The following is a 72,089-nucleotide window of genomic DNA, read 5'->3' on the forward strand; positions in this document are numbered from 1 at the left end:
TCAGACTTTGAGGAGAAAAGATGCATGACTAGCAGTTGGAAATAGGAAAAGTAGGTAATTTGGGAACAGAGGAAAGAACAGGGATTGGCAGATGCTAAAAAGGCTGGAAATATTAAAAAATATTTTTAAAAAACAAGTGAAATGAGGCTCTATACAAAAATATGTAATTTTTTAAGATCATCTCTGTTATATTTCTTTAATATCATAAACATTCCAACCTTGACACATGTTTTCACTTGTCCTGAGAACATCCTTCAAATTAACATTTCATTACCTTAGAAATCATTACTCAAACAATGATTTCTACCCTTCCCTTAGAATTTATTAATTAGGACTTCTGGTGCCAAGGTGGTGTAGTGAGGAAGGAACCCTTTAAAACCCTCCCAAATCCCACTCCAAACAACTAGAAAACAGCTTCAGAATTGATATAGGTTCAGGGAAGCAGCTTATTAGCATGGCAGGAAAGGTCTGTCTCACTGGAGTGGGAGCAGAGCAAAGTCCAAGAGCAGCAGCATCAGAAGCCAGTCTTACAGCAGGGGGTCTGCAGCAAGGCAATCCAGTAGCAAGATCCCAACCTCCTGCAAATCAGCAGCTCCACAGGCAAGTGAGCAGTGTGTGAAGTGCAGCAAAGGCCCACCCCAGAGACTGTACTCCCAGCACAACCCACCATCGAGGCTTTAACTGTCATTGATGACCAGTAGTGAAGCCCCATCCCAGGGCTGGCCAACAGCAAAAAATCCACCCCAGGGGCATGTCAGGAGAGAGATCCTGTTTCCAAAGCAATCCAGCAGCAAGGCCCTACCCTTGCAGCAGACCAGCAGCTAACTCCCACACCCAGGAGAGGTTAACAAGGAGGATCCCCACCCCAGTAAAAGTCAAAAGGGAAGCCCACCCTCCAGTGAAAACAAGCAGCTAAGCCCTGAAGCCCAGTGAAAGCCAGCACTGAGCCCCAGTACAAAAAGCTTGGGACAGTGCAGGACCAGAGCCCAACTTTCACATAAGAACAAGTAATAAAAAGAGCAGGAAAATGAGTAAAAAGAAAGAAAGAAAAGAAATTGACGATATAAAGTTACTATGGTGACAGGGAGGATCAAGGTAGAAACTTAGTAGAGGACAATAATGTCAGAATGTCTACATGTGAAGCTTCAAAGAAAAAATGTAATTTGGTCTCAGGCCCAAAATAAATTCCTGGAAGAGCTTAAAAAGATTTTAAAAAGTAAAGTAGAGAAGTAAAAGAAAAATTGGGAAAAGAAATAAGAATAATGCAAGAGAATCATGAAAAAGAGTCAATGGTATGGGGAAAGACATACAAAAGTTTAACAAGGAAAATAACTCCTTAAAAATATAATTGGCCAAATGAAAAAGGAAGGAAAAGATTCACTGAAGAAAACAATTTCTTTAGAACTTAAAATCAAGCAAGCAGAAGCTAATGACTCTTTCAGACATCAAGATACAATAAAACAAAATCAAAAAATTTAAAAAAAATAACAGAAGAAAATATAAAATTTCTCATTGGAAAAGCAACTGACCTAGAAAATAGATCCTGGAAAGATAATATAGAATTATTGGACTACCGGAAAGGCATGATTAAAAAAAAAAAAAAGGCTGGACATGCAGCATCTTTCAAGAAAGTATCAAAGAAAACTGCTCTAGTGGAAGCCAACAGGGTGGAGTAAGAAGTACTCTCACCCTCCCTTATTGACTTTGAAAGCACAGAAAATATTGCCCCAGGAAAAACCCTGGAACATCTGAACCAGCAGAGAGACAGGGTGCAGCAGTCTTGTAGCCCAGGAAGCTTGGGAGATTAATGGGAAAGGCCCCTCTCACTGTGGTGGAGGGGGAGCAGTAAAGAACAGGAGGCATCCCAGCAAGCTAGCAGAAAGCCCCACATCAGCATGCCAGGGGGAGATCCTGAACCCCAGTCTGGTGGACAGGCAAGCACCAACACCAGGACCTCCAAGTGCCTCAGTGCAGGTAGGGGAACTAGTGAAAACCAACTCAGAAAACTATCACATAACACAGGTTTCTATGGCAGCCAAGTCTCCTGGTGCCTCAGCAAAACTCTGGGAATCACAACTCCAAGAGGTAAAGCTCCACACTGAGAGACATCCTGCAGCAACAAAACGTCCCTGTGCAAGGCTTGGGTGAGCAGGAGCCAAAGAAAGGATCACAAGGTCTGGGTGAACAGGCATCCTTTAGAGGCCAGACTCTGCACCCCTACCCCTAGAGCTCCAGTGTTGATGATTCCAGCCCAACACTAGGTAAGCTATCAGAACCCTGCAGCCTCCAACTGCCAGCACCTGAGGCACCAGCACACAAAGCCAGTGACCAGACCCTAGGCTCCCAGCACAAGAAGCTTGGGTCAGTGTCCCCTGCTCCCCAGCAGAAGAGTTCAATTTTTTTTAAAGATCAGGAAATAAGCAAACACCATGAGCAAAAAGAAATGTACAATGACCATAGATACTTATTATGGAGACAGAGAAGATCAAGGCAGAAATTCAGAAGAGGATAACATTGTCAACATACCCACATGTGAAACCTGAAAAGCGAATATTAACTGGTCTGAAGCCCAAAAAGCTTCTTAGAAGTTGTCAAGAAGGATTTTAAAAGTCAAATAAGAGAGATAGAAGAAAAATTGGGAAAGAAATGAGAGGTATGCAAGAGAAAGTCAATAGCTTGGAAAAGGAAGGACAAAAATTAACTGTAGAAAACAAGTCCTTAAAACATACAATTGGCCAAATGGAAACAAGTCCCTAAAAAAATACAATTGACCAACTCAAAAAAGGATACACTGAAGAAAACAGCTCCTTAAAAAACAGAATTGGGCAAATGGAAAAGAAAGCACAAAAACTCACTGAGGAGAAGAACTCCTTACAAAGTAAAATAGGCCAAATGGAGAAAGAGGTACAAAATCTAATAGAAGAAAACAATTCCTTACAAATTATAATTGGCCAAGTGTAAGCTAATGACTCTATGGGAGAGCGAGAATCACTGAAACAGAAACAAAAGAATAGAAAAATAGATGAAAACATAAAATACCTGATTGGTTAAAACAACAACAAACAAAACAAAAGAAAACAAAAACAAAAACAAAAACCTGACCTAAAAAATAGATCCAGGAGAGACAACATAAAAATTATTGATCTACCTGAAAACCAATGAAAATAATTTTTATAAAAAAGCCTGTACAGCATCTTTCAGGAAATCATCAAGGAAAACTGCCCTGAGGTCCTAGAACCAAAGGGTAAAATACTCATTGAAAGAATCTAGCTATCACTTCCTGAAAGAGATCCCAAATTGAACATGCAAAAAAAATAGTAGCCAAATTCCAAAATTACCAGGTCAAAGAGAAAACACTGCAAGCAGCCAAAAAGAAACAATTTAAATATCATGGAACCACAATCAGGATTATGCTGGACCTTGCAGCTTCTACATTAAAAGACCTTAGGGTGGGGAATACGATATTTCCTAAGGCAAAGGAGCTTGGAGTACAACCAAGGATCAACTACCCAGTGAAAATGAACATATTCTTTCAAGGGAGGAGATGGGCATTCAATGAAATAGGGAACTTCCAAACCTTTCTGATGAAAAGACCAGAGCTCAACAAAAAATTTGATCTTCAAATATAAGACTCAAGAGAGACATAAAAAAGTAATCAGGATGGAAAAAAACCCAACATGTTATTAATAAAGGCAAACTGTTTATATCCCTACAAGGGAAGATGACACTTCTAACTCTTGAGAACTGTATTGTTATTGCACCATTTAAAAGAGGTATACATAGACAGAGGGGGTGGGTATATGTTGACTTTGATGTAATGATAAAAAATCTAATTAAAGTGGGTAAAATGGATCTAAGTAAGTGAATTTAGTGGATGTAATTAAGGGATTGTACTGGAGGAGGCAGACAAGGGTGAATTACATTACAGGAAAAGGCACAAAAACTTATTACAGTAGAATGAATGAAAGGAGGAAAGATGAGCATTATTTGGACCTTACTATCATTGGATTTGGTTCAAGGAGTGAATAACATAATCAGTTAGGTATAGAAATCTAATTTTCCCTATAGGAAGTAGAAGGGAAAAGGAGAAAGAAAAGGGAAGGGGCTAATAGAAGGGAAGCAAGACTGAGGGAGGCAGTGGTCAAAAGGAAAACACTAATGAGGAGGGAAAGGGAGAAAGGAGAAAGAAAAGAATAAACAGAGGGGAAATAGGATGGAGAGAAAGACAGATAGTAATCATAACTGGGAATGTGAACTCTCCCATAAAATGGAAATGGATAGCATAATGGATTAAAAACTATAATTCTACAATATGTCATTTATAAGAAACACATTTGAAATAGAAGCACATACACAGAGTAAAGGTAAAAGGCTGGAGTAGAATATATTATGCTTCAGCTGAAGTAAAAAAAGCAGGAATAGCAATCCTGATCTCAGACAAAGCAAAAGAAAAAATAGATCTTATCAGAAGAGATAAGTAAGGAAACTACATTCTGCTAAAAGGCACCAGAGACAATGAAATAATATCATTACTAAACATATATGCACCAAGTGGTATAGCATTCAAATTCTTAGAGGGGAAGTTCAGGGAGTTAAAGGGGCCTATTTGTTCCAGATCCTAAATTGTATTATAAAGCAGCAATCATCAAAACTAGTTGGTACTGGCTAAGAAATAGAGAGGTGGGTCAGTGGAATAGGTTAGGTAAACAAGACACAGTATTCAATATAGTAATCTACTATTTGATAAACCCAAAGACCCCAGTTTCTGGGATAAGTACTTACTATTTGACAAAAACTGCTGGGAAAACTGGAAAGGAGTGTGGCAGAAAGTAGACTTCACACCACATACCAAAATAAAGTTAAAATGGGTTCATGATTTAGATATAAAGGCTGATACTATAAGCAAACTGGAAGAGCAAGGAATAGTTTACCTATCAGATTCATGGTAACAGAAGAATTCATGACCAAACAGGAGATAGAGAACATTATTAAATGCAAAACAGATAATTTTGATTACATTAAATTGAAAAGTTTTTGCACAAACAAAGCCAATGCAACCAAGATTAGAAGGAAGGTAGAAAATTGGGAAAGAATTTTTATAGTCAATGTCTCTGATGGGGCCTCATTTCTAAAATATGTAGATAACTGGATCAAATTTATAAGAATAAAAATCATTCCCCACCTGATAAATGGTCAAAGGATTTAAACAGGCAGTTCTCAGATGAAGAAATCAGGGCTATGGTCATATGAAGAAATGCTCTGAATCAATATTGATTAGAGAAATGGAAATCAAAATGGCTCTGGGATGCCACATCACACCTATCAGATTGGCCAACATGACAAAAGAGGAAAATGATAAATGTTGGAGAAGGTGTGGGAAAACTGGAACACTTATGCATTGTTGATGGAGTTGTAAACTGATCCAACCATTTCAGAGAGCAATTTGAAACTATGAGAAAGGGGTATAAAAATGTGCATACTCTTTGACCTGCAATAGTGCTTCTGGAGCTGTATCCCAAAGAGATCATAAAAATGAGAAAAGGATCCACATATACAAAAACATTTATAGCATTTCTTTCTATGGTGGCAAAGAATTGGAAATTGAGTGGTATTTAAGGGGAAATTTATATTTCTAATTGCTTACATCAATAAAATGAAGAAAAAGCAGATTAATGAATTGAACATGCAAAGAAAAAAGCTAGAAAAAGAAATTAGAAATAACCAATTAAACACCAAATTGGAAATCCTGAAAACCAAAGGAAAAATTAATAAAATTAAAAGTAAGAAAGCCATTGAACTAATAAATAAAACTAGAAGCTGGTTATATGGGGGGGGAATGGTAAACCATTTAATTTGATTTAAAAAAAAAAAGGAAAGAAGACTACCAAATTACTTGTATCAAATATGGAAGCAGCCAATCAACCACCAAATAAGAATAAATTAAAATAATTGTTAGCTATTTTGCCCAATTATATGTCAATAAATTTGAAAATCTAAATGAAATGTATCAATATCTACCATCATATAAATTATACAGATTCACAGAAGAAATAAAATAAATAACTTAATTTTAGAAAACTAATTTGAACAAGCCATCAATGAATTTCCTAAGAAAATATCCCCAGGACTGCATGGATTCACAATAAATTCTACCAAACATTTAAACAACAATTGATCCCAATACTATATCAACTATTTGGAAAAAATAAGTAGAGTCTTACCAAATTCTTTTTATGACAAAAATACAGTGCTGATACCTAAACCAGGAAGAGCCAAAACAGAGAAAGAAAATTATAGAACAATTTCCCTAATGAATATATTGATACAAAAATTTTAAATAAAATATTAGCAAAAAAGATTATAGCAATTTGTCACAAAGTATCATACACTATGACCAGGTGGGATTTATACCAGGAATGAAGGGCTGGTTCAACATTAGGAAAACTATCAGCATAATTGACCATATCAATAAAACTAAGAGAAATTATATGATTATTTCAATAGATCAAAAAAAAAAAAAGCCTGTGACAAAATACAGGTACCCATTCCTGTAAAAAAAAAAAAGAAAGAAACAATCAAACTAGAGGGCATAGGATTAAATGGAGCTTGCCTTAAAATTATAAATAATTACTTTTTTGTAATATTAGTAATATTATCTAAACTAGTAATATTATCTATAATCACAGCAAGAATTATCCATAATGGGGATAAGCTAGAAGCCTTCCCAATACAATCAGGCATGAAGCAAAGATGCCCATTATCAACTCTATTATTTAATGTACTGCTGATATTAGCTACAACAATAAGAGAAATAAAAGAAATTGAAGGAATTATAATAAGCAATGAGGAAACAAAACTATGACTCTTTGCAGGTGATATGATGGTATACTTAGAAAACCCTAAAGATTCAACTAAAAACTACTTGAAATTACAACTCTAGCAAAGTTGCAGGATATAAAATAAACTCATATAGATGCCCAGCATTTCTATATATTACCAACAAAGTCAAGCAGCAAGAGATAAAAAAGAAATTCCATTTAAAACAACTATAGAAAATAACAAATACTTGGGATTCTACCTGCCAAGACAAATCCAGGAACTATATGAACACAAGCATAAAACACTTTTCACACAAATAAAGTCAGTTCTAAACAACTGGAAAAATATTAGTTGTTAATGGGTAGACTAAACCAATATAATAAAAATGACAATTCTATCTAAATTAATCTATTTATTCAGTGCCATACCAATCAAACTATCAAAGATTATGTTATAGAGCTAGAAAAAAAGAATAACAAAATTAATCTGGAAGAATAAAAGCTCAAGGATATCAAGGGAATCAATGAAAAAAAATGTGAAAGAAGGTGGTCTAGCTGTACCACATCTCAAATTGTATTATAAGACAGTAATTATAAAAAAATAATCTTGTACTGGCTAAGAAATAAAGTGATGGATCTGTGGAATAGATTAGGTACAAATTGCATTATACTAAGTGACCATAGTAATCTGGTATATGATAAACCCGAAGATCCAAATTTTTGGAACAAAAGCTCATTATTTAACAAAATCTGCTGAGATTTTGCTATGCTATAGCAGAAACTAGGTATAGACCAACATCTCACACTGTATACCAAAATAAGGTCAAAATGGGAAGATGATTTAAACATAAAGGGTGATGCCATAAGCAAATTAGGAGAGCAAAGACTAGTTTATCTGTCAGCTTTATGGATAAGGGAAGAATTTAAGACCAAAGAAGATATAGAGACATAACAAAATATAAAATACATAATTTTGATTGCATAAAATTAAAATTTATATTATTTATGCATGTATACATAGATTATACATAGCATACATCAATTACACATATACTATATATTGATTATACACATAGTATATATAGCAATTATTTTTATATATTGATTATATCAAATTAAAAAAGTTTTGCACAAACAAAAATGCAACCAAAATTATAAGGAAAGCAGAAAACAGGGAAAATTTGCTACAAGTATCTCTAATAAAGGCTTCATTTCTCAAATATATAAAGAATAGAGTCAAATTCATAAGAAAATAACTCATTCCCCAATTGATAAAGTCAAAGGATACAACAGGCAGTTTTCAGACAAAGAAATCAAAGCTATTTATAGTCATATGAAAAAATGCTCTAAATCACTTGATCAGAGACATGCAATTTAAAATAACTCTAAGGTACCATCTCAATATGACAAAACAGGAAAATGTTGGATGTTGGAGGGGATGTGGGAAAACCAGGACACTAATGCACTGCTGGTGGAGCTGTAAAATGTTCCAACCATCCTGGAGAGCAATTTGTTACTATGCCCAAAGAGCAATAAAAGTATGTATACCCTTGATCCAGCAATACCACTGCTAGGTCTATATCCCAAAGACATCAAAAAAAGAAAAAGAGAAAATGAGCTATTTGCACAAAAATATGTGTAGCACTTCTTTTTGTGGTGGCTAAGAATTGTAACTGAAGGGATACCCATCAATTGGGGAATGGCTAAACAGGCTGTGCTATATGATTGTAACGAAATATTATTTTGCTATTATAAATAACAAACAGGATGATTTCAGAAAAACCTAGAAAGACTTACATAAACTGATGCATAGTGAAGAATTGTAAATGACTTAGCTATTCTCAGCAATGCAATGATCCAAGTCAATGCCAAAGGACTAATGATGAAGCATACTATCTGCCTCCAGAGAAAGAACTGATATTTTTAGAATACGTACTGAAGCATGCTATTTTTCTACTTTATTTCATTATTTTTCATTTATTTGAGTTTTCTTATAGAAAATGACGAATATAGAAATGTCTTACATAATTGCATGTGCATAAACCTATCACGGTCTGCTTACTGCCTCAGGGAGCAGCGAGGGGAAAAAAGGAGGGATGGAATTGAAACTGAAAAGTTTTAATAAAAATGTTAATACCAAAAAAAAGAACCCAGAAGAAAAAACAGAATTGAATGAAGATACAGAGAGGTTGAATCATTTGTCCTGGATGAAATAAGGGGGTTTTTTTTGATAAAATAAGTTTTAAATCTCCAATGTGGTATTGAAACCTAGACCTTCTAGTACTCTATCCACTATACCCTGCTGCCTCTATAAATAATAAAAATGGAAACTAATAAAAATATTATGAAATGGAAAAATAATAACCAGAATAGATTCTTTTCTAAAGGAAGAGAACAAATAAATTCTCACAAGCAAATTTTACTACAGGCAAATAAAATGCATTAAAATATTCATTTTCCTTAGAAAATATGCACAAAGAGCAGAACCAGGAGAAAGTTGTACACATTAATAGCCACATTGTACAATGACTAACTTTGATAGACTCAGTTCTTTTCAGCAGTGCAAGGATCTAAGACATCTCCAAAAGTGTCACGATGGAAAATGCTATCCATATCTAGAGAAAGAACTACGGAGTTTGAATACAGATCAAAGCATATTATTTGCTCCTTTCTTCCTTCTGTTTTGGTTTGTTTCTTTTTTCTTGTGGTTCCTCTTGTTGGTTCTAATTCTTCTTTACATGACTAATGTGAAAATATGTTTAATAGGAATGTATATGTAGAGCCTATATCAGATTGCATTCCATCTTGGGGAGGGAGGTGGGAAGAGAAGGGGAGAAAATTTAAAACTTAAAAGCTTCTGGAAGTGATTGTCAAAACTAAAAATAATTAATTAAAAAAGAAAATATACAAAAAAATTAAAATTATACATAAATATCAAAAAAAGTATTAAATAGAGATCAGTATTAGAGGGCAGGTAGGACACTAACCACAGGGTTTGCCACTGCTCCTAAACACAAGAAAAGTTAAGGCTAGGAGAGGCAGCAAAGACTGAATAAATTCTTTAGTGGCATACTCACACCCACATTAATTACCAATGCCAGAGAACTTCATAGTTGTTCTGGGGTGGAAATGGATATCTGTATTTTATAAAATTCAATTCAACAAGTAATTTATTAAGCTACTACTGCTGGAGTCCTTAATCTTTTTGTGTGTGTGTCATGGACCCCTTTGGCAGTCTGGTGAAGTTTTTGGACCACTCTCATCAGAAAGTATATTTTTTAAATTAATAAATGAAGGCAATTTTAAATTTCTGTTCAAGGTTAATGAAAATAAAGATATAATTCCCCCCCACATACACCATATGTTCTAATCTGGGTCTATCTCAGAGCAGTTTCCAGGTGGTTCAGGTTTAATAGTGGAACAACATGAGACACTTGGAGGTCATTTAATAGTTAATAAAAAGAGACTTATGGGGGTGGCAGCTAAGTGGCACAGTGGATAGAGCACCCACCCTGAAGTCAGGAGGACCTGAGTTCAAATCCGGCTTCATTCCAAAGACTTGACACTTACTAGCTGTGTGACCCTGAGCAAGTCACTTAACCCCAATTGCCTAAAAACGAAACCTAAAACAAACAAACAAAAAGAGACTTATGTAGCTACAAGAGAAGGATATTCTACAGTGTTAGGCATTGAGAACACCTCAAGTTCATCAAACTGAGTGAAGCTCCTTTGCCTGAGCTGCCCATCATAATCGACCAGCCAAGCATCAGAGAACACTTGGAGCTGCTTGTGACTGTTTAGTATTCAGGCAATGAGGAAGTGATACCCACAGTCTGAGACCATATTCCCCTGAACCAACAAACTCTTGAAGATGGTCTCAGTATCTTTTAAGGAACACTTAGCCTGCTTTGAATAAGGGAGAGGTTAGGAGATTGCTCCTACTACACCATCCAAATGCATGGATTGTACCACCTCCCCCTGCCATGAGCTCCAAGGATCCCAGGTTAACTCCTGCTGTAATCTCTGTGTGTAAGTTCCCGTTCTAGGTTCGGGATATGCAGTGACAAGAACCAAACAGTATCTGTCTTCAAGGATTTCACAGTAAGGGAAACAACAGGTAAATTGATGTCAATACAAAATATATACAAAACGAATCCAAAGTATTAGAAGCAGGGTATGAACCAACACATGGAATGGCAAAGGAAAGGTCTCATGTGGGAGCTTGTACTTTAGCTAAACCTTCCAAGGAACTAGGAATTTGAAGAGGCAGAAGTGAGAAATAAAAACATCCCAATGCTAGAGGACTAGAACAGATATAGGGGTTGGAATTATACATACAGGAAATAGCCAAGGAGCCAGTTTTCCTGGATGGTTTTAGATTAGGAAAACTTTTTTTTTCCCTGCAAAACCTTGTTGTTTTTTAGAACCCATTTCAGAATCTTTGTCAAAACCTGTAAGAACACACTTACCATTACATGACTTATACAACCCAACTGCCTTGAGAAAAATCCACTAAATAATAGATATCCACTAGGAAATATATAGATGTTAACTATTCACATTATTGTTATTACATGAGTACACTTTCACACGTACCTTCACCCGGAACAACATTCAGCCAGATAACTCCACAGAAAATCATACCTATGCAGATATTCATATAGACAGAGTTAGATAAGTCACTTCTGTATTACATTCTCAGAGTAGCAACAATACATTAGAGACTCCAAGATTTAGAACAATAAGGGATCTCAGATGTTATCGAGTTTAATTTTGCATTTTATAGATGAGGAGCCTAAAGCTCACATAGATGAAGTCCACATATGCAGTCAGTGGCAGAGCTTGCAAACTAACTCAGGTACTCTGATTTCAAATCAAACCTTTCCACTACCCAACATCAGCTGCCAGGGCATGTAATTTGGTTAGTTAGAGAGTGAAACATATAGTAGCGTACCAGGAGGAACAAGGGTAAGTGGTCTGCTAAATAAACGCAGAGAGTTTGAATAAGCTTCATTTCAGTTCAGAAAATGAACGTAGGCCTATTCCAGAGGCAGAGGTTTCATACCATTTTTGGGATGTGAGGAGTCTAAATTTATCTGTGCTATTTGGAGTTTCGGCAGCCATCAGACACAGCCACATTTGCCCTTCTCCAGGTGCGGCCTGTCTGTGAGTGAGACATTTAATTTGAAAAGACTACATCTGGTGATTTTTTTTTAGCAAAAGAAATTCCTTTTTTTTTTCCCCAGAAGATAATTCTTCCATGCATAATAGTAAATGCTTCAAGTTTTTTAATGGCAGCATCTAGAAGGCAGTAATCACGTTCATCTTCCAAGTGCTTCCTTTTCCTCTTGTCACCAGTTAGGCAGAAGTGCCACTTGACATCCTGTACTTGACAGCTCTGCATATCGTGTCACTGGGATGTAAATGTGCCATTTGAGACAAATCAGATCTTCTCTTATGCCTATTAAAAGTACACTGAAACTCCTTATCTGATATGTTACTCTACTCCTCACAGGAAACACTTCAGTACATTCAATGTTTTTCACTTTAAGCGGGGGAGGGGGGGGTGTAATTAACCCATGAAGAGCAGGACTCCTTATACTACATACTAGAAAAAATGTACACATAACAATTTTCTATATTTCTTTACTCTATCAACATCTATGATGTGTCACGTACAGGTAAGTATTCTTCATCATTCTCTTCTGGTCCCTTTTCTCTGCTTTCACAGTATTCTTTCACTTGGTCATCTCATAAACTTCCATGGATCTTCTTATCAGTCTCTATGCAGATGACTCCCATTGACATATGTAGCCTTCATGTCTATACTGAGCTTTCATTCTGCATCCCCACTTCCCTGTTGTATATTTCTGACTGGATGTCTCATAGGCTTCTCAAATACAATATAACCAATACAGGACTCATATTCTCCTATAAACCTCTCCCTCTTTTGGATTTCTCTATTTCTGCCCAGTACACCACCATCCTTCCAGTCACCTGGGTTTGCAACTTTGAAGATACGCCTTTATTTTTTATTTCATATGAGACATGCTTTTAAGATATAAATCACTCTCTTTAATTTTTGAAGTCATACACAATTTGACCCCAATATAACTTTCAAAGCTCCTTAGACATTATTCTTCTTCCTATATTCTGCTATCTAGCCAAACCGGACTTCTCTGTTTCTCATACACAGTATCTAACTGTCTCTCTCTGTGCCTTTTCACTGGCTCAACCACATTCTTGGAATGCATTCTTTCATTACCTCCACAACAGAGAATCCCTCCTTTAAAACACAGCCCAAGCACCACCTTCTTCACAAAGCCTTCCACAATCCCTGTGACTTCTAGGGCCCTTTTCCCAAAAGAATCTGCCATTTAACTACTTGAAGATAGCAGCATTTATTGACTTTACATTTATTCTGTACATATTGTGTATTTATCTATCTCCTCTATTAAAATGTAAAATCTTTACTGCTAGAGTTTGTTCTACTATTTTTACTTTTATCCCTTAGCACAATGACTAGCATATAAGAAGTGCTAAATAAATACTTTTAGATTGATTGATCCTCATTTTTTTTCTTCTTTGTCTTGTTCCACCCTTATCTAATCAATCTTCAGATCTTAAAGTCTACCTGAATGACAACTCTCATATCTGACCTCTTTCTCTCCACCCACAAGGCCATTCACCCTAGTTGTACTATTAAAATAACCTCTAATTCATCTCCTTACATCCAATCTCTCCTTTCTCTAATCTAACTATCACATAGCTGCAAAGAGGATTTTCCTAAAAATACAGGTCTTTCTATGGCATGCCCCTATCAGGGAGATTCAGTGGCTTCCTATTGCTTCCTGGATAAAATTCAAACCTTTTTGACATTTGAAGTATTAAAATGGCTTAATCCTAAATTTCAATATTGATTTCATATTACCCACTTTATGAACATTCCGCCTTGACCACTTGGCAACATTTGACAGCATTGACCACATCCTTGTCCTAGGCACTATCTCTTGTCAAGGTTTTCATTACACTATTTTTATTGGTTCTCTTCCCACCTATCTAGTCACTCTTTATCAGTATCCTTCACTAGACCATCACCTTTGTCCTTAGTTGTGTGGGTGCACCTCAAGCATCTGTCCTGGGTCCATCTTCTCCCTCTAAACCATCACCCTAGTTGATTTCACATCATTAATTCCCAATTGGACACTGACTATTGGATGTGCCATAGATATCTCAAACTTAGCAAATCTAAAACAGCATTCATCTTTTCATCATACCCAAATCCCTCTTCACAACTTGCATTATTCAATCGTGAGCACTACCATCCATCTAGCTATATTATTTCACAACTTCGGTATCAACCTCAACTTCACTCTGTTTCAATTCTCTTACCTTTCTAATTCATCTTCCACAGCTGTCAAAGTGATATCCCAAAAGCACAATTCTGACCATGACACTCCATTTACTCAAAGAGCTCTAGCGTCTCCTTACTGCCTCTCATATAAAGGCAAATCCAACTCCACCACTTGGTACAGAAATACCTTCATCTTCTGGCCATGGTCTATCTTTCCAGTCTTATTACGCAGTATTTCTCTTCATGTACTCTGTGTTCTAGACAGCCTGTCCCATCTCCGTCCCTTTGTACAGGCTGTCTTCATGCCTACAATGCACTTCTATGCCTCCACCACTTAGAATCCTTAGCTCAATTTAAATCTTAGCACATGCTTAAAATGCATGATGATTGATTGAATAATTTAGAAGATATCATTAATTTTGGCTAAGGAAATTTGTAAAGGCTTCATGGAGGGAGTATTTAAGTTGAAGTTTGTGAAGTGGTTTGGAGTTGTAGCTTGAGGAAAGGCATTTAAGGCAGAGGAAACAGTGTGGGACAAGAAACAAAAGGTACTGGATTTTGCTAAAGGATCATGAGACTACAAGACAGATCAATACTCATGGTAGAGTAGAAAGTAAACTGACTCTGAAGTCAGAGGTCTGGGTTCAAATTCTACCATTGATACTTATTATTTGTGTAACTTTAACTTCTAGGCCCAGCTAAAGAGCTGGGCCAGTAGTCAGGAAGACCTGAGTTCACATTCTACATCAGACATTTAATAGCTGTGTGTGATGCTGGGCAAGTCACTTAATCCTATTTTCCTCAGTTTTCTCATCTGGAAAAATGATCTGGAGAAGCAAGTGGCAAACCCCTCCAGTATCTTTGCCAAGAAAACCCCAAATGAGGTTACAAAGAGTCAGACACTGTTGAAATGACTGAACAACAATAAACCTTATCCTATAGCAGCCTTAATTTGCTCTTTTATAAAATGGAAGGCTTGGACTAAATGAGTTCTGAGGCCCCTTCCCTTCCAGGTCTAAATCACTACATCTATAAGATCAAAAGAAGGTCTAGTCCAAGTCTGATTTAGGAAGGGATTATTTCCTTTGGTACAATATAAATTGGGGTGGTGGATGAGTCAGCATGTAGTATAGATGGATAGATACTATGCTAGAAAGAGCACTGGATTTAGATTCAGAGGACTTCTGTTTGAATACTGGCTCTGCTCACTCCTTACTACTTAAGTGACTTTAGATGAGTCACTCAACCTGGCTGGGCCTCACTTTCAACACATATGAAATGAAAAAAATGGGATAGATGATTTCTAAAGAGTCCTTTTAGCTTAATTCCTAAGCTCCCTCTTAGGTAGGGACAGTGCTTCTGAATCAGACTTTTTTTTTTTTAAATTCCACTAAGACTCTAACATAGCCTTTATGATGAATGATTGTAGAATGTGAGTGGTTCTTATTTAACTAAATATGGCTTTGACAATCCTTAAACTAAAGCCTGTAATTTTTCTGCCTTACCTAGAACTGAATGTTTTTCTAAGATGCCTGTGTATTATAATTAAGTATCGCACCATGGCACATTTTTATAGGCAGTAATCCAATTTTCAAGTGTGTAAAATGGCAAAGCAGAAAGCAATACATTTTATGCCCATAAACAAACTGGATGTCTACTTTATAAAACAGGGGCTAAGTATCAACAGAGTGATACTATGGAGACTTGGAATACGATGATCCAGTGGTGCCCTCTGCCTTGTTACCATTAGGTTGTCCAGTAAGTTTCATCCAATGTAGTTGAAGAGTAGATGTAGAGAAAATTGAGTGAAATGACAGCTAAATGAAATTGAAACTTTAAAAAAAGTAATCTAATGGGTGCTAATATGACAGTGGACTGACCAATGACACTAGCCGTTGGAATCGTGGTTCTACAACTAAAAAGCCATATAATCTTGGGCAAGACTACTTGGACATTAGATTCCTCATTGATAAAATGAAACATTGGACTAGACTATCTCTAAAGTGGCTTCCAGCTATAGCATTCTAGAAATAGCCTCCACTACTAGATGGACAATGAAAAATAAAACTCAAGATGGTTTCAGAGCTATCTGAGGGCAGCATGTGCAACATCATGAATTTCCATCTAACATTTCATGTGCTTTCTTCTTTCCTACCCATCCTGTGCTTCCACCATTATTTATCTAATCCTTAGTATAAGGCATGATTTTTATTATTACCAAAATATAGCTAATTTTAGAATGATAAAACAGTACTCTGAAAGTTAAGTGTTCTTGGGTTACATTCTATATATTTTAGAGGTTAAAAATAATATTAATAACAAAATTATTATTATTATAGTAGCAATAGTTAGCATTAACATAGATCCTACTATGTGATAGACCCTTTATGCTAAATATTTTAAAAATGTTATCTCATTTTATCCTCACAGTAACCCTTCAAGGTAGTTGCTATTTTGATTCCCATTTTACAGTTGATGAAAGAAGAGCTTAAATGACTTACCCAAGGTCATACATCTAAAACATTTCTGATGCAGCTTTGACTAAATTAACTTAGTGTTAATTCTGGTTCCATTTAAAAAATTCTATGACTTGAACTCAGATGACATAAATATGGAAAGGATATCTGATATTATAGATGATAGCATCATGACTTAAAATGACATCAACAGACATGAACAATGCGATGAAATTTAAAATGAAATTTTATCTGATAAGTATAATGTATATCATTTTGATTTTAAAAATTCATGCATATAATTATATTTGAGAAAGAGGGGGGATTTTCCATTAGTTTATGGAAGGAAGGGGAGAGAAAAGGAAAGGAGACAAGTAGAGAAGAAAGAGAGAAAAATGTCCTGCAGAACTTCCTACAAAAACCAAGTTGGGATAAGTTCAGGATAATGGGATTACAGAATTACATACAAAGAATGCCCTTCATATAATGAGGTGGTATGGAGTAATCAAGAGCAAGACAGCCTTGGAGCCAGAAAGATCTGGGTCCAAGCCCCACCTCTGGCACACATAGGCTATGTGACGCTAGATTAGTCACTTAACCTCTCATTGCCCCAAATAACTCTCTAAAGTTACAATTCACAGAAAAGGTAACACTGCATTGGTAGGGGGAATTTCCTGATTAGGACTCACCTTCCTAATGAGATCACAGATCCAGTCTCCAAAAAAATGTTAATCAAAATTATGTTGGAATTTTATTTAAAGAAGCAGCGCTGAGAGGATTCTGGGAAGATGGTGGAGTAGGTCAGAAAATTCCAAGCTTTCTAGATTTCCTCCACAAATAAGACAAAATAGCACCTCAGGGTGAATGTAGAGTGGCAAAAATAAGCAAGAGTTGAAGTAAAACAGTGGTCCTCCTGGGACAACCAAAGAAGATACAAAGAAAGGTCCTAGGATGGAGGCTCTGCCAGAGTGAAGTGCAAACAACTTCAGATTAGCTCTGCAGAAACAGCAAGTGGCTAGCCTTGGGGGCAACTGGGTAGGGAGGTAGCCTCAGCCTGAGCCACAGGAATTTTCACTTCTCCAGCTGTATGGCAAGTTGGGCATCTTGAGCAGGGGAAGATTGAGGGAGCCTCTGCTGACAAGGGAAGTTAGGCCCAGCTATGCACACCAAGACATGGTCCTTGGTGAGAAGGAACCAGCACAGCCTGGTGAGTGCAGAAGCAGTGGGGCAGAGATGCTGCTGGCTGTGGGCACTTACAACAGAGTGGAGTTCTTGGTCTTGGTTGCAAGCAAGAGGGGAGAACTGAAGGTCGTAGCCACTGGAGGGTTCTCAGGGAGCAAGAGCATTTTCAGAATAGTGAGCAGGGGCAGAATGGGGGTGTAGCTGTGGCTTGGAGGGGGAAGGGAATGCAGAGGTTGGGCCCAGGAGAAAACTCAAAAAAATTACAGCAAGAAGGAAACGAGAATGGAGGCACCATCCTCCACATGCCAGGACTGGGGTGATTCTGATAACAAGCTGCTAAAAGTTAAAACAAACAAAAAAAAGACAAAAACAAAGGAGAAAGAACCCAGGCACAGTCAGTTACTATGTGAATAGAAAAGACCAGGGTTCATCTTCAGAGGAGGATATTGAAACAAAAATAGTCTCTCCTACCCCAAAGAGTAACATCAAATGGTCACCTGCCCAAAAAGAATTCATAGAAGAACTCAAAAAAGACTTCAAAAATCAAATAAGAGAGACTGAGGGAAAAAATTTAAAGTAAGAATAATCCAAGAAAAACCAAGGAGATTATATAAAGAAATTCAACCAACTGGAAAAAAGAGATCTAGAATCTTAAGGAAGAAAATGACTCCTTGAAAATTAGAATTGAGCAAGGGGAAGCTAGAGAAGTTACAAGATCAAGAAATAATAAAATAAAATATAAAAAATGAAAAATAGAAGAGAATGTGAAACATCTTATAAGAAAAACTGACAGACTTTCAAGATTTTATTATGAAACCCTTTCCCTCAAGATGGTGCTTAAGGTGAAGAAGGAAGCAGTCCCTCCCCCCACCCCAGACAGAAAGTCAAGTTCAAGGCTTTGAAGGACAAGAAGGCAGTGTTGGATGGTGTTCATAGCCACAAAAGATCTGAATGTCCCCCACCTTCTAGTGACCAAAGACACTAAGACTTTGATGGCAGCTCAAATACCCTCAGAAAAGTGTCCCTCAGAGAAACAACTTGATCACTATGCCATCATCAAGTTTCCCTTGACCACTGAGTCTGTTATGAAGAAGACTGAGGATAACAACATCTAAGTCTTCATTGTGGACATCAAGGCCAACAAGCATCAGATCAAGCAAGTGGTAAAGAAGCTATATGACATCGATGTGGCCAAGGTCAACGCACTGATCTGGCCTGATGGAGAGAAGAAGGCCTATGTCCAACTTGCTCCAGACTATGATGCTTAGATGTTGCCAACAAAATTGGAGTCATCTAAACTGTCCAGCTATCCCATTCCACCTACAATACAAAGTTTTCCAGCATTGAAAAAGAAAAAGAAAAGAAAAACAACTGATCTGGAGAATAGGTTAAGATAATAATTGTACTACTTGAAAGATAAAATTTTAAAAAAAAAGAATTATGATACAATATAAGAAATAAAGAAGATTGTGCTAAAGTGTCAAAACAAGAGGGAAAAGTAGAAATAGAAAAAATCCACTGATCACCACCTTAATGAGATCCTCCGAGGAAAACCTTCAGAAATATCATAACCAAATTCCAAAACCCCCCATGTTAAGGAGAAAATATTATGATCAGCAATAACAACAACAAAAAAAATTCAAATATGGTGGAGCCACAATTAGAATTATGTAAGACCTAGCACAGGCTAGACTAAAAGACTGCAGGTCTTGTAACACTACATATTGAAGAGCAAAAGAACTGGAGTAATGGCCAAAAATATCATACCCAGCAAAGGTAAGAATAATCCCGAACAACAAAAAAAATGGATATTCAATGAACTGACAGACTTTCAGGATTTTATTACAAAAAGACCAGAACTTAATAGAAAATTTGACATACACAATCCAAGAGAGATAAAAAGTAAACATCAAAGACTAATTACATGGGAGTCAATAAGGACAAATTGTTAACTTTTTATATGTGGAAATGTAAACCATATGCCCAATATTGTCATTATTAATTGGGTAGTTCAAAAGAAAGAGTGGGGTAGAGCTGAATATGATGTGATTCTAAAAGCAAAATGACATAGGAAAAGGCAAAAAAGAGTAATACAAACAAAATACAAATACCTCATACAAATTAGGTAGCAGAGAGAACTGATATAGATAAATTAGATGGGGGGAGGAGAGTGGGTAGTTCTGGAACTCTACTCTCATCAGGAATGGGTTAAAGAGAGAACAATACATACACACATACATATATATATATATATATATACATATATATATATATATATATACATTTATATGTATATATATATACATACATACATACACACACATACATATATATATACATATATATATCTAGAAGGGTATAAAAGTCTTCTAAATTCAAAAAGAAATAAGAGAGTAAGGGCATATGGAGCAGGGAGAGGATAAAGAAGGAATAAGGAATAGGGTAAGTGGGGTATAGAAGGGTGTGTAGATCAACAGGAATGGGATAAAGAGGGAACAATATATATATATATGTATATATATATGTATGTATTATGTATGTATATATATGTATTTAAAAGGTATAAAAATCTTCTAAATTGAAAAAGAAATAAGAGGGTAAGGGGAAGTAAGAGGTGGAGGGAAAAGACAGGGGAGGAATTCTTGGAGGGAGGGAGGTTAAGGAATAGGGGGCAATGTAATGAGTAGAAGTAAAATAGAGGAATGAGGAGGGATAGGAATAGGGTGAGAAGGACAGTGAGGAAAAAAGGAAGGAGGAAAATATACAGCTAATTCTAGTTTAGAATGCAAATGGGATGAATTTACCTATAAAATGGAAACTCACAAATTAAAATTTTGAATTCAGCAATATGTTGCTTTCAGGAAATGCGACAAATATGAATGATTACACACACATAAAATGAAAGTCAGGAGTAGAATTTGTTATGTAAAAAAGCAGGGAGAGTAATTATGATCTCAAAGTTAAAGCCAAAATCAGATGGAAGCAAAACCAAAAAAAAGAATAGGGAAATTACACTAACAGCCATATTAATCAATAGTTTCAGACCATATACAATAACTAAACAGTAAAAAAAATGAAAGTATACTTGCTAAAACAGACACAGGAATTTTATGAATATAAACACAAAATACTTTTTATACAAAGCTAGATCTAAAATATCGAAGTAATATTTGTAGTACATGGGTAGGTAAGGCTAGTATATTTTTTTAAATGACAATTTTACCTAACTAGTCTATTTATGTAATGCCATCCCAATTAAATTACTAAAAGAAAATTATCTTACTGAGTCAGAAAAAAAAATAATAACAGGCTTCATTTAGGAGAGCAGAGGGTCGGGAACTATAAGGAAACCAGGGTAAAAAGATGTGAAGGAGTTAGATCCAATAGCATGAGACCTTAAACTACATTATAAGGTAAGATCAGTGTTGAAATGTAAAATGTATAATTTTGATTATTTTAAATTTAAAATTTCATATATAAATAAAACCTATATAGCTAAGAATACAGGGAATGTAGAAAATTAGGGGAAAACTTATAAAAAAATCTCCCAGACAGAATGTGATTGGGTTGGAATATTGTTGTAGTATAGGAAATAATGAGCTGGTGGATTTAGAAAAATATGGAAAGACTTGGACTTATGAAGGAAGATGCTATCCGCCTTCAGAGAAACAGATGACAAGTAAAAATAAGCATAATATGATCTTACATATATACATTTTGAGTGTATTTGTGGATACATGTGTATGTTTATGGATATATAGGTATATGTACATATACCTATATATCCATAAATATGTATGATATATAGGTATATATTTATGTATGCATATATGTATATGTGTGCAGACATATACATATATACACACATATACATATTCATACACACACACACACTTATATATACCCATGCTTAATTGTAGCCTTCTGGGGGGTTGGGGAAGGGGAAAAAATAAAGTGAAAAGTGCACAGCAGAGGACAAAAGAAAACATACAAGGAAGCAAAGAAAAGACAGATAGCTTTGAAAATAATGTGCAGTATTCATTATATAGGTTTTCTTGAAATGGAATTTGATTGCTTTATATCGAATCCTCTCTTATGTTCTGCCATGTACAAGGCAATTTTGTATTTAAGATAAATTTTTAAAACTAAGAAAAAGAAAATAGTGCTATAGTCACACATATGCATATAGCCTTTTTATTAATTAAAACCCTGATATTTTCTCCACTGTCATGTAGCTATTTAGTGACTGAGTAGGAAGTATAACTAGATCTACTGATATAGAGTAATATGGTACATCAGCAGAGAATGCATCAACAGGTTAACATTTAGTCATGTAGTCTTTACAGGGTAGTTATTCTGTAGATGCTCTAGACATGTTGTTAACTGGCTACAACTGTTTAAAACCTCTATGTATTACATAAGGAAACAATTCCAATTTGGGATCATAAAGAAATTTAAAACAATAATTACCATGTGCATTTGAGTCTATGAGCGCTCATCTTAAAACCAGAGTATCATCTTAGTGCCAAAAGATCTAGAGATTAGGAGAAAACACTTTGTGATCACAAATGCATAAAAACATGCACATTGAATGAGCACCCGTTTAGTAGTAGTTAAAATCCTTTCCTATCATCTTAGGCAGAGTTACAGATGGCACTTAAATGAGTAGCAATACATATCTGCCATCACCATTATGCATCTATCTTACAATTACCCACCATTAAATAGCAAAGAACCAACTTAGGGGCATTGAACTTCTATCCTCTGCCTTCTACAAAAAAGTAGTCAATAAAGTTTAAAGAATGTTTAATGTCTGTCCTGCCTTATTTACATTCTCAAAAGTCACACGTTGAATTATGTTCAAATGGTTAAAAGTATTAACAATATTATGTTTTATGACATGGTTGGTCAGGGTAATAGATACATCATAGTATATCTACATTGCAGCTTGTCATTTGAGAAATTCTCACTATTTTGAAGGACAAGATGCAAAAAAAAAAATAAGGGGTGAATGATTGTATAGTTAGGTTTATTTATAGCTGATTAAAATATCCTACCCTGTAAGTATTGTCTCATGAATTGATGGCAGTCTAGTGGACACAGAGTCACCTGAACAGATTTTGTTCTTATACTTTATATAACACAAAAATGATTTATTATGATGGGTTAAGATGACTAGATTTAAATAACAAGATATGCTTCAATAGGGTTAGATAGAACGTCTTGCAGTTTGGTTGAAAGAACTGATTGCATTGATTGCATTTAATTCAATTCATGTGAAAACCTTGTAATTCTAGCTAACCATGAGGTGAATAAAAGTGATCACTGTGATGTGCCTGCTAAAAATACAATGTCCTGTGGGCCATCTTTAGAAATGCATACTGGCCCAAACCCAATAAAGTAATGCTTTCACTTCACTCTATGGTAATTATGCTCAGTTATGTGCATATGTATGCCATGCTTTAAGAAAGACGCCAGACAAAGTAGAGCATATTCAGAGGAGGGGTATCTAGGATGGCAACTGGCTTAGAAAACTTGGTGCATGAAATAAAAGCAAAGGAACAGGGAATATTTAGCCTGGAAAAATGAAAAATAATGGGGTTGGAGAAGACATGATCTTTGCTTCTAAAACATGTGAAGGGCTACCTTTTCTGTAGCCCTTTTGTCCTCATGTGATATCCCCAGAGACATAATGAGCACCTGTCTGGCTCTTTGTTCCTACTCAAATGATCTAGCAACTACAGAATTTAGTCTCCTACATCACCACCAAGGATGGTCACCGGCTCCCCTCACAGACACACAGGTTTCATTTGATAAATGGAGAAATGGAAGCTCAGCAAGTGTAAATGATTTGCCCAAAATCACATAACTAGCAAGTGGCAGACCTATGGCTCAAATTCAGGCATTCAGACTCCAAGGTCAGTGATTTTCTCACTATGATATATTGGTCATTGTTTCCTTTAGTCTGGCTTTTAAAAATTCCACGTGTCTCCTTCCTGAGAAGTCATGCATCCCTTTGCATTTCTTTGAATCTTTATACGCTCTGAAAAAAAACAATTTCAGCACAATATCCAGAGACTCTTAATGTATTTAAAATGGAGTCCTAAATGTCAACACAAAAGGATGATCACAGCTTCTTCCAAGCAAAGCCGTTCTTGTGGTCACAGCTCACTGCTCCTAATCAAAACAAACATGCTATGTGGTCCCATCATTGTCCATCAGCAATAAAAGAAACCTGTACTGGGAAGTAGGGAACAGAAGGAATGTGGACTCTAGTCTTAACTATACCATTGATTCACAACAGCTGGGTTCCAGTCCTGGTTCTGTCACTTGCTGACTTTTTTTTTTTTTACTTTCAGGCAGTGCTATCAATTTCTTTGAGATTAGTTACTTCACTTGCAAATGGAGGGGGCATTATTGCATTCACTACCTTACCTCCTAGGTTTATTGCGAAGATCTAGGGATTTAAAAGTCTTTCGTAAACATCAAGTGTGAATCAAATATGAGCTCTTGGGCAGATGAACTTGGAGGCCATACGCAAGACATCACATTTTTCTTTGTCTTTTTTTTTCTACTTGTTAAACTAGGATGAAGATTCTTGCTTTCTAGCCACCTTTCATGTAGATAATCATAATTAAATGTAGCCCGCATGTTGACTAAGGAAAGATGAATCAGATTCAATCTGGGAGATATCAAAAACCACATAAAACTCTGTGGCTCATGCCACTTCACCTCCCCAAGATTCTCCTGGGAACATTTAACTTTGGCTCATTTAATTGTCTTCAGTTCTCTTGCCAGTATCAAGCTAACAAAGCATGGAACACAGAAGAAGTTTATAATATCACAAATGCTACAAAAAAGCACCCACACCTAAAATCATAGAGAACAAGGAAACTTAATTAAATGGTGAGCCCAACCTTCCTTATGGGCCTAAACAATTCAGACTTATGCCACCAAACTATTTGTTGTCTTTCCCCCACACCACCACCACTAAGTAGACAAGGAACATCTTGTCACTAGGTAGTCAAATAATTCAATCCTATGGTGAAATCCACATCTCCCAGGGACTAATGTAATTATATCAAATTTATAATGCCTTCTTGGATCTGAATATGCCCCTTTGTCCCCAAGATGGGGAAAAGAACTCAGGATTTCTAGAGAATCCGATAGCCTATCAAATAGGTCTCACCTTCAGAACCTATACAATCTTAATGACTTGTATCAGCAAAGGACACGATTCAGACTTAATCTTCTGTATTTTGACTCTATACTCCTTAGCACCACCTCCTGGAACTACTTGGTATGGTCCACAGGCTTCTTTGTTAGCTCTGGCACTGCTTTTATAGACAGCCTGAAATACCCTTAAACGAACACATGAATTAATTAATTAATGATTAACTGGAAAGCATTTATTAAGTGCTTAGTATGTACCAAACAGTGTGCTAAGAACTGGGGAGATAAATAGAAAAAGTAAAATCTTTCTAATGGGAAGAGGCAACCCATTAAAGAAAATTCTGTTTCAGGGTGTAAATAAAGGTCCAGTAGTCCTAAGGGTGCACTAATGGAATGGTAGGGTGGGTGACATGGACCAGGAATCCTAAGGATACATCACGAGATCAGATAACTGTTACAAGGGCACTGCAAGGCATATAGGTAAGGCAGATAATAAGGTCTGATGATGTCAGTCATTGGAAGGAATTGGGTTGGTGAAGCTCATTTCATCCAAGAAGTACAGGCATGGTTAGGTTCTAGGTGGCCTCTTTCAGGGGAGATGTGGTACAAAGAAGGAAAAGGGACAAGGAATCATGGTGGTGGTGGGCCCTACAGCACAAAGCTGTTCTGGATGGATTATAGAAAGGCATGGGACCAGGAAATAGAATGAAGAAGGAAAGCAAGGGGAGGGGAGGATGACCCTCAGTGGTAGGCAGGTGAAAGCTTGTAAGCTCCAATGTGGTTTGAGTATTACCAGGCCTTACTACCTACCTGCCTCTGATTTCCTCATTTGTCCTGAGAGAAGCACGAACAGAGGTTTAAATAGGAATTATTTTTTACCTTGAACAAAATAATAGTAAGAGTCTAGGTAGGGGGCAGCCTATCCTTCTTCCTCTCCCAACCTTAGCTGGACCCTGACCTCCTCTCACTGACCCTTTCCCTCTGATATTTGCATATTACAGAAAACATCACCCTTCTGGACCTAGTTATAACTTTGTTCATGAGGTGCAGCCATTGTTTGGGGGACATATTTTGTAAGAAAATAACTATGATAAGAGGCCCACAGAGCTCCAGATATGATAGATTTAGACACTGTCTTTCTTTCCTTTCTTCCAATAATCTGGATGTATAGGAGTAAATGTCCATTTATTTCTTCTTTCATTCCCATTTATCTCATTTTACTTTTACCCACAGAGCTATGAGGTATTTTGTACTATTATCCCCATTTTGCAGATGGGGACACTGAAGTCTAGAAAGATGATACTTACATGTAATTTATCCAAGACCAGCTTCCTAGTACATTCACTTTCAGATTGGAATTCTACTATCAGACTATGAAAGCCCACATTTGAGGCCCTATTTCATCTTAGTTCATCTCATGGAAGACAGAATCTGAGGCTGGCATGACAAGGTAAATTTCCAAGATATTCTTTCTTCTAAAAAGGGGGTATTTTGAAAGGTTTAATCTTAGATCCTTTAAACCTCACACAATGATAAAAATCAACAGAGATCAGCCCTGTAGTGCAGATTACAACTACTTAATTGTGTGTAACAATTAGATTAATTTCAATTGTCATTTCCTCTGCTCTCACTAATTTCTAGTAGCAGCATCCCACCCAGACTGAGGCATCTAGTAAGCCTAAAAATAGTTTTTCATCCTCCAAAGCAATCAAAAAGGTGTAATGAGGGGGAAATTAGGTCATGCCCAACACCTCACTCTTTTTTAATAGTAGGCACAATTTCCAACCTGGAAGTGCCAAATAGCAGGAGCAGAATAACACACCCTAAGGTCACTCCAAAAGTGCTAAAATCCCTTGCCAAACTCTCAACCCCTATTTACCTAAGGGCTGTCCCTTTCACTGAGGCAGATGTTTTCATCTCACAGAGTTTCAGCTATTATTTGGTATAAAGCTAGAGACATCAAAGCACTTAAATACAGCAATTCTTTTTATAAATCTATGCTCCTCTGGGAAGATTTATATGAACTTATGCAAAATGAAGTAAAAGCTAGGAAAACAACACACAATGACAACCACAATGTAAAGGGAATTATACCACCATAATAATAATAGCAAGAAGGCAGGCATTATATAATAATAATTATCACAAAGACTCCACCTCTTTCAAATATTTTGCAGAGGCAAGTAACTATAGGTTTGATATTAGAATGCTGACACACTCAGTAAATCAGTAGATATGTTTTTTGGTTTCACTGAATTATGCTCTCTCTCTCTCTCTCTCTCTCTCACACACACACACACACACACACACACACACATTCTTTGGTAACGAGGGGTGGCTCTCTGGGGAAGAGAGGGGTAGGAATAAATTTGGAAAAGATGATAAAAACAAATATTACAATAAACATTTAAAAACATTAATTTGTGCAACCCAACTTTTATGTACCCAGGGAAAACACAGAATAAGTAATATTTAGTCTCATTCCTCCCTGAACATTGGACATTCAAACTTCATTACAAATTCCACATCTCCATCACTCCTACTTTCTCTGCAACTTATGAATCTGCTCTACAAATAAGAAGGTGACTTCACTGAAAGACAGCAAATATCAGACACATGCCCTGAACTCCACAATGAGTCACAGCAGCAGCAGCTGCTCCAGGCTCAGCACCCTTCACTGAACGCTACCTTCATCTCCAACACTGACAGCTACTGGCAGCATCTGATCCCTTGGCTTGGAAACTAATCCCAAACAACCAGCTACATCCTAAGCTGAGAAGAGGAATAGCAACTGTATAACCAGTAAAAATTCTACCACCAATGCACATGCCATCTCTGTTTATGACAGCAAAATGTGGAGATATATTTTATAGACAATTCAACACAAATATGGGATGCCATGTGCATGAGCACAACACTTGACCAATGGAGATTTAACTCCAAGAGTGGAATAAACATGTATCAAGAGACCTCTATCCAGTAGCGCCATATTCAGTAAACCACTTATGAAACTAGATCTCCATATATGGGTCATAATTTAAAATGCTTAGTAACCCTCAGTACTGAGATATTGCTATTCACAAAAGAGTTATCATTAAAAGCTGAGTCTCCTTTTCCTCTTCCGTTTATGTACTGCGATATATGCCCTTGAACAACTCATCTCCCCTATCTCAGGGCATAGTTCACTGACATGTAAATGAGAGGATAAGACTAGATGATCTCAACTGTCCCTTCCCACTTTAAAATTCAATGGTTGTTTGCATTGTTATAGTTCTGAATTTCACCTATTTTTATTATGCTCATATTGTATTTCTTTATGTTCATTTGCTTATTAATTGTTCCTAGAATTTTCAATGGTCCAGATATAATCTCTGCGCTATCATTTCAAAGAGATATTAGGATTTAAAGGTCCAAGAGATCTTAGAAATACATCATCCTAATTAATAATAGCTGGCATTTATATAGTTCTTTAAAGTTTGGAAAGCATTTTGCAGATGTTTTCTCATTTAATCTTTACAACAAGCCTAGGGGAATTGTGTGCTATTAGCATCCACATTTTACATATAATGAAACTGACTTCCCCAGGCTCATTCAGCTTGTGAATGTCTGAGGCAAGATTTGAACTCAGGTGTTCCTGATTCCAGTCTAGTGATCAAACTACTGTGCCTCCAAGTTGCTACTGCATTTGGAATCAGAGAACGGGAATTCCAAGTAAAGCTCTACTATTTCTTATCTGTGTGACCTCAGGCAAATCATTTAACTTTTATGGGCTCAGTTTTTTTTTTTCATTGAGCTGAATAAGCTCTAAGGTTCTTTCTGATTCTAAATCTACGATCACATGTGACTTTCTGAAATTACAAAGCTAGTCTGTAGAAGAACTCATACTCAGCTCTAAAGACTCACTGATAAACAAACAAATGCATGAGTAGATTTGGACAAGATAGATGCATAGGTAGCTGCCAAGCAGGTAACTCAACGTGCTAGAGAATGATGAGGAAGTAGATGAATACATTCATGGATGTGAAACCTAAGTAAAATTAAATAAATAGGTGAGTACAAAAAGGGCCAATAAAGTGGCCACTAGGAAAAGAACATACACAATGACAATCACAGTGATAACCACACAATAATAACTACAACAATAATAGAAGCAAAGAAGCTGGACATTATGCAATAATAATTATCAAAAAGACCCCTCCTCTCTCAAATCTTTGTAGAAGTAAATGACTATCAGTTTGCCATTGAAATAAGACAGTAGACATGCTGTTTAGCTTTGGAAGATGGGATGGATGTCAGAAACCATCTAGTTCAACCCCCTCATTTAACAGATAAATCACCTAGGACAAAAGGTTAGATGACTTGCCTAAGATCACACAGGAAGCAAGTATAAGAAACAGAATTTTAAACCAAGTCTTCTGACCACAGAGACAATACTTTTTGTACTGCACTAAAAGTGCAGATATTCACTAGATATTTACTGATGTCACATGTTAGTGATGATGATGATGATGATGATGATGGTGATGATTCCATAACAAATAAAATACTTGAAAAGCATAAATTAAAGGGAATTCATGAAGAAGGATCTGAAGTTTTCTAGGGTGAAAAGGTCCAGGGAGCTTGGGAATCAGATAGCATAAAGGCACTGATATCTGGAGGATGTTCCCTATCAGATGATCATTAGCACCTAAACAAGTACTTTTTTTTTACTTTGCATTTCCTGGAGATGACCCTCATATCATGGTTTCTTCATGATAAGAGCTAATAGCTAACATTTATGTAGTATTTACTAAGTGCCAGGCACTATGCTAAGCACATTACAATTATTATGTTACTTGATTCTCAAAATAACCCTGAGAAATAGATGCTGTTATCATGCCCATTTTACAGATAAGGAAACTGAATTTAAACACAGCCTCAGACACATGCTAGCTTTATTACCCTAGCCAATCTCTGTTTGCCTCAGTTTCCTCATATGTAAAATAATAAGTCACTGTGCTAGATGCTAGATGATGATGATATATGACAAAAAGAACATGGGACTACTTAATTTCTCTTTTGTTTCTGTTTTCTCTTTCAAGGATAAGCATCTTTAGGCCAGGAAGTATTATCCAAAATGCTTAAGAGAAAAATTAAACCAAAGATAAATGAGAAAGTAAAAAGAGGATACCTAACTCTCCTAACTGTCATTTGTTCAAGGTCTACTTAACTATTTATCAAGTATCATAGGATCTTAAATTTATATGTGAGATGAGACTTAAGACTTCTCTAGTCCAATCCACTTACTTTACAGATTTTAAAAAATGGCACAAAGGCAGGTTTGGACTTAATGTAAGGGAAATGTCCTTAAAGATTAGATCTGTCCAAAAATAGAATGGGCTATCTTTGGACACAATAGGTTCCTTCTCACTGGAGAAATTCAAACACATTGGGATGACCATTTGTTGACTCTGTCATGGAGGTCTCGTAAGGTAAGGGTCAGACTAGATGCTCTGAGGTCCCTTCTAATTCTTAAATTCTGTGATGCTATGAAACTAAGGCCCAGAGAGATGAAGGGAAATAAGATCAAAACAGCTGTCCAGGATACTTCTCAATGGACTGAAAGACTTTATTGATGTGTTTATACAAATGCCACCAATATAGTCTACATGGATTCCAACAAGACATTTGGCAAAGTCTCTCATAACATTCCAGTTGACAAGATAGGAAGATATTTCAAAGAGTATAGATAAGTATATTCATAACTAATTAAAGGAGAAGACCCAAGAAGTATTTATTTAGAAGTAATTGATTAATTAATATTGATTATTCATTATGGTCTCCGTTGACATACTACAGGTTTCTATCCTAAGTCCTGTTCTGTTCAATATCTTTATCAAATAAGATAACATATATAAATCATGTTATAAGTTACACAGAACCATCTAAATTTGTTAATATTATAATTATCATACATTATTACATTTTACATTTGTAAAAAAATTAGGATAGTTAATATACTGTTTGGCAAAATAGGAACAAAAAAGATATCAATAGACTTAAGTGATAACCTAAGGTCAAGGGCCATTTCATTTTGCCCTTTGCATCTTGAAGGCCCAACACAATGCCTTACACATAATAAGCAGTTCACAAATGTCTGTTAAAACAAAATTTTAAGAAGTTAATTGTAAAGATCTGAATTTAGGTTAAGAATATGTTCCCCCCTATTGTGGTATATGATTATGATAGATTACTACTGTACTATAAGAAATGATAAGCTTGATGATTTTAGAAAAAACATGGAAAGACTTACATGAAAAAATGAAGGGTGAAATGAAGAAAACCAAAAGAATGTTGTATACAGTAACAGCAAAATGATTTTAATATTGGGAAGGAAGGGGAGAAAATTTTAAAACTCAAAAGCTTACGGAAGTGAACGTTGACAATTCAAAATAAATTGATTTTTTAAAAAAGTGAATTTCAGTGACCAAATCATTTTGACCATTATAACCCAAATTAACTACAAAAGACCTAATAAGGAAGATGCTATCTTCACCCAGAGAAAGAATGGATAAACATAGCATGGATTTACATACATACATACATATACATATATACACATACATATGTGTGCATACATACATATTTGTGTCTAATGGTAGCCAACTCTAGGGTGGCAGGGAGGGAAATAAAGTTACATGATAACTTTATTATATGTTTAAAAGGAAAAGCAAGTTGTACATAATAGGATTTGTAGTTTCATGTGCAATCCTTTCTTTTTTCTATTCCACTTTGTTATGGAAATGCTTGTTTTATATCTTAAGTTCAGTATATTTTTTAATTATACATACATACATACATATATATATATATATATATATATATATATATATATATATATACATATATATAATATATATGTATATATGTTTTCCCCAAGCATTAAATGATGGAGAGGTGACTCAACAAATTCATGTAAAATGGACCTTAGAGTTTTAAGGGACTTCCAACTCATAAGTTGATAGTGAATTTCCACAGCAAATAAAAGTAATGCTACATTATTATGCATTATTAGAAAACTAGTGTCTACTATGAAAGAGACAATCATGCCATTTAATTCTAACCTGTTCAGATTGCCCCTAGAACATTGTTTTAAACATCAGAAGTAATATTTTAGGAAGGAATGTGACAAGCTGACATGCATCCAGAGAACCATGCTCATAATTAAACAAAATGTTCAAAAATCACTTATGATTACTGCCTACTATGTGTTTTGTTTGTTTGTTTGTTTGCTTGGTGCTGAGGATACAAAAGCATAAATGAAAATAGCTCTGCACTTAAGGAGCTTAAATTCTTCTAAGGGAAACACATTGTAATAAATTAATTGGGAAAAATGCATGACTTTCTACTAAAGAAATATACCCCAGGGTTATGAGGTGGGGAGGGCTAAAGCCAAAATATTCATAGAGTAACTTAGTCAACTTAACAAGGTTAAAGGATACAACTTTAAAGCCATCTCCCAGTGGCAGGTGTGAGCATCCTCATTAATACCACATTTGAATCACTGATTTTATTTCTTCTACGGAAGTGCTGGGAGGTATTCAAAACAAGAATAAATCAAGGGATTGGTATTTTGCCTGAATAAGAGAATTAGCTGTTATATGGAAAGTTCAGATTTTTTTATGTTATCCCATAGGGAGAGAATTAGTTGAAATGTTTGTCAATAACAGGGCAGCATATTTCAATTGTATCTAAATTAGAGCTTCCTAACCATTGTAGCTATCTAGCAATGGAAAGGGCTGCCTTGAGGAGAGATCATCAGTTTCTCACCACCCTAGGGCCTTAAGTAGAGCCTACAAGACCATTCATCTAGTGTACTCTAAGGAGCATCAGGTGGCACTTGGTACCTGTACCTCTGTAATAAACATGTGTTATATTCTGGAGTTCATATATCTGTACTTGTATTTTACCCCCCCCCCACCATTAGGTTACAAGCTCTATAAGGTCAGCGACCATTTTTTATTTAAATTTTGCACATCCCACGGCACCTAACAGAGTCCTTTTCACACACTTAAAAAACATTTTTGAATAAATGAAAGTTAAAGGTTGAATTTAATAAGCTCAGTTTTCCTCTAATTCTGAGGCTGTGTATGTGAAAAAGTGTGATGCATTTAGTTGCTAAGTTTATATTTACATCCTCCTGTGATTATTAGTTATAAAACATACATTAAATTTCCTCTACTTTCAGACTTCCTAGTGAAAAATAAACACTATAAAATTCAAACCAAACCTTACTTCCCATAGCTTCTTTAAATTTACCTTTGTCTTTTCCCTCTGGCTAAATGATTCTTTAACAATAAAATAAGCCAAACACAGAGTATCAGAAAGCCTGCCCTGCAGTATGACTCAGTCTTCTGGTTATTGAACGTCTGATTTCTTTTGCTTCTTAGAGAGAAACTAGGAGGTCAGTTTAAGTGTCCAGGCAGTCAATGTGTTCAGCACTCAGTATATTGCTAAATAACTAACAAAATAGTTAACTACTCTTCTTCCAAGTTCAGTTGCATTCAGAAAAAAATGGGTAAGCAGTAATGATTCTAACATTGTTTTTTGTATGTCTGATGTCTTTAAGACAAATCTTTTCTCTGCATTGACAAGTATGTTTGTTTTCCTTTCATATCTGAAAATTCATTGTAGAGCTAGTAAGGGAAACTATGTTCTATCTAACTTCATACGCCATCAAGGAATAGGACAAGTTCATTACAATGTAGGAGCCTCAACTCTTTAAATGAATAAAAATTCAGTCTGATGGATAGACTCATCTTGCTCTACTCTTTATCCCCAACTTTTAGACTTGGCATTCCCAGGTAAAAATCTAGATAATAATTTCAATATTCTCTTGGAATTTACAAAATCTTTTTTCAAATACCTCCTCTTCTGATCTGTAGTATTCCTATAAGATAGGTAAAATAGATATTATTATGCCCATTTTGCAAATATGGAAACAAGCACAGAGAGGCTAAGTGATTTGTCCAAGGTCACCCCAATAGTAGGTACCAGAGAAGGGATTCAAACCCTCTATCTTGCCCATTCTAGAGATAGCATGATTTCTACAATACAAGTAGCTTCTTCATATGGGATTCAATTCAACAAATAGTAAGTGCCTACTATGTCTAGGCATCTGGACTAGACCTAAGGGTTACAAATGTACAGACCCTGCCTTCAAGAGCTTATAACTTAATGATGGGGTAGAAAATTACATATACATAAATTACTGATGCAGAACAGAATATGATAAGTGTAAAAGAGAGACTTGTTATGTTAAAATTGAAGAGAGAGAGAGAAGTTGCTTGAAGTTAGAATGGTCACAGGCATCATGGTTCCTAAGTTGGGCCTTTAAGAAAGGAATTATTTTCAACAAGCAGGGATGTGAGCAAAAGAGAATACATTCCTGACATAGGGCCAGTGTGATCAAATGCACGGAGATAGGAGGGAGCAGGGTAAGATAAATAAATACCTTTCCAGTAAGGTTAGAGGTAAAGAAAGGATGTCCATTACCACCACTGTCATTTACGTAGTGATAGAAATGCTGGCTACATCAATGAGGTAAGAAAAAGATATTGAGGGCATTAACAGAAGCAAAGAAAAAATTAAATGATCACTTTTCTGATGATGCACTAGTTTACTTAGAGAACTTTAGAGAGTCAAGTAAAATTATTCAAAACAATAAGTTTCAGATTTTACAAATTTGCATAATTGCAAGATATCAAACAAATGCACACAGGCCATCAACATTTCTGTGTATCACCAAAAGAAAGAGATAGAAACATTTCATTAAAAATAACTAGAGAATTATAATATATTTGAGAATCTACCTACTTGAGGAAATATTAATTCTGGAGTAAGGCTGTGGAAGTATACAGATTACAATGTAGGAGCCTCAACTCTTTAAATGAATAAAAATTCAGTCTGATGGATAGACTCATCTTGCTCTACTCTTTATCCCCAACTTTTAGACTTGGCATTCCCAGGTAAAAATCTAGATAATAATTTCAATGTTCTTTTGGAATTTACAAAATCTATACACATACACATACAAATATGTGCAAATTACATATATATACATACACACACATACATATATATGTATAGATATAGATATAGATGTACACATACATACACACCCAGTCCTTTTGTAGTAGACCTAGATACTAAGATGTCCCTCAGTTGGAGAATGGTTGGACAAATTATGATAAAGGAATGTAATGGAATATTATTTTGCCATAATGTTATTTCTAAGAATCACTCTATGGCTATTTTGAAAACTTTCTTGGTTCTACAGTACCTTCTAGTTATTTAGGATTTTGGAGTAAAGTGCTGGTTCTATAAACTGTGGATCAGCCAGAATACTCCTAATAATGTTTTAAAATACCATTAGCAAGTAATTGGAAATTAGGAATTTTCCATGGAGAATCCTTGCCTTGCTTTGATCTGGTGGGTTCTTACCTTTTTGAAATTCAAATGGGTCCAGCCCACATTTTGACACTGTTGTTCTGCTCCTGGAACATTCAGTTATCTATTCAGGCCCAATATGAACCATCAAACATAAATTGCAGGTCCCTAGGATTCCACAGGGGAGTGGGAGGAGAAGGAATTTATTCTCCAATCCAAGGAGAAGGCAATGTGTTACCATGGAAAGAGCAATGGGTTTAGAGTCAGAAACCTTGGGTTTAAATCCAGGCTTTTCTCCTTACTAGAATGACATTGGACATTTCATTTATCCTAATTGTGTCTTGGTTTCTTCCTCTGTAAAATGAAAATATTGGATTAGATGATCTGTAATTATGTAATCTTGTGACTTGAATCAAGCAAAATATTTCTCCTAAATGCATGCCCCAGCTACCTTGGTCAAGCTTCTTCTGTTTTAATCTGAAGGAATGGCCATTGTTTGACAGGTATGGTTTACAGATAATTAAGAGATGATTAGTGTGAAATCTCTAAATTTTCCCTAGTGTTTTTTTTTATTATAATTATTAGGGATTGTGGAGAGGGGAGCAATAAAGATGGCAGCTAGTCTATTCCTCAGCTTACTACTTTATACTTTAATAGTCTCAGTCAGCTGAGTCAGCTAATGACTTTCTCTTCAAGTAATGCATTTTGATATCCTTAAGGTGTATAATTTTGTATCATACTCTTGGGAATATACACCAAAGAATCTGTATACTCCCGCAGCCTTTCTCCAGGACTAGCAAGCTTCAGTCAAGAAGTTATTGCTTCTGGCTAACCTAAATACCTCTTGATAAACTTCAAGACAATTTCCCCTTGTTCATCTCTTGTTGGAAATGGAAAACAACAGGTCACATCTCCCTGTAAAAATCCTTCATGTTTTTATTTATTATTTCAATTTATTAAAAAGTACATCTACAATAATTCCCTCAGGGAGTAAACACTGAAAATATTCACTGGGTTACATCAAAGCAGTCGGCAGCATTATGAAAATCCTTAAGAATATCCCAATAAAAGCTACTAGTTTTTCTCTTTTTTCAGTTTACCCTTAATTATAGAAAGAGAAAAAAAAGGAATGGCAAAGAAATAACTTGAAAGATCAATCACTGGTCTTCCCCTTTTACTGGCCTCATCATGAGGAGAATCATAAGTTACCAGGCTGTAGAGTCAGGAGAGTAGCAAAGGGATCACTGGAAGGAAGAAAGAAGTTTCTTGACTCTTTTCAGACTCTGAAACAAACTCTTTATGTGTCCTTAAGAGGTAAATGTGAATTGGTCCAGCCATCTTGGAAAGCATTTGGAGGTTGGGGGAGAGAGAGAGAGGAATGAGATGGAGAGAAAACAAATGCTTGTTTTATATATATGAAATTAAAAATTATATATACATATATAAATTATATATAATTTCATATATATATGAAATTAAAAAGATCTAATTAAAACATTTCCATATTTTGCAGTTTAAAAGTTTAAAAATGAAATGTAAAAAAAAAAATATGAGCCACAGATGGGCTTTTTTTTTTTTGCAGGAGGTGGGAGGGGATATTGGAGTAGGGGAACAGACTACTTAGTATAAGGAGCCTCTAGGAAGAAAACACCTACCAATGCAGATTTGCATTGATCTGTACCAAATAATCTTAGAGAGTTATGTGGGACACTGAAATTTTGAGCGAATCATCTAGCCATGGTCATATAGCCACTCTGTACCAGAGGCAAGACTTGTAACTAGATTATAGAGTCACATCTTTGTCTGTTCACTCCTCAGACAGCTCCAGACCATGCTGCCTCTATAGCAGTGCATATTTCCACCTTCTTCTCCCCTAAAATAGTGCTTCTGCTCCATTAATCTGGGATCTGATGCATGGGCTTTCACCTTATCTTGACAGTAACTGGGCCTTCAATTCACTTTCCAGACATCTTTGGACAATGTCCATTATCTCTTCTCAATACTCATTGCCCACTGCTTTTCAGAACCCTTTTAGTGGTTGTATTCCCCTATTAAATTGTAGACACATTTAGAGAATGGATTGTCTTGCTCATAGTATCTGTATTCCCAGAATATAATACAGTTCCTGGTATATTATGAATGATAAATGTTCTCTCATCTATCTATCTATCTATCTATCTATCTATCTATCTATCTATCTATCTATCTGTCTGTCTGTCTGTCTGTCTGTCTGTCTGTCTACCTATCTATCTATCTAACCTATCATCTATCTGAATATCTATCATTATAACAACTTGGCAGTTTTGGTGACCTAAGGTTAGCAAACTAATATCCCTCCCTACCAAAAAATCAAGGCAGACTGGAAGCTCTAAATGGAAAAAAAAATAATAAAATTTCAATTCCTTCAAGATTAGATGATACTTTAAAGCTGTCAGAAGGAGAATTTTGACTGATTTTAAGTCCAAAGATCACAAAAAGAGAAAAAGAAGAAAAGGGATCATTAAGGAAAACCCAATCCAAATCATTTAGTGCTTATATTAACTTTGATTTAAAAAAATTTTTCCCTTCCCTTCACTCTCCCCCACTCTCAAATTTGGCCTCTCTTCCTTTCTGCAAGCTAAAAATCAAATTCTTGTAACATCTTATAGGACCTATTTCTGCATCTAAATTAGGGATCTTATTGAGTGCTGTAAGGAAAGACAGTCTCATTTTTATTCTGCAAAGTTTGTAAAAAGAAGATGATTTCACTAGCACTGTGTCATTTCTCTGATGAGTCACTTTCTGAACTACTTATGCACAGTCTTTGACACTCATCTGGCTATCAGGGAGATCCCCTTTTCTACTTGCCTGTACCCTCTCTCTCTCCTATCCATATCTTTTCCCCTATTTACTCATATGTCCACTGGATTTAGTGTTGGAAGATAACTTTTAAAATCCCATAGTCTAACATGCTTTATTTTTAACAGATTAGGAAATTAATGTCTCAGCTAGTCATAAGATAGCTTAAAAGTAGCAGAGCTAGTACTTTGATTCCAAAACCAGTATACTTGCATAATTCCATATCTACTTGTGGATTAGTTTTAAAGGAAATGAATGTGCCATTTGTTGGGTAAGAATGGGTAACATGAAAATATGTGTATTTACTCAAATACAGAGTCTTCTACTCCTCCATCTCAGAGATTCTTTGAAGTTTTCTGGCATTGTTCCTTGAGCAATGGGCTTCTGCCGGTGGATGATTAGGGTTTTTTCCCCCGTTTAGTCCTTTCTCTTGGTTTTGGTTTCCTCTTTATAAGACATGACTCCCCAGCCTTGTCACTCAAGCAACATCATTTTACTGAAAGCTCTGAAAGAAACCTAGTGAAATAACAGACATATTTTCAATGCCCTTAATGAACACCCAAACTAAAAACTGAAATAAGGCCTGAAATGCATGAAAAATTCCAGTAAATAAAGGCAAAGGGAAATGTTGCAAATTAATTTAGCCAAACTGTGTTATGACTCCCATAGGCATTCAGTTTGTTTTCTTCAAAACAATTTGGTTAAAATTAATACATTACTGGAAATTACACTCCCAGTCTGTTGGATCCAGAGATAAAATAATCCTGGTATTCAGGCTTTCTCTAATGAACCAGCAAATGAAAAGAAGAGATTTGTATCCATTAGGTCAGGGGCTCTACACTCGAGGTCTAGGACTGGATTTTTAAAAATGTTTTTAATAATTGTATTTCTATGTAATTGGTTTCCTCTGTGATCCTATATATTTTCTTTTATGTGTTTATAAACAGTACTTTGAGGAGTCTATAGGTTTCAACAGACAAAGGAGTCCACATCACAAAAAAGGTTAAGAATCCCAGTATTACGGGAAAGAAGGATGTGTGTCACTTGTACATACCACCTCCACTCTTTTTACCCTGTATCTTTTTAATATTGGGGTGTGTGTGTGTGTGTGTGTGTGTGTGTGTGTGTGTGTGTGTGTGTGTTTGTGTGTGTGATTTTTAGGAGGTTAGACAGATTTGGTTTAAGTTGTTCGGAACATTTGAGGTGGAAAAGGGTCAGGGTGATGAAGGATAATTTTCTTTTCATACCACCATAAAAGAAAGGCAAATGACATCTTCAGACTTATCTAACTTTCCTCACTGGGACTACATCAACCAGGAAAGGTTTTTCTTTGCAGGAACCAGACATGAAATGAATAGTTCTTGGACCAGGGTACTAAAACATTCTCTTTCTCCATATTTCTGCTGCTAAAAGATGTTACCAAAGAAGAATCAGCAGAATTTGGTGATGAAATGATTGGTGTGGTGAGGGACTGACAATAAAAAGCTGAAATTGGCTTCAAGGCTATGCTACAAGTAATATGATATGCTGAAAAGAACACAAGAAATACAGTCAGAAGTCATTTTGCATCCTGACTCCTGAACTTCCCAGTTGTATAACCATAGGAAAAACCCCTTAATGCTGCTAAGCTTCAGTTTTCTCATCTGTAAAATGGGGATAATAACATTTGTTTTAAAAACCTCACTGGAAGACATGGCATCATTGAAGTGTTTATATTAATAGAAATGACATTGATGGTAGATGTGTCTTTAGGTGGGCTAGATGGTTGGTGGGTATGAAGGTCAGAACTCAACTTTTATCAGTCCTATCTGACCATGAGAAGACAGGGTTATATTTCATGGATGATTCCTGTCACATTTTCTATGATGTGAGGGAATCAGCCTTTTCATAGTCCCATAAGAACACAAAACCTATCCAAGTAACCTCATATTATGCTGGAGAATAGTGTCAGTGCCTGGCATGGGCAAAGAAAGCTCCAGATTGGGTGATGATGATGACCCAAGGATTCACAGCCTGCCTAATAGGCTAAGTCTCTTTAATACTTATGATTATTGTTTTAGGTACTGGAGTGGTTAGAAAAAGTCTAGCCTGTCACAGATAATAAAATTTCATCATTATTCATTTAATTATTTATTACTATTTGCTTCCCAAATAATAAAAGACAGTCATGCACTAAAACTTCTGGTCAAACCACTAAGAACAAATGGTAAATATTCATGTTTCTATCACAGAGCCTGGCCCCAGATTTTTTCTTACCTGCCATTTTGAACCTCACCTTGATTTGTATCTTATCCACTGATCCTGTCTCAGTCTCTATTCATGATAAATCATGCCTTAGATTTCCATTTTAGCTGAAACTGGAATGATCTCTCATCTCTATCCAAGACCAAAACATGCTCAGTTCCTATCTCTATTTGTCCAATGAAGCCCCTCAAATCCAAAGGTAAATGGTAAATGCTGATAAATGTTAAACCTTTGTGAAATTGTTTTTTTGGGGGGAATATATGGATGACATACTTTTAAGTTTAATCAGTATTATTAACACTTTATCTATCACTTTATTGTCTAAATAATCAACATCAAATAAATGAAGCCCTTATTGTAATGCTTGCTACTTCCAAGGCATGAATAGCCACAATGAAAATTTACCAATCTGTTCTCTCAAGGCAGTTCCTGGCTCCAACACTCCCTTTGAACCACACATTACCTCATTGTCAGCATGCAGAACTATCATCTCCTGATTCTGTTCCTCCTTTATCCAGTCCTCCTATGGCTAACACTAAAAACTTGACAGTCAATAATTATAGACTAAATTTGGGCTATATGTAAGCAGGAAAACAAGGTGTACACTTCTAAATGTCACTTGAGAGAGGGACAGCAAGCATTGCTTTTGAAATAATTCATAAAAACCAATTATATATTATCTCAGAAATTGTTTCAGCACTGATGGTTGTACTGATTACTATGAATAAAGAAATTTACATATTCAAAATATGTTGGCTTATAATTAAATAAGGAGAACAAATTCTACAGCAAATAGCAGTTGACAAGTTGAAGCTATTGTTACTGGTAGGGTATAACAAGGAATTGTAGGAAGAACACTGGATTCAGATTTAGAAAATCTAGCTTTGACTCTGTTACTTACTAACAGTGTGACACTGGGAAAATCAATTAACCTCTCATGGCTCTAAAGTGAGGAAGTTGAAATAAAATTATCTTCAAGTTACTTTCAAGTTCTGAATCCATGAGTTTGAGGCATTAAGGTGAACACAACTATAGGGTGATTAGAGTGCTAGACCTGGAGTAAGGAAGAACTAAGTTAATATCTGGCAGAGGACTTTTTTTTCAAATTTTAAAAATATTTTTATTTAAAATTTTGAGTTTCAAATTCTACCCCTCCATGCTCTCCCTTCTACCTGAGATGGTAAGCAATCATATGTAAGTTCTACATGTGTAATTATGTAAAACATTTCCATATTAGTAATTTTGTACAAGAAGACTGAAATAAAAGAAAAAAACGAAAGAAAGAAAGAAAGAAAGAAAGTGAAAAATAAAATAGCATGCTTCAATCTGTATTCAATCTATATCAGTTCTTTCTCTTGAGGTTGACAGTATGTTTCATCAGTAGTCTGTTGCTGAGAATAGCAAAGTCACTCATAGTTCTTCATTGAACAATATTGCTGTTACTGGGTACAACTGATTCTGTTCACTTCACTTTGCATCAGTTCATATAAGTCTTTCCAGGTTTTTTTCTGAAATTATCCTGCTTATCATTTTTTGTAGCACTTTACATTCATATTTCATTACATTCCATTACAATCCCTTCCATTACATATATTACATACATACATTCCATTACAATCATATACTACAGCTTTACAATCATATACTACAGTTTTATCACTGGCCAGTCAATGAGTTTTCACTCTGTTAGTCATGAAAAGTGGTGTTTTGCTGTGGAAATTATATAATAGTGGCATATTTTTGCCAAATCACTGTTTGCTCTTCCCAAATAATAAATTCTCCACACTAAAACAACCCCAATGTCAGAGGCCTCAGTTAAAGGAAGAGAACTCTAGCTACTGGTTAAATACAAGATAAGAACAGTCCTAATTCATTCTGACAAGCCCTTTATTTCAAACTGATTCCACAAAATACTTTCTAACTTAATTTGCTGCCTTGGAATCAGAAGATCCCTGATCTGTGATTTACAAACTATGTGTACTTAGAAAAGTCATTTCACCTTTGTGAGTCTCAGTCTCCTAATGAAGATAATAATATTTAGACTAGCTACCTCCACAGGACTTTTGTGAAGATAAATTGAGACAACTTAAACTTCTTCCTCCTCCTCCTCTTTCTCTTCCACCTCCTCTTCTTTACTTTCTTCCTCCATCTCTTCCTGTTCTTTGGTGATGCTTCTACTTCTTTCTTCTCTTTTTTCATAATTTAAATTTGTTAATATTCTTGTGGAAATGAGAAAAATCAAAATCATGACTTTTTTGGGTCCACAGCTTTATGTAAATATATTATATAGTTACATACTTGTAACTATATCAGAATGTAGCTCTAGATTTCTTTGGCTGATCCTTTACTTCTGTAATAATAATAATAATAATAATAATAATAATAATAATAATAAATAATACAAATTCCCATCTATCCCTCACCTATACAGTTGCATCACACCATGGGGACCCTGAAAATTGTGCACCATTAAGATGATCTCAAGCGAAATCATGTCAACTAAGGAAGTAGTTCCCAGCCTATTCAGCTGTAATTGGATAAAGTCAGGCCCAGCAATAAGTTCCCTCAAGGTAAAACATAAGGAGACTGTACATCCCAGGTTTTAGAAGGGTGAACAAATAATTAAATTGCTTGTGAAAATAACTGAAGACAAAAAAAAGATAAGGGGGAGAAGGATAGAGTTAGTTGACCTCAGGAAAATGAAATACTATCTACACAGATTACTCCTAAAGCCAAAGGTATTAGAATATCCTTTAAAACTAAGTTTTAGTGCAAAAGAAAAACATAGATTCTCCTCTTCCTGTGATGGTAAAAGAAGATTCTGGGATGCTTATAGAACAAGGGTTCTTAACCTGGGGCTCGTTAAGTATTTTTAAATATTTGGATGTGTATTTCAATGTAATTGGCTTCCTTTCTGACATGACATATTTTATTTTAGACATTTGAAAACATCACTCTGAGAAGTGACCCAGAGGCTTTACCAGACTCCCAATGGGGTCTTTGACAAACACACAGAAGTGTTTTTTTTTTCAAAATAAGGATATTGAGATCAAGTAACTTGACCACGATCACACAGCTAGATAATAGGAGAACTCAGTCTAGAAATTAGGTCGCTTCAATCTTAATTCATTGTTCTTTCCACTATCTAATGTTGTTTTTCATATGTAACTTTGGACTTGACTCATATCCATTATCCCTCTTGTTAAACCCTTTATCCAACTGTTGATATCACCTATAACCTAAACAACGTGAGCCTCTCCATTCAATTACTTTGAACAAAATTATTGATCTATTGAGGAATCCAACCCTTTTACAAGCCACCCTCATTTTAATTGACTATCTAAGAATTCTTGTTAAATTGGTATAATTTCTTTTTAGTTTCCAGATGCTTTCACATTGAATTCAAATTCCTCAGAAGACTGATCAGTTGTTATATTTGCTACAAAGTGAATCCCAGAAGAATTCATCTTTTAAGAGTAGCCTGTGAGACCATTAAGTCGCTAATCTCACCCAGGAGGGAACAAAAGGTAGTGGGACTGCTCTCATAAAAATCGATACTAGTATTGGCAGGATAATGTCACAATTCTTTTAGAAGTGAAAAATGGATTGAATTTTCTATCTACCTCCCAGGAAGAGAGAATCAATGGCCTTGTTTGCACTAGCCGAACATTACAGGTTTTGTTATAAAAGACACTTGGAGTTGGCTGTTTTTATCAACTCTTTTTTTCTTACCTGGAGGGTGGGGAAAATAATATCAGATCTTGTTTCTTTCACTTTCTTTTCCATTAAAAATTTGCTACAGGTTCAGTGTTAAAAATACATTTTAAGACTCATTCAGTAATTTATTTTCAAAAATGTATTTCACCAAATCATAGTTTGAATTTGCCTAGATTTATCTACTTATCTACTATGAATTTGCTTAGATTTATCTACTTATAGCAGAGTTGAACTGGGACTAACTTTCTAGTTGGTGTAATTTCACTTGAAATCACCTATATACACACTATTGTCGCATTGTACCACCTGTCCAGGAAACTTTAGATAATAACTGTGTCTTCCAATATGTTGACTATCCTTTCATTTTTAATTGATCTGCACATTTTATAAGTGTGCCATCTATGCTTTTATTTAATTCAGATTTAAAATGCTGAACCAAATAAGGCCAAGGTCAGATTCCTGAAGAATCATACTAGAAACCTTCCTCCCAAAACAAATTGATGAATTAATCACCTTTCTTTGAGTCTTCTCACTAAGCAAGTCCTGAATCTTCCTGATTACTCTAATTTACCATCTGGCCCTCCAAGATGCCTACAAGGATATTATGAAATTTCATCAAATTATTTGCTGAAATTCTGCTATGCCATGCTACAGCATTCTCCTGATCTCTCCATCTAATAACTATCAAAAAGCAAATTGGTTTAGTTAAGTGTTCCCTGCTCTTAATGAACTCATGTTAGTTCATAGTCATCACAATTTCCTTTTCAAAAAATCTTTCAAATCATCATTCTAATACTATTTTATAAAACTAAGTCAAGCTCTATAGTCTAAAGCATATAGTCTATATCCCTAGCCTAAAGTCTATAAGACTCCGTTATTTAAATCAGGATACTTACACATTCCCAACAATGCTGGGGAAATTCTGTTTTCCATAATTTTTCAAAGATCATCAATGGCGGCTCAGAAATTACAAAGGAAATTCTGATGATAAAATCAAATTTTATTCTGAGTAGGAAGAACATGGGGAACAACTAAGGAGACAGATATGGCTGAACAGAAATCTTAATGATTAACTCATTTTAATAGGACATCTGCATGATATAGGAAAGAGGGCAGGTGAGTCAATACAGCTGCAGAAAAGCTTCTATAAGAATGTCAGGAAGACTAAAAACAAATATGAACTGAGGTTTTCAATAAATGTTAAAATACATATTTTAAGTGATTTTAAAGCTTTGTTAAGGACAAAAAGGAAGTCAAAGAAGGGAAAGGATTCTTGCTTAATGTGGAAATCATAATAGATGAATGAGAGAAAATGGAATTTTTCAACTCCTATTTTGATTGTTTTCTCTGCTAAAGATAATGATTTTCAGATTGAGAATGATAACTCAAAAATGTTAACAGGAAATTGAAATATAAGATAAGTGTAGGGATTATTAAATATCATAGTTTGCTGGAATGAGTTCAAATCACTTTTCTTAGATGAATTACAGTGCCAGGGACTGAAAAATATGTGAAAGTGATTGGTGAACCATGTAGCAATCTCTGAAGAGAATTAGAGGAAAGAGAAGGATCATCTTTGGACTGCAGGAGAGGGAACGTTTATTTAAATTTGTAAAAAAAAAAAGTGTCTATCCCACATGGACAATGTGGGATGATGTTGAGTATTTTAGGCCATTAGATTTAATGCCAATTCCTGGTAAATTCCTACAATACATTAGTGAATCTAGTTCTTAGAATGGACAGAATGATGTAATGGAAAGGGTTGTTACTTAAAGTCTCTTCAAGCTCTAACTTTTCTCTTTCTATGAAGTATTCACTAAGAAAGAGCACGGAAATGATGAGGAAAAACAAATCATGCCATAATAAAGCCAGTTTTCTTTCTGATATGGTTTTAAGACTAGTTATTCAGGGACACACTACATCTGGAATTATAGCAAGTCACTGAATAAAATATTTCACAATATCCTTGTGTAGAAGATGGAAAGATATAGCCACGATGCTAGCACATTAAGATGGTCAAATAATTAGACTCAAAGAATGGAAATTAATATATCAGTGACATTCTTTAGGCAAGTCTCTAGCCCAGCAGTCTGAGGTTCTGTCCATTGATCTTAGACTTGGTCAAATACTCACATCAAGGTGTGGATAACATGTTTACAAAATTAATTAATTGCATAAAGCCAGGAGAGAGAGGTAATACAAAGAATGATAAAATCAGATTCTAAAATTTTTGAAACAATGGGCCAATCCAAGTTTATAAAATTCATAAAGATGTCTAGTCTTTGCCCTTCAGTTCAAAAGTCAACTAAATAAACACAGGACATACATGCCCAAAAAGTAATTCATATTAAAAGAAAAAAAAAGTTCTGGCATTTCTATAGACGTCAATTTCAATACAAACCAACAAAATAAGTATCTTCAAATATTTTAATTGTTGTTATGTGGAAGAAGAGTTTGACTTACTCCCTTCAAGTGTTATTCTTTTGCATTATTGACATTACAACCAGAACTTAACAGAAATTAAATTTAAATACAACTTAACAAATGTTTTACTCATAACAGACTAGTGAATTTAGTGGTGAAAATACTGTTAGCACCATTTTTTAGTGAATGAAATAGAAACTTAGAAAAGGCTAAGAGAAAGAATTAAGACGCAGACCCATGTTAACTGATTCCAAAGTTAATAAAATTTTTTGAAGAACTTACTTCATTTGAAGCATTATAGGTGCTATGTGTATCAAGATGAAAAAAGCACTTTCTGCTATACCACACTGCACCTCTAGTTATTGTCTTTTCAATATTAATATGCTGCTAAAGGATAATGTGATTGGCATCAGTACCTTTCAAATCTCATCGGCCTGGGAAAAAGCTCTAGTCACCATACCCTAGTTACAGTTTTGCTTCTTACAGGAAGGTTTCTTATAAAAGAGTAACTTCAGGTTAATACCTAATACATTGACACCTCAGATTACACTTCCTGCTTCATATGTGGCAACTATTCTTTGGAGGTTCCATACTGTTATTTGTAAATAGCATAACTGAGATGTAGGTAAGATACAAACATCATTGAAGAAGAGAAGGTATTATCTGAATCTCAGTTGTCACTAGCTCTATATGTGTACTTTCTTCTCCTAAGGAGTTTTTCTACAGATGAATGATGTATTATTTTTAAAAACATGAATTTTGCAATCTTTGAAAGACAAAATTATTCAAATCAAAATGAAGTTGACAATAGCACCACACTGAACTACTGACTTGGTTTGCATCATCAAAAGTTGATTGTAAGTACAAGGAGTGTATGAATGATTGCAAAGGTATTTAAGGCTTTCAAATAGTTCTTTGGGTAGTTGCACCGTCATTTGGCCCTCAAATTCCATGAGACATTTCTATTTGAATACTCTTCTATTTGGATGTTCTTTACAAGTCTGTTTGGTTCTATTCTGTGTGCCACCTTCACATGTATGTATCTATGTACTTCTTCAGGAATCACCCAGGCTGGTGACTTTCTCCTCTCTCCACACACCCTCATTTATCAACAGACACATTCTTGACTTTAGCACTGCATTTTTCCAGTTTCCTAGCCCATCTGTGTTCTGGAATAGAAAGTCTTAAGTATATAAAAACAATGATAAGAGATGATAGAATGTAAGACCTTCAACTCTATAAGCTTAGTGGTTCTGTATCCTATTTAGGGAAAGGGGAAAAACAGTTAATCTCTGTTTAACTATTCTCTCTGCATCCTGTCTGGTCTAATAATAATCTCTTACCAATTTATATTCCTCCCTCTTAAATATTTAAAAGCTTTCTAATTTTCTTCTACTGTGTACCTAAGCCGATATAGCATGTTTAATTAAAGGGTTTGTCTTCAACTGGAATTTGTAACAAATACTTCTTTTCCACCAACAACATTTTGCAAATCCAAGTTATTATCAGATAGTCAAACTTTAAATTCACATTTCAAACAGGGCCTAGGAATCAGGAAGAACATTCTGATTTCTGTGAACAAAGATAAACCAACTCCCAGGAAAATTTCAGACCCATATCTCTCTTTGATTCTTTCATTCTGCTTCAGTCATTGTAGTTAAAAAGAAAATGATGTTGGGGGGATTTTTTTGTTTGTTTTTGCTTTTTTGTTTTTGTTTTTTTGCTCTCTATGACTTCTAGGAGCTGCCCTTAAGGGGATTTTTTTTTTTGCAATTTTTTGCCTCGACATCTCTACAGTTAATTTTTGTCCTTCCTTTTCCAAGCTATTGACTCTCTCTTTCATACCTCTCATTTCTTTTCCTAATTTTTCTTCTACATCTCTTATTTGACTTTTAAATCCTTCTTGAGCTCTTCCAAGAAGACTTCTTGGGCTTCAGACCAGTTCACATTACCTTTTTCAGATGTGGATATGTTGACAAGGTTGTCCTCTTCTGAATTTCTGCCTTAATCTTCCCTGTCCCCATGATAGGAATCTATGGTCATTGCATGCTTCTTTTCATTCATGATGTTTGCTTATTTCTTGACCTTTAAAAAAATTGAGCTCTCAGGGAAGCTAGGTTGCACAGTGGATACAGCACCAGCTCTGGAGTCAGGAGGACCTGAGTTCAAATGCAGCCTCAGACGTTTGACACTTACTAGCTGTGTGACCTGGGCAAGTCACTTAACCCCATTGCCTAGCAAAAACAAACAAAGCAAAAAAAAATGAGCTCTCTTGCTGGGGAGCAGGGGGCAGTGGCCCAAGCTTCTTGTTCTAGGAGCCCAGGGCCTGGTCACTGGCTTTGTGTGCTGGGGCCTCAGGTGCTGGCAGTTGGAGGCTGTAGGGTTCTGGCGGCTTAGATAGTGTTGTATCAACAACACTGGAACTCTAGGGGTAGGGGTGGGGAGTCTGGCCCCTGGAGGATGCCTGCTCATCCAGGCCTTGCACTCCTTTCTTTGGCTCTTACTCCCCTGGGCCTTGCACAGCAATGTTTTGCTGCTGCAGGATATCTCTCAGCCTTAGAATTGTGTTTCTCAGAGTTTTGCTGAGGCACTGGGAAAATTGGCTATTGGAGAACACTGTGGCACATGGTTTTCCAAGCCACTTTACCTGGCCATGCTAAGGCACTTTGGGGTCCTGGTGTTGGTGCTTCCCTGCTCCACCAGCCTAGAGTTCAGGATCTCCCCCTGATGTGCTGAGGTAGGGCTTTTGGCTAGTTTGTTGGGATACCTCCTGTTCTTTACTGCTTCCCCTCCCCCAGGGCGAGAGGGGCCTTTCCTGTTAATCTCTCAAGCTTCCTGAGCTACAAGACTGCAGCATCCCATCTTTCTGTTGATTCAGCTGTTCCAGGGTTTTTGTTGGGCTGATATTTTCTGGTCTTTCAGAGGTTAATAAGGGAGGGTGAGAGTGATTTACTGAACCACCTTGATAACTCTAGCAAGGTTCTTGTACAGGAGGTACTTCATAAATTGATAAATTAGAGAGGTAGGCAGAAAGAAACAGGTCTTTCTGCATGCCTACTTTCTGTATCTACTATGTCTCTTTCATGTATGTCTATTTGCATGTATGTCTAAAACATATGTGTATGTGTCTATCTATGAGGGAAAGAATAGGGTATATTGTAGATTTATCCAAAGCCACATATAACAGTGGCATATCTAAAGCTATAAGCTAGGTCACCTAGCTCACCAGAAAGTTTGCATTCAATGAAAGATTATACTTCTATATTTATTGGCTATAATATGTGCACCTAATGCTAAGGTAAATTAAAAATTTTATATTAGATTAGGCATCCAGGTAGTTCAATACAGGTAGGAATATTACAGTAGTAGCAGCTAGGAGTATATTACCTGACCACAATCCCAGAGGGCTGATGGATGATGAATAATGTTTCCCAACTTCTGATGGAAAGGAGATAGCATTCATATGTAGAAAGAGACATAGTTTTGGACATGGCCAATGAGAGAATACATTTGCTTGAATATGCATCTTTGTTATAGTGGTTTTGTTTTTCTTTTCTTTTTCAACAAAAGGAGGGGAAGAAGAAGTGGAAGGAAGAAAGAAACCAATGCTTGTTAATTAAAAAATATATGTGTATATATGTATGTGTATATCTATTTGTGTGTGCATAGAAGCACGCACATGTGTATTAAAGCACAAGGAAAACTACTTGAAATTTTCCCAGGCAGCAGGAATAGACTCAGGTTTGATATACAGGTGGATACAATATGGGGTGGAGAATGGGGTGGGAGAGGGAACAAGAACCATTAAATTAGAGTTAGGATGGATACAGAAAAGGCGGTTTTAAATTAGAATTAAGTAGGGGACATTGGGTGGAAGAAAGAAAGACTTAGAAACACCATTGTTTGGAGCAAAAGGTATAAGGTGGTTCGTTCAGGGGCAATACATAGGAACATAAAATAATTGATTTAGAACTGGCATGTTTATATTCATTCCCTGCTGCTGGGGACACTAAGGTTGGTGGATCCCTTGAGCTTACGAGTTCTGAGCTAAGTCCAGCACCATTATAATGAGCCCTGGGAGCTGATATAGGAGAAGGGGATGCTAGGCTTCCTAAGAAGGGGAAAACCAACCCTTACTAGAAATAAAGCAAGTCAAAGCTTACATAAATTATACATATGTGTGAACATATAATATATATCATAATAAATTATATATGTGTGTGTGATTTGATGGAAGGACCTCTTTATAATTGAGAGAGCTTGCTGCAAAAAAGTCCACCAGTGGTGGAATGTCAAAGAGCCTTCTGTTTCTGCATACTGTAGGACATTTTTTCCTGATGCTTAGTGTGGGATATAATCAAATTTAATAAGTGTATCATAGATTAATATTGAGCAAGAACTAAGTAAGAATTGGCATCAAAGTCTTTTGAATATTTCCATTGACAATTCTGATTATTTATTTCTAAACCAAGGTCCCTTAATTTCATTAGTTATTAGACTGTGCCTGATGCTCGGTAGCTGTTTTCTGGGAGACCAAAGTAATCCATGTGTGCAGATTTTGATAATCTGTCAATACAGAGACAAACAATAATGGAGGATAGCTTTTCATTTAGTGTTTTCCTTACAGATACATCTACGCAAACTTTCCACAAAAGTACACACGAAGAAATCTATTTGTATGCCACAAATTATACAAAATCTATTTAAAATTTATAATATATAGGAAATATATATGTGTGTATACATATATACACATGTATATAGGTATGTTTATGTGTATACACACATATGAAAATATATAAGGGAAATTTGGAAAAACAAGTGGCTCAGTTTCATCACAATAGCAAGAAAAAACAAATGAGCAACCCAAGTACTAGATTGATATCCACAAAATGGTAAAATCTCTAGATGAGGGCCCCATATTAGTTATCTCCTCTATCAAAGATTTATGTGAAGATATGGATAAAAATCATGTAAGAAAAGAAAGAATGATGGTATTATGATCTGAATGACTGGAATGAGTACCCAAAAGGATGCAATCCAAAGTTCATCAAAATATTGAAGTCTACCCAAGGAAACCTGTATTGTACTTTCTCCTTTTGATATCCTGCCAAAATATTAATGTTGGTCCACTGGGATCCTGTTGGGGTCATATTAAGGGCAACTGATCTTATCAGGGCTTAAAGTAATGATAATATCCTTCTACATTTACATTAATCCTTCTCATGGCCATAATCCTAGGATTTTTATTCAGTTTTCATTTGTACTAGATGCTCCAAAGTCCATCCCAGTGGTCATAATCTGTGATTCTCAGTGGGAAGGGCCACTTGTCCCTGAAAGGAAAAGGTCCATAGGTAAAGGAGTGAAATTAGTAGGAAGCTCCCTTCCCATCTTACAAATTCCTTCTTAAATTTGGATATTCAATTTATTCACCTTTGTTCTAATTTCCTTTCTGCCTCATTCCTCTAGATACTTAATCAACTATATTCCTTCTTTGGGAAAGGTACTCCCTCCAACTCTAGGTTAAAAAAAAACTATTTTTCATGACCAGTTTGGATAACAAATCTGTTAAAAACTGGTGCTCCCTCAGCACTGAGACCTTTTCCTTAATGGACAATAGGTAGTTTAGTAGGCTGTCCACTCAATAAATAGATAATTTTCTGGGTGAGGAAGAAGTATTTAATGAGGACCTGCAAGTATGTAGGTTTTTGGGGAAATTTCTAGTTCCATATAACTATTAAGTTCTAGCAAAATGATGTCTACAAATTAAGTATATGATCTTAATGCTAACCATAAAATAGTAGACACATCAGCATTCTAGAGAAGAGGATGGTAATGTGTTATATCTCCTGGGTCAAATTGAGCCTATGCTGGACCAAGGAAATTTAAACTTTCCACACATCCTACCAGCAACAGATGATGTTAGGGAGGGGAGAGAAGTAGAGATGGGATAGAAAGGAGAGGGTATGGGAAAGAGGAGGTAGAGGAGGGAAAAAGGAAAAGAAGAGGAGGAGGAGAAAAGAAGAGAATAATAAGGGGAATGAAGAGAAAGAAAAGGAAGTAGAGAAGAAGAAGAAGAAGAAGAAGAAGAAGAAGAAGAAGAAGAGAAGGAAGAAGAAGAAGAGGAAAAGGAGGAGACTTCTACTCATTGCTCCCCTCCTATCAATTTGTTTGGAAAGTACCATTTCTACCTGATACTGAGCCATCTGGGAAAGACTCCCACAAAAAAGAGCTACACTCCATTCTTAATCTTCCAGAGGAATAAGAAGCCTGACAAAGAGGGGAAAGAAAGAATTTATCCTGTACTCCAGAAGAACAAAAGTGGAAGAAAAGAAGCTGCTTTTCTGTTCTCCATGAGAAGAAAAGAAATAGAGCATTCAGAGGTGGGGAAGGAGCTTCTTAGTATACCTTTATCTTTAAACCCCCTGAAGCCTACTACTTTTACCTGGTGAGGTCACATGCCTCATCCTTAGCTCCTCCCACTCAGGGTATGAAGCAACATTTAACTTCTACTTTCTAAACTTTGAGTCTCTGTGGATGTTTCTTTCAAGAGATATGTCAACTTTGAATCACAGGGGTCCTTCTTTTTTAAAGACAAAAAGTCATCTTCTCAATTCAGTCAACATGATTCAATAGGACCCACTTGTTGCTCTGCCTGGAGCTCAGTGGAGCTCAGTTGTGAAATATTGTATCATCTCCAAACCTATTAAATGCTATTAAAATGAGAAAATAATTGAATATCAGTCAATAATTCTGATGCTATCAATGATGGCTAAGTAGTATGGATCCCAATGGGAAAGACCTTAGAAAGCATCTATTCTGTTATCCATATGTCTCTCACATATTATAATTGAAGATCAGATCCATAATATAGTCTTCACATTTATATTAGTAATTGAGAAAACATAAGCGTTTCCTTGAACATACTACTTCCTGATTTTTTGAAAATTTTTAAAAGACATTCTTTGCAGATGACATGATGATATACTTAGAGAATCCTAGAGAATCAAGTAAAAAACTACTTGAAATAATAAACAACTTTAGCAAGGTTGCAGGCTATAAAATAAACCCACATAAATCATCAGCATTTCTATATATTACCAACAAAGCCCAACAGCAAGAGATAGAAAGAGAAATTCCATTTAAACATACTGTAGACATTATAAAATATTTAGGAGTCTACCTACCTAAACACACACAGGAACTCTATGAACACAATTACAAAATGCTTTTCACACAAATAAAATCAGATCTAAATAATTGGAAAAACATCAGTTGCTCATGGGTAGGCTGAGCTAATACAATAAAAATGACAATCCTACCTAAGCTAATTTACTTTTTCAGTGCCACACCAATCAAACTACCAAAAAATTATTTTATAGAGTTAAAAAATAATAACAAGATTCATTTGGAAGAACAAAAGGTCCAGAATATCAAGGGAACTAAGGAAAAGAAATGCAGGGAAGGTGGCGTAGCAATTCCAGATCTTAAATTGTATTATAAAGCAGCAATCATCAAAACTGCTTGATACTAGCTAATAAATAGAGGTGGATCAGTGGAATAGGTTAAATATGCAAGACACAGTAGTCAATGACTATAGTAATCTATTATTTGATAAACCCAAAGACCCCAGCTTCTGGGATAAGAACCCACTCTTTGAAAAAAACTGCTGGGAAAACTGGAAAAGAGTATGGCAGAAACTAGGCATAGACCCAAATCTCACACCATATACCAAAATAAAGTCAAAATGGGTTCATGACTTAGATATAAAGGCTGATATATAAGTAAACTGGGAGAACAAGGAATAGTTTACCTATCAGATCTATGGAGAACAGAAGAATTCATGACCAAACAGGAGATAGAGAACATTATGAAAAGCAAAATGGATAATTTTGATTACATTAAATTGAAAAGTTTTTGCACAAAGCCAATGCAACTAAGATTAGAAGGAAGGTAGAAAATTGGGAAAGAATTTTTACAACCAGTCTCTCTGATAAGGCCTCATTTCTAAAATAATAGAGAATTAAGACAAATTTATAAGAACAAGCCATTCCCCAATTGATAAATGGTCAAAGGATATGAACAGACAGTTCTCAGATGAAGAAATTAAAGCCATCTATAATCATATGAAAAAATGCTCTAAATCATTATTGATTAGAGAAATGCAAATCAAAACAACTCTGAGGTACCACATCACACCTATCAGGTTGGCCAACATGACAAAACAGGAAAATGATAAATGTTGGAGAAGATGTGGGAAAATTGGAACACTAATACATTGTTGGTGGAGTTGTGAAATGATCCAACCATTTTGGAGAACAATTTGGAACTATGCCCAAAGGGCTACAAAAATGTGCATACCCTTTGATCCAGCAATAGCACTTCTAGGGCTATATCCCAAAGAGATCACAAATGGGAAAAGGACCCACATGTACAAAAATATTCAGAGCAGCTCTTTTTGTGGTGGCAAAGAATTGGAAATTGAGAGGATGCCCATCAATTGGGGAATGGCCGAGCAAGTTGTGGTATATGAATGTAATGGAATACTATTGTGCTATAAGAAATGATGAACAGGCTGACTTCAGAAAAACCTGGAAAGACTTGTATGGTCTGATGCTGAGTGAAGTGAGCAGAACAAAGAGAACTTTATACACAATAACAACCATGTTGTGCGATGACTAATATTGATAAATTTAACCCTTCTCAGCATTACAAGGATCTAAGACATCTCCAGAGGCCTCGTGATGGAAAATGCTATCACATCCAAAGAAAGAACTATGGAAGTTGAATCTATCATTTTTTTTCTCTTCTGTTGAGTTTTGTTTCCTCTTTCTATGGTTCCTCCTATTGGTTTTAATTTTTACTTATAACTTCACTAATGTGAAAATATGTTTAATAGGAATGTAAATGTATAGCCTATATCAGATTGTATGCCGTCTTGGGGAGGGTGGTGAGGAGGAAGGGGGAGAAAAATTTTAAACTCAAAAGTATATGGAAGTGATTGTTGATAAATCAAAATAAACTAATAAAAAATGGAAAAAAAAAAAAAAATTTTAAAGAAAAACAAAACTTTCCACCTTGGCTTATTGGATTAATGCCTTTCTGTACCTCTGTATATTGACTTCCAGCACCCAAAACAGAAGACGGCTTTTGTTTTACATTTAACAATTGCCTAGTATGCATCAGTAGATTAACAATAACAATACTAATACTTAGTATTTATATTGGTTCCCAAAGTATTTTACATATGGTATCTCATTTTATCCTCAAAATATCTTTTTGAGGTAAAATATTTTATTATCCATATTTTACAGAAGAGGGAACTGAAGTTTCAAGAAATGACTTAAGTACCATGTAACCATTAAATGTCTGTTAGCTAATTTTCCCATCTCCAAGTCCAGCACTATTCACTAATTCACCTAGCTGAAAAGATACTTAAATTCTAAAATGCATATGTAAATATCAGGCCTTCGAATTTCGCAGGGTGTGAAACAGATAAAAATTTGCATGTAAAATGTATTCTAAAACTGAACCTGAACTACCTTTCCAATATCGATGACACGCAGATGTGTGTATGTGTGCATGTGTGTGCATGTATGTTTGTGTATATGCACAAGTTAGCTCATCATGTTGTTAAGCTCTCAAAAGCAAAACCCAGGTGTTTTATTTCCTTTATATCTACTATAATGTTCTGCACTTAGGGTTAAAGAAATGTTATTTGACTTGTTACCAAGGACTGAATATGATTTTGCTTTTCAAACTAAAAACTCTACTTCCTAATGTCTTTGCCACAAGGGTACCAGATCTGGGGATCTAGTAAGATTACTTCCTGATTTAAATTTGTTTTCTCAGAAGATATTAATAAAACAGCTTACATAGCTTGCTGAATAAATGTTATCAAGGGGACATTAGGCAGAAGTTCCTGGACTGGAATGCCAGCATTATTAAATCAAGGGAATCCTTATAATGGAACATGTGTTAATAGCTTATAGATTATTCCATGGAGCAAAGCAGTCATATTCATTTAAAGAACCCAATATCTCTCTGACAGGCACATCAAATGTTATCTCTTCAGCCTTTGATGGTGACTTTTCAAAACTGCCCTTTTGAAGCAAGTACACATACTTAGCCAAGGTTCTTGAAGTTGCCCTAACATCAATTTCCAAAGATGTGTTGACCTAGAAATAGCTTTGCTTCTCTCTCCAGATCATATTCCATTTCTAACCCCTCTGTGTTTATTCATGCAATCCCTTAGGCAAGAGACTTGCATTATGGAAAAACGTAAAGTCATGGATCATTTTATAAATATAGTTAATACAAATAAAGGTGAGAAAAATAGGTAGCCAACTTAATGACAGCTTCTCTTAAGAAATAAAATCAGCACACTATAAAAAGATTTAAAGAATGTTGCTCAAGATTTTTCCTTTAGTACTTTTTAATTACCATCCTTCAGACCATTGGAATTGGAGCCAAAGGATTAAGGTTCAAATCATACCTCTCCTATTAAGTACATGAGACCTTGGTCACAATTTCCTCAGGGCCTCAGTTTCCTCATCTGTAAAAAGACAGGGTTAAAGTATTCAATCTCTAAGGTTTCTTTTAGCTATAAATTTTAAGATTCAACATTTCATACAGCAAGATTTAAATCACAAATCTCGCATTTTTCTTCTGCTTTGGTGAGGAATATGAGAAAATCATAGATAGATATGGGGCTGGAAGGGACCACTAGAAATCATATAATCTGGTACCTATCATTCTTACAAATGGGGAAACAGACCTGGAAAGATACATGATATGATGGAATAAGTTGGTACCAAGGATGGTTGTTGTCCTTAGTTCTTGAAAAGGACCAAAATGACATCACTATGTTGGAGTCAAGGTCCAGTGTGTCCAACTGTGGCTGATCAGACCAATATAAGCGTGGAAGGCTCTGTCATGGGTCAGACACAAATAGTGCATATGAACATTTGGAATGGAGATGTCTCTAAATTTGTGCATCTCATGTTTCTTTTGAGCTACTGCAATTCTGCTTTGCTTATAGATTACAGTATCTTCTTTGATGTGGGCATGTCATGCTGGGTGGTCCAGTGCCAGTGTGCAGTAATAGGAGAAAGATCAACTCATAGTCTATTCTGCTTCTCCTCTGTGAATGACATGGAAGGAAAAAGGATCTGGGGCACTTAGTTATCATTTAAAAATCTTCATTCCTGTATTTTATCCTCAAGGGTTCTTGTGAGACTCAAAATCAGTTTATATGGCCTGAGGTCATCTGCAGCTGGTAAAAGCAAAGGTTTGGGTAATGACAGTAAGGGATTACACAACTGCTGGAAAGAAAGCTATTAGGGAGAAATATAGTTCAGAAGCTAGATCCTGGGACTAGAAAATAAGGAGCATTTAGGTCCCAGTTGTCACTATGCTTAGTGTAGGAAAGTTTCATAAAGTAACATCTACTTAATAGTGACTTTATTAGATACTTCCATAGTTATGCAGATTTGTTTAGTCAGGAACACTATTCCTAGGACAGTTTTCCTGAATCTACTTTCACCTTTACTTCAGTATGTAAGAGGACTTTATATGGTAAAAATATTAGTTAAGGAGATCAGGGTTCCCTAGATCCTTTATTTCCTTCTCCTTATATCTTTCTATTCCTGCATATTCTTCTAGCTTTCTACATATTACTCACCTTCATATGCTCTACAATTCAATCAAAAATCATTTATTTAGTGCTTCCTCAATGTCAGCCACTGAGAAATTTTGTATAGCACTGGAGATAGCAAGAAAAATGAAAACACTTCTTTCCCTCAAGGAACATACATTCTAATTGGAAAGAAAGAGTATGTACATATATAAGTGTGGAAAAATACTTGTGTATGAGTAACAAGTTCATCAGAGAGAAAAAGGCACTAGAAACCAGATAACTAGTAAGGGCTTCCCAAAGAAAGTGATATTTGAGGTGTTGAAAGAATGTTAAAAGAAGTCAGGAATTCTTAGATGCAGGGGTGCAGAGGGAAGAAAAAAGTCTAGTCATGATCAATAGCCTGTGAAAAAGTGTGGAGATGGGAGATAGATCACTGTACCTGAGGAATGCTAAATACACTAGTATGAGTAGACTATAAAGAGGATAGAAAGGAGTTAATCTGTAAGAAGCCTAGAAAAGATATAGGGAGCTGTCCGGTTATGAAGAATCTTAAATACCAAAAAAAGAAGGAGATTATATTGATACGAGGTAATAGAGAATTATTGGAGCTTATTGAATAAGGGAATAAGTGGTCAACCTGCCCTTTTATTACTTATGGAGATTCTATACTTCCTTGTTGAATGTGTCAGTGCCTTGTACTAGAATCTTAAGAAAAGTCTATGTGGCACACTTCATAATCAAATTTGCTAATTTACATTCCCCATACTTCCAAATACTCAACAACACCATTTAATGAAGTAATACAATTTTTCAAATGGAATGAGTAATGCCTACCCTGGGGGTTGCAAAAAGATTTTCCCCAACTCAAAATAATAATAAAAAGAAGAAAAAGAAAACAGAAATCAAACCCCTCTTCTCAGAGAGAAACCCTTGTGCCTTACAGCAGTGGTGTCAAGCTCAAATAGAAAGCCATACATAAAGATCCCTGCAGTGTGCATATTGATTTAGAAGATTGCATATGTACATATGGTAAGTATATGTATATATTTATTACATATTACATAGTATATACCTATGATATAAATAATATATAGATATATGTGCATCTGTTTATCTATTTATACACATATACATCAACATATGGTAACAGCTATCCATCTATCAACCATAATCTGACCAGAATGATGTACGGAAAAAAAAATCCCACTGGATCAAAAAAAAAGAGAGAGAGAAAGAGATTGCTAGGTCATAAGATCACAGATTAAAAGTTGGCAGAGGGGCAGCTAGGTGGCACTGGCCCTGGAGTCGGGAGGACCTGAGTTCTAATCCAGCCTCAGACACTTGATACTTACTAGGTATGTGACCCTGGGCAAGTCACTTAACTCCATTGCCTAGCAAAAAAAAAAATAAGTTGTGGACCTTTGAGATCATGTAATCGAGTCCCGTGTATTTAGAGGTGAGGAAATGAAGACCTCAGAAGATTAATTGACATGTGCAAAGCCATTTAACTTCAAAACTAGGATTCAAATATCGATTCTCTGACTCTTAGCCCAGTAATAACTTAGCCTAGCAATCTTACCATTTTACTCTGGGAAAAACCTGAGATAAATGGGCAATGATGTCCATATTCAAATGTATCTTAAATATTAGAAGATTATAGTAGAAATTATATATCTATCTATCTATCTATCTATATATATATATATAGTAGAAAATTATAGTAGAAATCTACAAGAATTATATATGAAAAACACAGGTGAAACAGTATAATTAAGAAACAAAAACCATCAGGATAAATGACAGAATGAATTTCCAGATTTAAGACATTTTGCAAGTCAATATCCACTCTAAGGGGCAGCTAGGTGGCACAGTGGATAAAGCACCGGCCTTGAAGTCAGGAGGACCTGAGTTCAAATCCAGCCTCAGACAAAACACTTGACACTTAATAGCTGTGTGACCCTGGACAAATCACTTAACCCCAATTGCCTAAAAATTAAAAAAAATTAAAAATCCACTCTAAATCATAGGTCACAAACCCTTACAAATAAAAGTAATGTTTTCTATTATTAGACCAACTTAAAGATTAGTTTAATGCAAAAGACATTTAATCAAATAGGAAAATAAATTAGAGAAAAGATTTCAGTTCCCCCACCATCAATGCACACAAGCTCTTTGCTCCTATTTCTTGGTTTTATCAGTAAATAAACATTTATTAAGCACCTATTATATTCTATGGGGAGCATCTCCAGTTATCCTGATCCATATCTTGCCACTAGATCCAGATGATCCTGGAGGAGAAAATGAGGCTGATGATTTTGCACAGCCTTACCTCACTTAAATCCTATTTGCTTCTGAGTCAGGGTATCACCTTTCTGATGTCAAGGCCCTCTCTGTGATTGAAGGACGAACAACAATTATGCACCAGGCACCACACTAAGTGCTAAAGATACAACAAAAGGCAAAAGAGAGTCCCAGCCCTTGAGGAGCTCACAATCTAATGGGTGAGATACCATATAAACTACTATGTATAAACAAGCTATATCAAGGATAACTTGGAACAGAGGGAAATAGGAATTGGGAAAGGCTTTTGCAGGAAGTAGGATTTTAATGAGACTTCAAGAAATCCAGGGAAACAAAGAGGTAGAGATAAGGAAGGAGAGATAGATGGTGAGAATGGAAGAAGTCCAGAGATGGAGTAGTGTCTTCTGTGAGGAATAGCAAAGTGGCTAATGTCAATGAATCACAGATTATATAGAAGGGAGTAATAGTAAGAAGACTGGAAAGGTAGGGAAGGGAAAATTTATGAATGACTTTGAAAGGATTTTACATTAGATCCTAGAGGTGATAGGGAGCCACCGGAGTTTATTAATTAATGGTGTAATATGATCAGACCTGAACTTCAGAAAAATCATTTTGACAACTGAGTAGAGGATAAACTGGAATGGAAAGAGACTTGTGGCAAGGAGAACAATCATAAAACTATTGCAATAGTCTGGGTGTGAGGTTATGAGGGCCTACAACAGGGTGGTGGCAATGTCAAAGTACAGAAGGAGGCATATGCAAGAGATATTACAAAGGTAAAATCAATAGACCTTGGCAACAGACTGGATATAGAGGGTGACAGAGGGGAAAAAAATTGAGCTTGACAAGTAGGTTGTGAGGATGCATGACTAGAAGATGGTAGTACTCTTGATATTAATAAGGAAGTTAGGAGGAAGAAAGAGTTTTGGGGAAAAGATAATGAATTCAGTATTGGACATGGTGAGTTTAAGATATCTACAGGACATCCCAGATCAAGATATCAGTAAGCAGTTGTAGATACAAGATTGGAGGTAAGGAGAGAGGTTGGAACTGGATAAGCAGATTTGAGAACCATCAGCAATACAGATGATAATTGGATCCATCTGAACAAATGAGATCAGCAAGCGAAATAGTCTAGCCAAAGAAGAAAGGAGAGGAAAACAGTGGAGAGGAGAGAAGGAAGGAGAGGAGAGAAGAGCAGAAGGGAAGAGAGGTAAGGGGATAAAAGGGAAGAGAAAGGAGGAGGAAGAGAGGAAGGGAGACAAGAAGGGAATAAAAGAGAGGGGAGTGGAGGGAACAGGAGGAGAAGAGATGGGAGAAGACAAGAGGAGAAGGGAAAAGAAGGAATGGAAGGAGAAGCATTGGAGGAGACAAGAGGAGAGGGAAGGAAATATAAAGGGAAAGAAGAGGAGAGGGTCCAGGAGAGAGTCCTGTGGCACATGTATTCCAAGCATGCATAACTTTGATGTAAATCCAGCAAAGGAGACTGAGGTTGAAACTCAGATTTTAGACAGTTAAGAAAGTGAGGGAAAAGGAAATAAGAGCTTCTATTTTAGTTGGCTTTCTCAAGGAGTTTAGTCACAAGGGCAAAGCCAAGATGGCAAAGTAGAGGCAGCAACCCAGCCGAACTCTCCTAACATTCTCGTCCAAATAACTTTAAAATAATGCTTCAAATCAAATTTTAGAGAACAGATCCAAAAAAAGGGTCAGGATGAGACACTTTTTTTCCATCATAAGACACCTAAAAAGTCAGCAGTAGAGGTCTGTGGCACTGAGGTAGAGCACATGCTGCTGCAGTATCATTGGTGAGCCTTAGAGATTGCCTCAAAAGTGGTAGCAGCAGCAGCATTGGGAGCTCTCAGACTAGAGAATGTAAAGGGATCAAATAACTACTTAAAAAGAGATTTGAAAGGATCCTTTGCTAGCACTGAATTCAGCTGGCACTGATTGACAACTCTATTGCAAATCTGAAGTTCTGAGTCACAGCTGCAGGGCAGTGAGGAGTGTTTATGGTCAGACACAAGAAAGCATGGGACCTGGTCACAGTTCCAGAGCAGACAGTTTAGCACTTGGGGCTACAAGAGAACAGAGAACCTAGAACTTCCACTTCAGGGAGTCAAGATGGTGGAGTTAGAAGTGAGGCACTCTTACCCTCCTTTATCAACCTCTGAAAGCCCAGGAAATATTGCCCCAGGAAAAACTATGGAACAGCTGAACCAGAAGGAAGACAGGGTGCATCAGTCCAGTAGCCCAGGTAGCTTGAGGGATTAACGGGAAAGGCCCCTCTTGCCCTGGGGGAAGAGGAGAGGTAGTGAAAGGGAGTGGTCCCAGCAAGCTAGTGTAAAGCCCCACCTCAGCACACCAGGAAACCCAGGTGGTGGAGCAGGCAAACACCAACAACTGGACCCCCAAGTGCCTCAGTGAGGGTGGGGGAACTAGTGGAAACCAGCTCAGAAAACTACCAGATGCCTCGGCATTCTACAACAGTCTTCCAGTGCCTAGCAAAACTCTGGGAAGTGCAGTCCCAAGGGGGAAAGCCCCAGATGGAGAAACATCCCACAGCAGCGAAATATCCATCTGCAAGGAGCTGAAGAAAGCAAAAGACTGGGGTGAGCAGGCAACCTCTAGGGGCCATAATACTCACCTTTGCAGCTTCTACATTAAAAAAAAAATGGTAGGGTGGGGAATACAATATTCCATAAGGCAAAGGAGCTTGTATTACAACCAAATATCAACCACCCAGTGAAAATGAACATAATCTTTCAGGGGAGGAGATGGACATTCAATGAAATGAGGGACTTTCAAACCTTCCTGATAAAATGACCAGAGCTGAATAGAAAATTTGATTTTCAAATATAAGACTCAAGAGAGATATAAAACAGTAAATAGGAAAGAAAAAAAAAACATGTTATTAATAAGGGCAAACTGTTTACATCCCTACAAGGGAAGATGACACTTGTAACTCTTAAGAACTATATTATTATTACACCATGTTAAAGGAGTATATACATAAAGGGGGTGGGTATAAGTTGACTTTGATGTAATGATAAAACAAATCTAATCAAGTGGGTTAAATGGATCCAAGTAAGTGGATTAGCCTGATCTAAGAAAATGTATTAAGAAAGGAGGAGGAAGACAAGGGAAAATTACTTTATAGGGAAAGTCACAAAAACCCTCTTACAATAGAGGGAAAGAAGTGAGATGAGCATTTTTCCAACCTTACTCTCATCAGATTTGGCTTAGGTATAGAAATCTAAATTGCTCTATAGGCAGTAGGAGGGAAAAGGGGAAAGAAAAGAGAGGGGATAGAAGGGAGGGAAAAAAGTAGTAAGGGGAAAGGGAAAGTAAAGGGAGGGGGCTAATAAAAGGAAGGTGGGACTGAAGGAGGTGGTGGTCAAAGCAGAACACTAGTGAAGGGGGAAAGGGAGAAAGGAGAAAGAAAAGCATAAACAGAGGGGAAATAGGATGGAGAGAAAGACACAGACAGTAATTATAACTGGGAATGTGAATGGAATGAACTCTCCCATAAAATGGAAGAGGATAGCAGAATGGATTAAAAACCATAATCCTACAATACGTTCTTTACAGGAAACATATTGGAAACAGAGGTACACACACAGGGTAAAGTAAAAGGCTGGTATAGAATATATTATGCTTCAGCTGAAGTAAAAAAAAATGGGTAGCAATCCTCTTCTCAGACAAAGCAAAAGCAAAAATAGATCTTATCAAAAGACAAGGAAGGAAAATACATCCTGCTAAAAGGCACCATAGACAATGAAATAATATCATTACTAAACATATATGCACCAAATGGTATAGCATCCAGATTCTTAGAGAGGTTCAGGGAGTTACAGGAAGAAATAGACAGCAAAACTATACTATTGGGGGACTTCCACCTCCCCTAAAACATTCAGCAAGCATTATACTTAATGGGGACAAGCTAAAAGCATTTTCAATAACATTGAGGGTGAAACAAGGATGCCCATTATTACCACTATTATTCAATGTCATATTGGAAACATTAGCTTTAGCAATAAGAAAAGAAAAAGAAATTGAAGGTATTAGAATAGGCTAAGAAGAAACAAAGCTACCACTCTTTGCAGATGATATGACGATATAATTAGAGAATCCTAGAGAATCAAGTGAAAAACTACTTGAAATAATAAACAACTTTAGCAAAGTTGCAGGTTATAAAATAAACTCACATAAATTATTAGCATTTCTATATATTACCAACAAAGCCCAACAGCAAGAGATAGAAAGTTACTGTAGACATTATAAAATATTTAGGAGTCTATCTACCAAAACAAGCCCAGGAACTATATCAACACAATTACAAAACACTTTTCACACAAATACAGTAAGATCTAAATACTTGGAAAAACATCAGTTGCTCATAAGTAGGCTGAGCTAATATAATAAAAATGACAATTCTACCTAAGCTAATTTACTTATTTAGTGCCATACCAATCAAACTACCAAAAATTATTTTATAGAGCTAGAAAAAATAATAACAGGACTCATTTGGAATAACAAAAGGTCCAGAATGTCAAGGGAACTAATGAAAAGAAATAAGGTAGCCTAGCCATTCCAGATCTTAAATTGTATTATAAAGCAGCAATCATCAAAACTACGTGGTACTGACTAAGAAACAGAGTAGTGGATCAGTGGAATAGGTTAGGTATGGAAGACACAGTAGTCAAAGACTATACTAATCTACTATTTGATAAACCCAAAGACATCAGTTTTGGGGATAAGAACTCACTTTGACAAAAACTGCTGACACAACAGGAAAAGAGTATGGCAGAAACTAGGCATAAACCAAAATCTCACACCATATACTAAAATAAAGTCAAAATGGGTTCATGATTTAGCTATAAAGGCTGATACTATAAGCAAACTGGGAAGAATAGTTTACTGTCAGATTTATTGAGAACAGAAGAATTCCTCAGAGATTTACGACTTTGGGTTTATGACTTAACCCAAATTGCCTAAAAAAAAATAATGATATATATTGGGGTAGCTAGGTGGTGCAGTGAATAGAGCTCCAGCTTTGGAAACAGGAGGACCTGAACTCAAATCTGGCCTCAGACAATGGACACTTACTAGCTGTGTGACGCTGGGCAAGTCATCTAACCCTGATTGCCAAACCAAAAACCAAATAAAACCCAAGAAAAAACCCAAATAAATAAATCTTTTAAAAGGGGGGGGCAGCTAGGTGGCACAGTGGATAGTGCACTGGCCCTGAAGTCAGGAGGACCTGAGTTCAAATCTGGCCTCAGACCAAACTCTTTACACTTACTAGTTGTGTGACCCTGGGCAAGTCACTTAACTCCAATTGTCTAAAAGAGAGAGAGAGAGAGAGAGAGGAGAGAGAGAGAGAGAGAGAGAGAGAGAGAGAGAGAACAGAAGAATTTATGACCAAACAGGAGATAGAGAACAGTATGAAATGCAAAATGGATAATTTTGATGACATTAGATTGATAAGGTTTTGCACAAACAAAACCAGTGCAACCAAGATTAGGAGGGAAGCAGAAAACTGGGAAAGAATCTTTACAACCAGTGCCTCTGATAAGGCCATCATTTCTAAAATATATAGAGAACAGGCAGTTCTCAGATGAAGAAATTAAAGCCATCTACAGTCATATAAAAAATGCTCTAAATCACTAGTGATTAGAGAAATGCAAATCAAAAACAACTCTGAGGTACCACATCACACCTATCAGATTAGCCAACATGACAAAACAGGAAAACGATAAATGTTGGAAAAGATGTTGGAAAATTGGAACACTAATGCACTGGTTGATTGATCCAACCATTTTGGAGAGTAATTTGGAACTATGCCCAAAGGGCTATAAAATTGTGCATACCCTTTGACCCAGCAATAGCACTTCTAGGGCTATATCCCAAAGAGATCATACAAATGGGACTGACATGTACAAAAATATTTATAGCAGCTCTTTTCATGGTGGCAAATAATTGGAAATTGAGGGAATGCCCATGAATTGCGGAATGGCTGAACAAGTCATGGTATATGAATGTAATGGAATACTATTGTGCTATAGGAAATGATGAGCAGGCAGACTTCAGCAAAAGCTGGAAAGACTTGTATGGATTGATGCTGAGTGAAGTGAGCAGAACCAGGAGAACGTTGTACACAGTAATAGCCATGTTGTGTGATGACTAATTTTGATAGACTTAGCACTTCCCAGCAATCAAAAATCTAAGACATCTCCAAAAGTCTCATGATGGAAAATGCTATCTATATCCAAAAAGAGAACTATGGAGTTTGAATGCAGAATGAAGCATACTATTTGCTACTTTTTAAAAAAATTCTGCTTTGTTTTTGTTTCCTCTTTCTTATAGGTCCTCCTATTGGTTCTAATTCTTCCTTAAAATATGACTAATTTGAAAATATGTACATGTAGAGCCTATATTATATTTTGCACTGTCTTGGGGAGGGAGTGGGAGAGAGGGAGAAAAATTAAAACTCAAAAGCTTATGGAAGTGACTGTTGACAAATCAAAATAAATTAATAAATTATTTTAAAAAATATAAGTTGTGTCTATCTAAAATCAAGAGTAAGCATTATCTGTAATGGATATCAAGTTGAAGGCTTCCCAATAAGGTAAGGGGTGAGGCAAAGATGGCTATTATCAACTTCAATATTGTACCAGAAATGCTAGCTATAGCAACAAGACAAGAAAAAGAAAGTAAAGGAATAAAAATAGACAATAAAGAAACAAAATTATCATTCTTTTTAGATGACAAAATGGTATATCTAAAGAACCCTAGAGAACCAACTAAAAAAAAACTAGCTGAAACAATTAACAACTTCAGCAAAGGTTCGGGACATAAAATAAACCTACATAAATCATCAGTACTTCTATATAATACCAACAAAACCCAGCAGCAAGAGATAGAAAGAGAAATTTCAGTTAAAATAACTTCAGACAATATAAAATACTTATGAGTCTACCTATCAAGACAAACCATATGAACACAATTACAAAACATTTTTCACACAAATAAAATCAGATCTAAACAATTGGAGAAATATTGATTGCTAGGCCAAGCAATATAATAAAAATGACAATTCTACCAAAGTTCATTTATTTTCAGGGAAATACCAAACTAGCAAAGAATTATTTTATAGAACTAGAAAAAAATAACAAAATTCATCTAGAAAAACAAAAGGTCAATAACAAAAAGGGAATAAATGAAAAAAAATATTAAGGAAAGCAAACTAGCAGTTCCTCTTTTCAAACTATATTACAAAGTAGTAATCAGCAAAACAATCTGGTACTGACTCAAAAAGAGTGGTGGATCAGTGGAATACATTAGGTACACAATACCTACAAGGAAATGACTATAATTATCTAGTGTTTGATAAATCCAAATATCAAAGCTAAGAACTCAACATTTGACAACAATTGCTAGGAAAAATGAAAAGCAGTTTAGCAGAAACTAGTCATAGACCAATTTTTCACACATAACAAGACAAGGTCAAAATGGATGTGTGATTTAGACATTAAGGTTAATAATATAAGTAAATTAAGGGAGCATGGAAAAATGTACCTGTCAGCTCTATGGATAAGGAAAGAGTTTATGACCAAGCAAGAGATAGGGGATATTATGAGAAATAAAGTAGATAATTTTGATAAAATGAAATTAAAAAGCTTTTTCATAAGTAACACTAATAGAGTCAAAATCAGATGAAAAATAGAAAATGGAGCTGAGGGTATTGTAACATTTCTCTGATGAAGGTATCATTTTTCAAATAGATAGGGAACTTAGCCAAATTTGTAAATATAAGAGCCATTCCCCAGTTGATAAATGATCAAAAGATATGAACAAGCAGTTTTCAGAAGAAATTAAAACTATAGTTACATGAAAAAAGATATGCTAAATCACTATTGAATGAAGAAATGTATATGAAAAGAATTCTGAAGTACCACTTCATTCCCATTAGACTGGCTAACATAACAGAAAAAGAAAATGACAAATGCTAGAGGGGATGTGGAAAAATTGGGACACAAATGAACTCTTCTTGGAATTGTGAACTAGTCCTACAATTCTGGAGAACAATTTGTAACTATGCCCAAAGGGCTATAAAACTGTGCATACTCTTTGACCCAACATTATCACCACTGGGTCTGTATGCCAATGAGATCAAAGTAAAAGTAAAAGGATCTATATATACAAAAATATTTATAATAGAAAAGAATTGGAAACGGAGATGATGCTCATCAATTGGGAAATGGATGGACAAGTTGTGGCATATGATTGTGATGGAGTACTATTGCGCTATAAGAAATGATGAGAGGATGGTTAAAAAAAAAAGCAGCACCTACACGAACTGATGCAAAGTGAAATGAGTAGAACCAAGAGATCAATGTATACAGTGGGAGCAATATTGTAATGATGATCAATTGCGAAAAATTTAGCTACTGTGATCAATACAATTATCCAAATCAGCTCCAAAGGACTCATGAAAAAATGCCATCCACCTCCAGAGAAAGAACTGATGAACTCTGAGTGCAAATTGAAGTTTAATTTTCTCACTTCATTTTTCTTGGGCTTTTTTGTGATATGGTTGAAATAAAAAGTCATTTTCATTATTTCACATGTGCAATGGATATCACAGTGCTTGCCTCCTTAGTGGGTAGGGGAGGTATTTGAAAGAAGAAGAGAATTTGGTGCTTAAAATGTTTTTGAAAAGTGTTAAAAATAAATAAATAATAAATTTTAAAAGGAGACATTTAGCCACAAAAGGGAAGACAGATGGTATAATTTCTTACCAGAGTTGCTGCTGTGCTCTGCTACCAACTTCTGGGAAAGAACTGCAATGCAGTTTCTTCATTGTCAGGGAGAAGGTATGACAGCATTACCCTTAGATCCTTTCTCATGCAGACATCAGCAAAGCAGTTATGGAAACCCTTAAAACTATAGTATATGTAAAATATTACATATATATATGTATGTATATACATATATACACACCCACATATTTATGTAAATCTTGTATGATGGATCCCTTTGTGTGTCTGCTGACACCTATTCATCCCTTTTCAGAATATTTTCAAAAGCATGAAATAATGTACATAGGATGAGTCTTAGTGCAATTTTATGCTTAAGCCTTTTTGAACATCCTGTATTTAAATACAATTATCACAGTATTTTTTTAAAAGTTCATAGACCCCTGATTATACTTTTGTTAGGCATTTTAAGTCACACACACCCCTCACAATGGTGATCAGGCTTTTTTCAGCTAAACTTTTATTTTAAAGTTAGATAATTTGTTTCAATTTTTTTTTTCTTTTCCAGGAGGTCAATCATGGACCATGAAAAACACAGAGGGCTAGAGAAGACTTAAAGGAATTACAAGATTTTATCATGAACTGTGTCACCTAGACCTTTCCCAAGATTCTTTAGTGCAATGTACTGGGACTTTCAACAGGGAAATGTAGAACTTCTGTAACTAAAGAGCTATATGAGATTTGTCCCACTTTTCTTAGCAACCCAATCATAAGATACTGCACATTTAAACCTAAGACATTGAAGCTGGACATATGTGTTGGCAGGAAGCACAAAATGGTACAGAAACCACAATCCTACCAGTATTAACTCTTTTGATCTTTAAAAATATTGATGAGGGGCAGCTAGGTGGTGCAGTAGATAGATCTCTGGCCTTGGAGTCAGGAGGACCTGAGTTCAAATCTGGCCTCAGACACTTGAAACTTATTAGCTCTATGACCCTAGGCAAGTCACTTAACCCAGATTGCCTCACCAAAAAAAAAAAATAATAATGTTGACCTAAGAGCTAAGGATTTTTGCGTTGGAATATTTCCTTCTATAGCTGATTTATAAGTACTCATTTCTGAGTTTTGCATTCTATGTCCCAAGTTGCTATTTGAGTGACTTTTTAAAAAAAATTATGTTTAGCAAAAAAAATTGTTTGAAAAAAACACACCATTTTTTCTTTAGATTCTGAATGCTCATGATGTCTGGAAAAGAGGAAATAGGGACAAAAAAGTCAGTGTCTACATAAAGTTAGAGAACATACTAGGAATTATAGATTTTTTCATTTAAATGAACTTTGGAGTTCATTTAATCCTACTCCAACACAAATAATGAATTTGTTCTGCAAGATCATCAAAAAATAGTTCCTCAGTCTCTTCTTAAAGACCTCCATTGATGGAAAACTCACCAACTCTTGAAAGAACCCATTCCATTTTTTTTTATCTTAGGCAATCAGGGTTAAGTGTCAAGTGTCTGAGGCCAGATTTGAACTCAGGTCCTCCTGACTCCAAGGCCGGAGCTCTATCCACTGTGTCTCCTAGCTGCCCCAACCCATTTCATTTTTTATAGCTTCTATTTCCAGGAAATTATGCCTTACATTGAATTGAAATCTGTAACGTTTCTGTAGCTTCCATGTATTAAGTCTTAGTTCTGCCTTATGTGATCAAACATGGCATTTAAAATCCATCTTTCCAAAAGATACCCATTAAAAAATTTAATACTGCTATCTAACACCACCATTATCCCTGTCTAATCTCTTCTGCAGGATAAGCAACCTTAGTTCCTTTGACCAGTAATTTGAGGACATGTTCTCAGATATCTTAGTAATACAGATTTCTGATTTTAAGATACATTTCATTTTGTTAATGTTCCCTCTAAAACAGGGTAGCCAGAAATAAACACAAATACTCTAGATATAGTCTGTATAAGGACTATCAGACTATACGAAGGGACTATTACCTACCTTGATTTGGCTACCATAGTTCTCAGTATATGTGCAGGATGTTAAAATAAGAGCATAGTGTTAATCTTTTATCCGTGTAAAATGTGCATGGCCACATAGAATGTCTGAGTGTATAAACAGATAGATCAAGGGGAGGAATTGCTACATATCTCTGGAATCCAGGAGAAGAGTCAACAACATGAGTATGTATACACATATAAATATGCAAATATATATATACAGATACATTTGTGTATGTATATACATGCATATAAACTATACACACATATACTTATACACATACATAAACATACATACATGCATATGTGAGTATTTATATCATGATTTCCAGAAGACATCGGATAGAGAAAAGGAATCAGTGTCTATATAAAGTCAAAGGACATCACAGAAATTATAGATTTTTCATTTGATATAAATTATATCATTTCCATATGCATATAGACATGTTTATATGTATGTGTATGTATATATACATACACATACATTTATGTGATTTTTAAGATCTAAAGTTAGTTTCTCTGGACATTATTCTCTAAATAGGGAGGGTGGTCCTTAGATTTCACCAGATAACATTCACTTCTTAGGTTCCTTTCTACCAAATGTTAATTACATAGGAGACTATCATAAATAATGATGGTCAAATAAGCCTATTTATGCAAACAAGTAGCAGACAGAAAGCAGAGAATTTATATGGATAACCAAATACTAGAAAATGCATGAGAGTAAATGGACTTCTTTATAAGGTAGCCAA

The sequence above is a fragment of the Phascolarctos cinereus genome, unplaced genomic scaffold (genome assembly GCF_003287225.1).
Source record: "Phascolarctos cinereus isolate Bilbo 61053 unplaced genomic scaffold, phaCin_HiC Scaffold_1;HRSCAF=81, whole genome shotgun sequence".
NCBI lineage: Eukaryota > Metazoa > Chordata > Mammalia > Diprotodontia > Phascolarctidae > Phascolarctos > Phascolarctos cinereus.